A 72,089-nucleotide genomic window follows, 5' to 3' on the forward strand; every position below is an offset into this window, starting at 1 on the left:
CAACTGGGATTAGGGAAAGCATTGCCTACAGAGGAACAAGAATAAAACATGGTTTTCAGAAACCATGTAATCAAGGAGGCAGCCTAAACATGACTCACCTCGCTCAGTCATTTATTTGCAAAATCTTTGACTTAACTCAATCTGGGGTCCCTGTGACTCTATATGTAATCTCATGTCTTTCCCAAAAGGTACATTAGCTATAGTGGAACTCAGAATCAACTTATAGTCTGAGTAGAAATGAAAATATCAGCCAACTGGTGTCTAGGAATGTGTAATGTTATGCTCCTAAGGTACTTGGGGATGATCTCCAATTATGAGGTGTTAATCAGAAGCAAATTATGCTTTCTATGGAAGAGATAAATACTTCTCAGTTACTTTTGGGCCTAATGGTTGTTCCGTTTCTCCACTTATGGAACCCAGTCAAAGCTGTAGTATCATCAAGGGTCTTATTTCACAGACAAGTGATCCTACCACACAATTAAGCACCTGCAGTACACTGTGTGCAGAGAACTTGACTGCCATGCTCCTTGACTGTACATGCTTCTTGACTGCCAAATGTCTTCACCACGCAAACAACGTGGTGAGAGACGAAAGCAGAAGAGTCTCCTGCAGGGAATCAGTTTCCAATCTAGTTTGTAGATGTTAAAGGCTTTTGATTTCACTTCAGATTTTTCTTGTGAATAGAGAATGACAGCTATTTCTAAAAATGTTTAGGATCTTTTTTAAAAAGAAAAGTTAAGCTTTTATGCCAGACCACAGTTCCTAAATTTTTTCTAGAAAGTTTGAAAAATATGAAAGTGTCTCATGATTTTAATTTGACAAATATGTGGACTTTTTAATACTTTGAATGATGTTTTGAAATAAAGATGTAATAGTATTTATACTTTGTGAAATGCTATATTACGGGAATCTTTGAAAGTAGAAAAATGGAAAAATAGATGAATCAAGTAGATCATTTTGTCCACATAATTACAAGCATTTCATATCATAAAAATAAACTTAGGTGTACTAATTCAGTTTTGCACAGATTTCTTATAACTGACTTGGACATACATAGACAAATGTTCCTTACTATTTTTTTTGCCTCGATCATGGGTATTGAACTTTACTGACACAGGTTATGCTTCAGTTCAAAAGATGTTTTAATGGCTCTTTTCCTTAATGTTTTCAAATAACCTTTTTTAGTTTTTCTTTAGAGTTCTATTTAGGATTTCTAGTTCTTTGTGTGTCTTTTTTCTATTTCCATTATTGAAGATGCTTTTCCAGTTCATATTTAATGTAATAATTTGCTTATACATTGATTTTGTGAGGTATATTTGCATATCCTTTAGAAATTTTCTTTCATGCTTTTATTAATAATCCTGGTTCTGTAGTCCATGTATGTTAAGTAACAATAGATAATATTTGTGAGGTTCTCATTCTACACCATTTGTGAAGTGTTTTAAGTGTGTGATGTTATCTCATCCTCACACTCGTCCAGTGGGGATAGGTATTACTATTTTTTTGCATTTACAAATGAAGAAAGTGAGGCACAAGGTGTAGAATAACAACCTATTTCTAAGATCACCCACTTAACAACAGGTGGAGATACGGTTTGATATCAGATGGTGGCCAGACTTCAAAGCCCTTGCAGTATTACATCACACATAAGCCAAATTCAGTCAGAAAAGGATCCTTGGTTCATAATATATTCCTGTATAGATTTCCATAATTGTAATACAGCACATTCATATAATGTCACAAGTGACATTCATATAATGAAAATCGTTTTTCTCATATATACCAATAACAGTGTAAGTCTACATTTTACATGTACACACATTTCCTAATGACTTAATTTTTCAGTTTTCTTCCAGGTGTTTCATTTGGTTGTAACTAACACATAATTCAAGAAAATTCAAGAATAGTAATGTATTGAGGAAATAGGGTAAAATATCTCTTAATATATTCTTCTGGGGCCAAAAAAAAAATACAGTTCCCCTTTCCCATTCATTTGGGAGAGTTTATGTGCTGGGTTGATTTTACAATGTTTATTAATGTGGACCACAATTTTAGTAATTCTAATATTAACTTCATTTTCTTAGGAAAAATTCTGCTAAATATAGTTTAATATATATGCTTCATTACCTTAAATTATCTTCAATGCCACACCTTTTAATTAGGGTTCTTATGAAGTTGCTGACAGTTAAAATTCTGTGCCTATTACAAGCATTTTAATGTAACTTAGATAATTTTATTTATGCTCATGTCACCCATCTATTAGAGAAATTACTAATCACTTCAAGTGCAGCTTTGATAATGGCATTTATAAGCAGTGATATATTTCATGCGTTTATTGACTATTTACCTAAGCCATTTTCCTCATGAAATAAATATTTAGTGCATGGTTCAAACAATATTTATTTGCTCTATTTTAACTTGTATTTCCATGAAAATACTACTTAACAAAATTTTTTGAAAATACAATCACTTAACCTTGAATTAAAAAAAACTGGCAGTAAATATAATTAAACGCATGGAAAAATTTACAAATCATGCTTTCAGTTCAAAGTATTTTTCATAACATGACGTACTCTTGTTTCAAGCCCATATATCTGGAAATACAACATTGCCAGTACCACGTGTAAGATTTCCTCTTTTAAGTACCTCCCTTTCCACCAAGTCAATAATTTCTTTGGAAAGTGTTTACTGGAGTTTTATATCATAGATTATTTTCTTGTTTTTTGAAATCTACTTAGATAAAATCATATATACATATATGTTTTAAAATATTTACGATTTTATGTATATTATGTGTATATAATTTTGTGTGTGCAAACACATTCTCCTATGCCTGGCTTATTTCACTTAATATTCATGAATTCATTCATGCTGTTGTATATAGTACTAATTTAATTATGCATAGCTCTATAGTGTTCCAGTGTATGAGTGTATCACAATTATTGATCCATTGAACTGTTGGTGGTGATTCTATTATAAATACTCTTGGGATTTTGGGAGGCAGACACATGAACAAATAGGTAGGTTAAATATCTATGAGTGTAATGATTGAGTTATAGGGTTTGCTATGTTTAGTTTCTTCTTAACTGAAGTGTAGTTGATTTACAATATTACTTTCAGGTGTACAACATAGTGATTCAATATTTTTATAGATTATACCCCATTTAAAGTTATTACAAAATAATGGCTATATTTCTCTGTGCTGTACAATATATCCTTGTTGCTTATCAATTTTATACATAGTAGATTCTCAGTTTCATGCTCCTATCTTGCCCCTTTCCCCTACCCGCTCCCTACTGATAATCACTAGTTCTCTATATCTGTGAATCTGTTTGCTTTGTTAATACGTTTGTTTTTTGTTTTGATTTTTTTAGGTTTTCTTTTGTTTTGTTTTTACTTTTGAGTCCACTCTTATATAAGTGATAACAGTATTTCTTTCTCTGACTTATTGCACTAAACGTGATACTCTCTAGGTCCATCCACGTTGTTGCAGATGGCAGAATTTCATTCTTTTTATGGCTGAGGAGTATTCCATTATGTATATATATCCCATCTTTATCCATTCATCTGTTGATGGGCTCTTAGACTGCTACCACATCTTGGTTATTGTAAATAATGCTGCTATGAACATTGGGATGCATGTAACTTTTCAAATTACTGTTTTCATTTTCTTTGCACATATACCCAGCAGAAGAATTACTGGATCATGTGGTAGCTCTAGTTTTAGTTTTTTAAGGAACCTCCATACTGTTTGCCACAGTGGCTGCACTGATTTACAACCCCACCAACAGCGTGCTAGGGTTCCATTTTCTCCACATCCACTCCAACATTTGTTATTTGTAGACTTCTTTTTTATAATTAATTTTTATTGGAGTATAGTTTCTTTACAACGTTGTGTTAGTTTGTACTGTACAACAAACTGAATCAGCTATACTATACACATATCCCCTCTTTTTTGGATTTCCTTCCCATTTAGGTCACCACAGAGCACTGAGTAGAGTTCCCTGTGCTGTATAGTAGGTTCTCATTAGTTATTTATTTTATACATAGAATCAATGGTGTATGTATGTCAATCTCAATCTCCCAATTGATCCCACCCTACCCTTCCCTGCTTGGTGTTCATATGTTTTTTTCTCTCTGTCTGTGTCTCTATTTGCAAATAAGATCATCTATACCATTTTTCTAGATTCCATATATATGCGTTAATATATGATATTTTTCTCTTTTGACTTAATTCACTCTGTATGACAGTCTCTAGGTCCAACCACGTCTCTACAAATGACCCAATTTCATTCCTTTTTAGGGCTGAGTAATATTCCATTGTATATATGTAGCACATTGTCTTTATCCATTCCTCTGTTGATGGGAATTTAGGTTGCTTCCATGTCCTGGCAATTGTAAATAGTGCTGCAGTGAATATTGGGGTGCATGTGTGTTTTAGAATTATGCTTTTCTCAGGGTATATGCCCAGTAGTGGGATTGCTGGGTCATATGGTAGTTCTATTTTTAGTTTTCTAAGGAACCTCCATACTGTTCTCCATAGTGGCTGTATCAATTTACATTCCCATCAACAGTGCAAGAGGGTTGCCTTTTCTCCACACCCTCTCCAGCATTTATTGTTTGTAGATTTTTTAATAATGGCCATTCTGACCCATGTGAGGTGTTACCTCATTGTAGTTTTGATTAGCGTTTCTCTAATAATTAGTGATGTTGAGCATCTTTTCATGTGTTTGTTGCCCATCTGTATGTTGTCTTTGGAGAAATGTCTGTTTAGGTCTTCTGCCAATTTTTGGCTTAGGTTTTTTATATTTTTGATATTGAGCTTCATGTGCTGTTTATATATTTTGGAGATTAATCCATTGTCAGTAGCTTCATTTGCAAATATTTCCTCCCATTCTGAGGGTTGTCTTTTGGTCTTGTTTATGGTTTCCTTTGCTGTGCAAAAGCTTAAGTTTTATCAGGTCCCATTTGCTTATTTTTGTTTTTATTTCCATTTCTTTAGGAGGTGGGTCAAAAAGGATCTTGCTGTGATTTATGTCATAAAGTGTTCTGCCTATGTTTTCCTCTAAGAGTTTGATAGTCCCTGGCCTTACATTCAGGTCTTTAATCCATTTGGAGTTTATTTTTGTGTATGGTGTTAGGGAGTGTTCTAATTTCATTCTTTTACATGTAGCTGTCCAGTTTTCCCAGCACCACTGGTTGAAGAGGCTGCCTTTTCTCCATTGTATATTCTTGCCTCCTTTGTCATAGACTAGGAGACCATATGTGCATGGGTTCATCTCTGGGCTTTCTCCTGTTCCAATGGTCTATGTTTCTGATTTTGTGCCAGAACCATACTGATTTGATGAATGTAGCTTTGTAGTAGAGTCTGAAATTAGGGATCCTGACTCCTCCAGCTACATTTTTCTTTCTTAATATTGCTTTGCCTATTCAGGGTCATTGTGCTTCCATAAAAATTGTAAAATTTTCTGTTCTAGTTCTCTGAAAAATGCCATTGGTAATTTGATACGGATTGCATTGAATATGTAGATTGCTTTAGGTAGTATAGTCATTTCCATGATATTGATTCTCCCAATCCAAGAACATGGTATCTCTCTCCAACTGTTTGTGTCATCTTTGATTTATTTCATCAGCATCTTATAGTTTTCTGCATATAGGTCTTTTGTCTCCTTAGGTAGATTTATTCCTAGGTATTTTATTCTTCTTGTTGCAATGGTAAATTGGGTTGTTTCCTTAATTTCTCTTTCTGATCTTTCATTGTTAGTGTATAGGAATGCAAGAAATTTATGTGCATTTATTTTGTATCCTGTGACTTTACTAAATTTGTTGATTAGCTCTAGTAGCTTTCTGGTGGCATCTTTAGGATTTTCTGTGTATAGTATCATGTCAACTGCAAACAGTGACAGTTTTACTTCTTCATTTCCGATTTGGATTCCTTTTATTTCTTTTTCTTCTCTGACTGCCATGCCTAGGACTTCCAAAATGATGTTGAATAATAGTGGTGACAGTGGGCATCCTTGTCTTGTTCCTAATCTTAGAGGAAACGTTTTCAGTTTTTCACCATTGAGAATGATGTTTTCCGTGGGTTTGTTGTATATGGCTTTTATTATGTTGAGGTAGCTTCCCTCTATGCCCACTTTCTGGAGAGTTGTTATCATAAATGGGTGTTGAATTTTGTCAAAAGCCTTTTCTGCCTCGAGATAATCATACATATTTTTTAAACATCTTTATTGGAGTATAATTGCTTTACAATGGTGTGTTAGTTTCTGCTTCATAACAAAGTGAATCAGTTTTACATATACATATGTCCCCATATCTCTTTCCTCGTGCCTCTTCCTTCCTCCCACCCTCCCTATCCTACCCCTCTAGGTGGTCACAAAGCACCAAGCTGATCTCCCTGTGCTATGTGGCTACTTCCCACTAGCTATCTATTTTACGTTTGGTAGGGTATATATGTCCATGCCACTCTCTCACCTCGTCCCACCCTACCCTTCCCCCTCCCCATATCCTCAAGTCCATTCTCTAGTAGGTCTGTGTCTTTATTCCCATCTTGCCCCTAGGTTCTATATGACCTTGTTTTTTTTTTTATTTTTTTTAGATTCCATATATATGTTAGCATACAGTATTTGTTTTTCTCTTTCTGACTTACTTCACTCTGTTTGACAGACTCTAGGTCCCTCCAGCTCACTATAAATAACTGAATTTTGTTTCTTTATATGGCTGAGTAATATTCCATTGTATGTATGTGCCACATCTTCTTTATCCATTCAGCTGTTGATGGACACTTAGGTTGCTTCCATGACCTGGCTATTGTAAATAGAACTGCAGTGAACATTTTGGTACAGGACACTTTTTGAATTATGGTTTTCTCAGGGTATATGCCCAGTAGTGGGATTGCTGGGTCATATGGTAGTTCTATTTTTAGGTTTTTGAGGAACCTCCATACTGTTCTCCACAGTGGCTGTATCATTTAACATTCCCACCACCAGTGCAATAGGGTTCCCTTTTCTCCACACCCTCTCCAGCATTTACTGTTTGTAGATTTTTTGATGATGGCCGTTCTGACTGGTATGAGATGATATCTCAATGTAGTTTTGATTTGCATTTCTCTAATGATTAATGATGTTGAACATTCTTTCATGTGTTTGTTGACAATCTGTATATATTCTTTGGAGAAATTTCTCTTTAGGTCTTCTGCCCATTTTTGGATTGGGTTTTTGTTTTTTTGATATTAAGCTGCATGAGCTGCTTGTAAATTTTGGAGATTAATCCTTTGTCAGTTGCTTCATTTGCAAATATTTTCTCCCATTCTGAGTGTTGTCTTCTCACCTTGTTTATGGTTTCCTTTACTGTGCAAAATCTTCTATGTTTCATTAGGTCCCATTTGTTTATCTAGGAGGTGGGTCAAAAAGAATCTTGCTGTGATTTATGTCATAGAGTGTTCTGCCTATATTTTGCTCTGAGAGTTTGATAGTGTCTGGACTTACATTTAGGTCTTTATTCCATTTTGAGTTTATTTTTCTGTATGGTGTTGGGGAGTGTTCTAATTTCGTTCTTTTACATGTACCTGTCCAGTTTTCCCAGCACCACTTATTGAAGAGGCTGCCTTTTCTCCACTGTATATTCTTGACTCCTTTATCAAAGATAAGGTGACCATATGTACGTGGGTTTATCTCTGAGCTTTCTATCCCATTCCACAGATCTATATTTGTTTTTGTGCCAGTACCATACTGTCTTGATTACTGTAGCTTTGTAGTATAGTCTGAAGTCAGGGAGCCTGATTCCTCCAGCTCCGTTTTTCTTAAGATTGCTTTGGCTATTCGGGGTCTTTTGGGTTTCCACACAAATTTTGAAATTTTTGTTCTAGTTCTGTGAAAAATGCCAGTGATAGTTTGATAGGGATTGCATTGAATCTGTAGATTGCTTTGGGTAGTAGAGTCATTTTCACAATGTTGATTCTTCCAATCCAAGAACGTGGTGTATCTCTCCATCTCTTTGTATCATCTTCATTTTCTTTCATCAGTGTCTTATAATTTTCTGCATACAGGTCTTTTGTCTCCTTAGGTAGGCTTATTCCTAGATGTTTTATTCTTTTCATTGCAGTGGTAAATGGGAGTGTTAATTTCACTTGCAGATTTTCATCATTAGTGTATAGGAATGCAAGAGATTCCTGTGCATTAATTTTGTATCCTGCTACTTTACTAAATTCATTGATTAGCTCTAGTAGTTTTCTGGTAGCATCTTTAGGATTCTGTATGTATAGTATCATGTCATCAGCAAACAGTGACAGCTTTACTTCTTCTTTTCCAATTTGGATTCCTTTTATTTCCTTTTCTTCTCTGATTGCTGTGGCTAAAACTTCCAAAACTATGTTGAATAATAGTGGTGAGAGTGGGCAACTTTGTCTTGTTCCTGATTTTAGTTGAAATGTTTTCAGTTTTTCACCATTGAGGGTGATGTTGGCTGTGGATTTGTCATATATGGCCTTAATTATGTTGAGGAAACTTCCCTCTATGCCTACTTTCTGGGGGGTTTTTATCATAAATTGGTGTTTAATTTTGTTGAAAGCTTTCTCTGCATCTATTGAGATGATCATATGGTTTTTCTCCTTCATTTTGTTAATATGGTGTATCACATTGACTGATTTGCATATATTGAAGAAACCTTGCATTTCTGGAATAACCCCTACTTGTTCATGGTATATGATCCTTTTAATGTGCCGTTGGATTCTGTTTGCTAGTATTGAGGATTTCTCCATCTTTGTTAATCAGTGATATTGGCCTGTAGTTGTCTTTCTTTGTGACACCTTTGTCTGGTTTTGGTATCAGGGTGATGGTGGCCTTGTAAAATGAGTTTGGGAGTGTTTCTCCCTCAGCTATATCGTGGAAGAGTTTGAGAAGGATAGGTGTTTGTTCTTCTCTAAATGTTTGGTAGAATTCGCCTGTGAAGCCATCTGGTCCTGGGCTTTTGTTTGTTGGAAGATTTTTAATCACAGTTTCAATTTCAGTGCTTGTGATTCGTTTGTTCATATTTTCTTCTTCCTGGTTCAAGCTCAGAAGTTTGTGCATTTCTAAGGATTTGTCCATTTCTTCCAGGTTGTCCATTTTATTTGCATATAGTTGCTTGTAGCAATCTCTCATGATCCTTTGTATTTCTGCAGTGTCAGTTGTTACTTCTCCTTTTTCATTTCTATTGATTTGAGTCTTCTCCCTTCTTTTCTTGATTATCTGGCTAATGGTTTATCAATTTTGTTTATCTTTTCAAAGAACCAGCTCTTAGTTTCATTGATCTTTTCTATCATTTCCTTCAATTCTTTTTCACTTATTTCTGATCTGATCTTTATGATTTCTTTCCTTCTGCTAACTTTGGGGGGTTTTTGTTCTTCTTTCTTTAACTGCTTTAGGTATAAGGTTGGGTTGTTTATTTGAGATGTTTGTTTCTTAAGCTAGGATTGTATTGCTATAATCTTCCCTCTTAGAACTGCTCTTGCTGCATCCCATAGGTTTTGTGTCATCATGTTTTCATTGTCATTTGTTTCTACGTATTTTTTGATTTCCTCTTTGATTTCTTCAGAGACCTCTTGGTTATTTAATACTGCATTGTTAAGCCTCCATATGTTTGTATTTTTTGCAGATTTTTTCCTGTAATTGATATCTAGTCTCATAGGGTTGTGGTTGGAAAAGATACTTGATACAATTTCAATTTTCTTAAATTTACCAAGGCTTGATTTGTGACCCAAGGTATGATCTCTCCTGGAGAGTATTCCATGAGCACTTGAGAAGAAAGTGTATTCTGTTGTTTTTGGATGGAATGTGTTATAAACATCAATTAAGTCCATCTTGTTTAATGTATCATTTAAAGCTGTGTTTCCTTATTTATTTTCATTTTGGATGATCTGTCCATTGGTGAAAGTGATGTGTTATAGTCCCCTACTATTATCGTGTTACTGTCGATTTCCCCTTATATGGCTGTTAGTATTTGCCTTATGTATTAAGGTGCTCCTAGTTGGGTGTATAAATATTTACAATTGTTATATCTTCTTCTTGCATTGATCCCTTGATCATTATGTAGTGTCCTTCTTTGTCTCTTCTAATAGTCTTTATTTTAAAGTCTATTTTGTCTGATATGAGATTTGCTACTCCAGCTTTCTGTTGATTTCCATTTGCATGGAATATCTTTTTCCATCTCCTCACTTTCAGTCTGTATGTGTTCCTAGGTCTGAAGCGGGTGTCTTGTAGACATCATATATATGGGTCTTGTTTTTGTATACATTCAGCCAGTCTACGTCTTTTGGTGGGAACATTTAAGGTAATTATTGATATGTATGTCCCTATTACCATTTTCTTAATTGTTTTGAGTTTGTTTTTGAAGGTCTTTTCCTTCTCTTGTGTTTCCTGCCTAGAGAGAAACCAAACCAAAAAACAAATCCATCTATGATAATAAGTGCTAAAAACTATACTACAAAAACAAAAACGGACAGACAGAATGCTAGGACAAATGGTAAAAGCAAAGCTATACGGACAAAATCACACACAGATGCATACACATACACACTCACAAAAAGAGAAAAAAGGAAATGTATATAAATATCATTGCTCCCAAATTCCACCTCCTCAATTTGGGATGATTTGTTGGCTATTCAGGTATTTCACAGATGCAGGGTACATCAACTTGATTGTGGAGATTTAATCCGCTGCTCCTGAGGCTGCTGGGAGAAATTTCCCTTTCTCTTCTTTGTTTGCACAGCTCCCGGGGTTCAGCTTTAGATTTGGACCCGCATCTGCGTGTAGGTCATCTGAAGACCTCTGTTCTTTGTTCAGACAGGACGAGGTTAAAGGAGCCGCTGATTTGGGGGCTCTGGCTCACTCAGGCCATGGGGAGAGATGGGTATGGATGCGGAGCGAGCCTGTGGCAGCAGAGGCTGGCATGACGTTGCACCAGCTTGAGGTGCACCATGTGCTCTCCCAGGGAAGTTGTCCCTGGACCCCGGGACCCTGGCAGTGGCGGGCTGTACAGGGTCCCAGGAGGGGGAGGTGTGGATAGTGACCTGTGCTTGCACTCAAGCTTCTTGGTGGCTACAGCAGCAGACTTAGCGTTTCATGCCCATCTCTGGGGTCCGCGCTGTTAGCCGCGGCTCACACCCGTCTCTGGAGCTCCTTTAAGCTGTGCTCTTGATCCCCTCTCCTCGCGCACCAGGAAACAAAGAGGCAAGAAAAAGTCTCTTGTCTCTTCAGCAGCTACAGACTTTTTCCTGGACTCCCTCCCACTAGCCATGGCACACTAGCCCCCTTCAGGATGTGTTCACACAGCCAGCCCCAGTCCTCTCCCTGGGGTCTGAACTCCGAAGCCCGAGCCTCAGTTCCTACCTCCTGCCCATACCGGCAGTTGAGCAAACAAGCCTCTCGGGCTGGTGAGTGCTGGTCGGCACCGATCCTCTGTGCGGGAATCTCTCTGCTTTGCCCTCTGCACCCCTGTTGCTGTGCTCTCCTCTGTGGCTCCGAAGCTTCCCCCTCCACCATCCGCAGTCTCTGCCCGTGAAGGGGCTTCCTAGTGTGCGGAAACCTTTCCTCCTTCACAGCTCCCTCCCACTTGTGCAGGTCTCGTCCCTAATTTTTTTTTTTTTTTTTTTGTGGTATGCGGGCCTCTCACTGTTGTGGCCTCTCCTGTTGTGGAGCACAGGCTCTGGACGCGCAGGCTCAGCGGCCATGGCTCACGGGCCTAGCCACTCCGTGGCATGTGGGATCTTCCTGGACTGGGGCATGAACCCATGTCCCCTGCGTCGGTAGGCGGACTCTCAACCACTGCGCCACCAGGGAAGCTCAGTCCGTATTCTTTTGTCTCTGTTTTTTCTTTTTCCCTACCCAAGTACATGGGGAGTTTCTTGCCTTTTGGGAGGTCTGAGGTATTCTGCTAGCGTTCAGTAGGTGTTGTGTAGGAGTTGTTCCACATATAGATGTATTTCTGATATATTTGTGGGGAGGAAGGTGATCTCCACGTCTACTCTTCTGCCATCTTGAAGCCTCCTCTGACTTCTATGTATCTTCCTTTCATGCACTTCTTCCTAATGGGATATTCCACCTAAAACTTATAAGAAGCTGGACTGCATCATGAAACACCAATCTTTACTACATATTCAACCAGAAATTTCAAATGAAAATGACAGGTATTATCAAGTTTGATATGAATGTGTATAATTCTTGAATCTCATTCACTTTCACCTGGCTGTAGGTAGGAGGTCTCTGTTCCTTGCCACATGGATCTCTCTTTAGGGCTGCGTGAGTGTCCTCATGACATGGCAGCTGGCTTACCGCAGGATGAGTGATCCAGCCCGCGGTCCCCAGGACTGTCGTGGCTTTGGCTGCTGGAGCCCCTCCAGAGCTGGCAGCCTCAGTGAGGCCACCCTCCCCTCGGGCTCCGGGGCAGTTCAGTGATGGTGGAGGGAAGAGACCCTGAGCCAGGAGTTCTAGCTCTGTGGAAACGTGGGCTCCATTCTGGGCACAGGGGGTCGATCATATAGTTATTATTCTTCAATTTGTTAATATGGTGTATCACATTCATTGTTTTGTGTAAATTGAAGAATCCCTGCATCCCTGGGATAAATCCCACTTGATCACGGTGTATGATGCTTTTAATGTGTTGTTGGATTTGGTGTGCTAGTATTTTGTTGAGGATTTTTGTGTCTGTGTTCATCAGTGATATTGGCTTGTAATTTTCTTTTTTTGTGATATCTTTGTCTGGTTTTGGTATCAGTGTGATGGTGGCTTTGTAGAATGAGTTTAGGAGTGTTCCTCTCTCTGCAGTTTTTTGGAAGAGCTTGAGAAGGATAGGTGTTATCCCTTCTCTAAATGTTTTTTAGAATTTGCCTGTGAAGCCATCTTGTTCTGGATTTTTGTTTGTTGGAAGATTTTTAATTACATTTCCAATTGCTTTACTTGTGATTGGTCTGTTCATATTTTCTATTTCTTCCTGGGTCAGTCTTGGAATGTACCTTTCTAAGAATTTGTCCATTTTTTCTAGGTGGTCCATTTTATTGACATATTGTTGCTTGTAGTAGTCTCTAATGATCATTTGTATTTCTGCGGTGTCCATTGTAACTTCTCCTTTTTCATTTATAATTTTATGATTTGAGTCCTCTCCCATTTTTTCTTGATGAGTCTGGCTAAAGGTTTATCAATTTTTTAAATCTTTTCAAAGAACCAGCCTTTAGTTTTATTGATCTTTTCTATTTTCTTCATTTCTATTCCTTTTATTTCTGCTTTGATATTTATGATTTCTTTCCTTCTACTAGCTTTGGGTTTTGCTTGTTGTTCTTTCTCTAGTTCCTTTAGGTGTAAAATTAGGTTGTTTATTTGAGATATTTCTTGTTTCTTGAGGTAGGATTGTATTGCTGTAAATTTCCCTCTTAGTACTGATTTTGCTGCAACCCATAGCTTTTGGGTAGTTGTGTTTTCATCATTTTTTTCTAGGTATTTTTTGATTTCCTGTTTGATTTCTTCAGTGATCTCTTGGTTATTTAGAAGCATTTTGTTTAGCTCTCATGTGTTTGTGGGTTTTTTCAGATTTTTTCCTGTAATTGATTTCTAATCTCATAGCATTGTGGACAGAAAAGATTCTTGATACAATTTCAAGTTTCATAAATTTACCAAGGCTTGATTTGTGACCCAAGATGTGATCTATCCTGGAGAATGCTCCATGTGCATTTGAGAAGAAAATGTATTCTACTGCTTTCTGGTGGAATGTCCTGTAAATATCAATTAAGTCCACCTGGTCTAATGTTTCATTTAAGGTTTGTGTTTCCTTATTAATTTTCCATCTGGATGATCTATCCATTGGTGTAAGTGGGGTGTAAAAGTCCCCCCCTATTATTGTGTTATGTCAGTTTCCCCTTTTATGGCTGTTAGCATTTGCATTATATATTGTGCTCCTATGCTGTGTGCATAAATATTTACAATTGTTATATCTTCTTCTTGGATTGACCCCTTGATCATTATGTAGGGTCCTTCCTTGTATCTTGTAACAGTCTTTATTTAAGTCTGTTTTGTCTCATATGAGTATTGTTACTCCAGGTTTCTTTTGATTTCCATTTGCATGGAATACCTTTTTCCATTCCCTCACTTTCATTCTGTATGTGTCCCTAGGTCTGAAGTGGGTGTCTTGTAGACAGCATATATATGGGTCTTGTTTTTGTACCCATTCAGCCAGTCTGTGTCTTTTGGTTGGAGCATTTAATCCACTTACATTTAAAGTAATTGTAGATATGTATGTTCCTAGTACCATTTTCTTAAATGTTTTGGGTTTGGTTTTGTTGGTCTTTTTTCTTCTCTTGTGTTTCTTGCTTAGAGAAATTCCTTCAACATTTGTTGTAAAGCTGGTTTTGTGGTGCTGAAGTTCTCTTAGCTTTTGCTTGTCTGTAAAGCTTTTGACTTCTCTAGAAAAATGGTGCAGATGAACCCGTTTGCAAGGCAGGAAAAGACACAGATGTAGTGAACAAATGTATGGACACCAGGAGGGAGAGTGGTGGTGGGGGTGGCGGTGGGATGAATTGTGGGATTGTGATTGAGATATATACATTAATATGTATAAAATAGATAACTACTAAGAGCCTGCTGTATAAAATAAATAAATAAAATTTAAAAAGCCTTTGATTTCTTTGTCAAATCTGAATGAGATCCTTGTTGGTTAAAGTAATCTTTGTTGTAGGTTTTTCCCTTTCATCACTTTAAATATATCCTGCCCGTCTCTTCTGGCCTGCATAGTTTCTGCTGAAAAATCAGCTGATAACCTTATGGGGATTCCCTTGTAAGTCATTTGTTGCTTTTCTCTTGCTGCTTTTAATATTTTTTACTTGTATTTAATTTTTGTTTGATTAATATGTGTCTTGGCATGTTTCTCCTTGTGTTGATCCTGTATGGGAGTCTTTGTGCTCCCTGGACTTGGGTGGCTATATCCTTTACCATGTTAAGGAAGTTTTTCAACTATAATCTCTTCAAATATTTTCTTAGACCCTTTCTCTTCTTCTGGGACCCATATAATTTGAATGTTGGTGCATTAACTGTTGTCCCCAAGGTCTCTGAGACTGTCCTCATTTTTTTCATTCTTTTTTCTTTATTCTGCTCTGCAGCAGTTATTTCCACCATTCTATCTTCCAGCTCACTTATCTGATCTTCTGCCTCAGTTATTCTATTTATTCATTTTAGTGTATTTTTAATTTCAGTTATTGTATTGTCCATCATTGTTTGTTCTTTAGTTTTTCTAGGTTCTTGTTAAACATTTCTTGTACCTTCTTGATCTGTGCCTCCATTCTATTTCTAAGATATTGGATCATCTTTACTATTATTACTGTGAATTCTCTTTCATGTAGAATGCCTAGTTCCTCTTCATTTATTTGGTCTTAATTCTTTTTCATGTAGAATGCCTAGTTCCTCTTCATTTATTTGGTCTTGTGGGTTTTAACTTGCTCCTTCATCTGCAACATATTCTGTCTTCTCATTTTGTCTCACTTTCTGTGTTTGAGGTCTCCTTCCCACAGGCTGCAGGGTCATTGATCCTCTTTCATCTGGTGTCTGTCCTCGGTGAGTGAGATTGGTCCAGTGGCTTGTATAGGTGTCCTGGTGGGAGGTACTGGTGCCTGCATTCTGGTGGGTGGAGCTGGATCTTGTTCTTCTGATAGGTGGGGCCACATCAGGTGGTGTGTTTTAAGGTGTCTCTGAGCTTAGTATGACTTTAGGCAGCCTATCTCTGATGGGTGTATTTGCGTTCCTGTCTTGCTTGTTGTTTGGTGTAAGGCATCCAGCACTGGAGCTTGCAGGCAGTAGGGTGGTGCTGAGTCTTGGATTCGAGATGGAGACTTCCTGGAGAGCTCTTGCTGATTAGTATTCTCTGGGCCCAGGAATTCTCTGGCAGTCCAGCATCCTGCACTTGGTGCTCCCACCCCAGAGGCTCAGTCCCAACCCCAAGCTGGAGAACCAAGAGCCCGCAAGCCACACAGTGAGACAAAAAAAATAATAAGGTGGGGGGGAGAGGACAAACAGATGAACAGAACCCAAGACAAATAATGAAGACACAAACAAACAGTAACAACAGCTTTAAAAAAAAGAAGAAAATGAACAAATAAAACCAAAGACAAATGGTGAAAGCAAAACCGAACAAAAACAAACAAACATACACACATACCAAAAAAAAGAAACAAAAACAAGGAAAAGAAACAAGAGAACAACCAAACTAAAGAACCCCAAAATGAAATTGAACAATTAAAAACAAAACAAAAACAAAAAAACAAAAGCAGAATGTGAACTAAAAAAAAAAAAGCAAAAAAATAAATAAAAGAAATGCACAAAAATGATCAAAAAAAGAATAAAAACAAAACAAGGAAAAACAGAAATCACTGAAAAAGTAAAGTAAAAATAGAAAAATAAAAATAAATATTAAAAAATTTTTAAATTAAAAAAATCGAAAAAATAATAAACCACAGAAGAAAACAAAACATTAAAAAATAGTAATAATATTTTTCTGGGGTCTCAGTTTTGAGTTGCCTTGCCCCCATCGTGAATCACAGCTAAACTTCGCTTCCCCAGGAGGCCATCCAATACCTCTAGGTACGTCTCTGGACCCACTGTGGGGGCAGCTCAGACTCTGACCTGGCTCAACTCTCACATGTACTTGCCCTCACAGACCAGTTTCAGTTGTGGGAACACTCGTTGTCCATTCAGATATTCCATTTATGCAGAGTTTACCAAGCTGATCATGGGAATTTAATCTGCAGCTTGTTCAGCTGCATGGAAAGTGTTTTGTTCCTCTTCCTTAGTTGCCCCACCCCTGGGGCTCAGCTGTGGTTTTAGCCCCACCTCTGCATGTAGGCCACCTACAGGGGTCTGCTCCTGAAGCTGCCCTGGAGTACTCAGGTCTGCCCCAGTAAGGACAGGGTGTGGAGGTGGCACAGCTGTGGGGTCATGGGGTCCCCAGCGGTGACAGATGTTGGGGGAGGAAGTGGTCAGCAGCTGCGAGAGATCCAGTCCCACTGGTGAGGAGGTGCATGGGGAAGCCAGTGGCCACAGGCACAAGAGACTTGGCTCCAGTGGGAGCCTTTCGTAGTGCCCGGCAGCCATTGTGTGAGGATCAATTCTAGCAGTAGCCTTTCTTAGTGCTGGCAGATGTGAGAGGGCCAGCCTTGGTGGGGACCTTACTTAGTGCCAGTGGCAGGCATGAGAAGGCCAGCCCTGGTAGGGACTTTTCTTAGTGCCTGGCAGCAGGCACGTGTGAGCCAGCCTTGGTGGGGACCTTTCTTAGTATATTTGTAGACTTTTTGATGATAGCCATTTTTACAGGTGTGAGGTGATTTCTCATTGCAGCTTTGATTTGCTTTTCTCTGGTGATTTAAGTACCTTTTCATGTACCTGTTAACCATCTATATGTCTTCTTTAGAAAAAATATCTATGCAAACCTCTGCCCATTTTTAAATAGGATTCTTTGGGGGTTTTTGCTGTTGAATTGTATGAGCTCTTTATATAGTTTAGATGTTAATCCCTTATGAGATACATGATTTGCAACTATTTTCTACCATTTGGTAGAGGTTGCCTTTTCATTTTGTTGACGGTTTCCTTTGCTTTGCAGAAGCTTTTTAGTTTTGTGTAGTCCCAAATGTTTGTTTTTGCTTTTGTTGCCTTTGGTTTTGGTGTTAGACCTGAAAAAAATCTTTGCCAAGACTGATATCAGGGAGATTACCACCTGGGTTTCTTCTCCTAGGGATTTCATGGTCTCAGGTTTTACATTCAAGTCTTTAATCAATTTTGATTGAATGTTTGTGGTGTAAGATAGCTGTCCAGTTTCATTCTTTCATATGTGGCTGCCCAGTTTTCCCAACAATATTGAAGAGACTGTTCTCTTCCTATTGTTTATTCTTGGTTCCTTTGTCATAAATTTTAATTGATATATGCATATGATATATGCATAAGTTTATTTATGGGATCTCTATACTGTTGATCTCTGTGTTTGTTTTTAGGGCATTCCATACTGTTTTGATTACTATAGCTTTGTAATACAGTTTGCAATCAAGGAGTGCGATACCTCCAGCTTTGTTCTTTTTTCTCATAATTGCTTTGGCTATTCAGGGTTACAATTTATTTTTTATATTGATCTTGTATGAAACAATCTTGTCAGATTCACTTATGATTAATGGCTTTTCTGAAATTCTTTTACACTTTCTATGTAAAAATTATGTTCTCTGTTAATAATGACTTTTTATACATTTAAATTCTTATAAAACTCTCTCTCCATTATACCTTCTTTCAATAACTAGGACATTCAGAGCAGATTGACTAGAACTGATAATAATGGTCATTCTATTTTTTCATTAAGGAGAAGAATTATAGTAATCCACAATTAGTTATCAGTAATGATAATGGTAGATGTAGGTGTTTTTGAAGGTATTTTTTTGGCCACTATCTTTTTTCTTTTTACTTTGCTAAGTGTTTTTATTTTATTCCATAAACACATGATGACATTTTACCAAATGATTTTTCTGCATCTGCTGTGAAAACCATGTTTTTTCTTTTTTCTGTTCATTTTATGAATTATGTATTTTCACATTAACCATGCTCATAGCTCTTTTTTTTTTTTAACTCAGATGTGTTTGATTTCTTTATCTCATGCATTGGCTTCCTTGGAATTGATTGTTATTTTATTGGTTTTCCTTTTATGAAATTTAGTTTATATGGTTGTATTTGTTTTTTATTGCTTCCATAACAAATTACCCTAAATTTAGTACCTAGACAAATAAATTTATTATCTTATAGCTCTGCAGGTCAAGTTCAACACAAGTCTCACTGGGCTAAAATCAAGGTTTTGGCTGTGTTCTGTTTACTTTAGAAGAGATTCTGTTTCTTTACCTTTTCCAGCTTCTAGAGGCCTCTGCATTTCTTGATTCATTATTCCCACCACTCCCATTAAAGCCAGCATCAGCTGGTAGAGTCCTTTACACATCACATATGTCTGATCAACAGAGATGTGATTTCATCTTTTTTTGACTCTGACCTTACCTGGCTCACCTGGGGAAAGTCCTCCACTTTTACAGACTCTCTGATTAGGTTGGACCTACCCAGATTATCAAGGATAATCTCCCCATCACAAAATCTTTTACCTTATGGACATCTTCAAAGTTTCTTTCTTAACTTAAGGTAAAATATTCACAATTTCCAGGTATTAGGATGTGGACAACTTTGGGAGTGGAGGGAATTATTCTTCCTACTATGTGGTTAATCTACAGTTCTCTCTGTACGTTATTGCCATAAAGTAGTCTAAAACCAATTATTACTTATATATTTCCCCAGTAATGCTAGAAACTTAGAACACTTTAGATGCACTTACTCCTCCAGACTTTGAATTTTAATTCTCCCCTGGATATTACCAGCTTATTTGTTTTTATTTGTTTATAATCAATATTAATTTATATTTATATATTTCCATTTCATTCATACCTTCCTGTATTTCCTGCTTCCCTCTGAAATTGTTCATCTTCTTTTTAGAGTTTCCTTTTATATTTTATATAATGCAGTTTTGCTGGCCCCAAGTTATTTCAGCTTTCATTTTTATGAAAACAGCTTTGCTTCTGTGTGTTTTGTTGTATGTGTGATGTATTTTTTATTTGGGTTACTTATTATGCAGCAGCAGTAACTGGAACACACTCTGGTGTTTCATTTATTCCTTTAATAAAGAAGCTGTTTTCTAGATCCAGAGATAGCAAACTATTGCTGCTGGTCAAATCTAGCCTGCCATCTGTATGGTTTTTTTAAATATATACTTTATTCTTTAGAGAAGTTTTAGGTTAACAGCAAAACTGAGCAGAGGCAGAAACATTTCCCATATACTCCCTCTCCACACATATGCCAAGCCTCCCACACTATCGAAATGTCTTACATTTATTAAAATAAATGAACGTACATAGATAACATCATTATCACCCAACATCCATAGTTTACATTAGGGTTCACTCTTGGTGTTGTACATTCTGTGGTTTTTGATACATGTATGACATGCATCTATCACTAAAGCATCATACAGAGTAGTTTCAGTGCCCTAAAAATCCTCTGTATGACACCTATTTATCCTTTCTTCCCCCCTCCCCCTGGCAAACACTGATCCTTTTACTATCTCCATAGTTTTGCTTTTTCCAGAATGTCATATAATTGGAATCATACAGCTTGTAGCCTTTTGGATTGGTTTATTTCACTTAGTAATATGCATTTAAGATTTCTCCATGTCTTTTCATGGCTTGATAGCTCCTTGCTTATTAGTGCTGAATGCTATCCCATTGTCTGGATGTACCACAGTTTATTTGTCCACTCACTTACTGAAGGGCATCTTGCTCCAAAGATTTATCAATTATGAATAAAGCTACTATAAACATCCATGTGCAAGTTTTGTGTGAATATAACTTTCCAACTCATTTGAATAAATACCAAGTGAAATTGCCACATCCTATAGTTAGTTTTGTAAGAAATTGTCAAATTGTCTTCCAAAGTAGCTGTACCATTTTGCATCCCCACCAACAGTGAATGAGTGCTTCTGTTGTTTCACATCCTCACCAGCATTTGGTGTTGTCATTGTTCTGGATTTTGACCATTCTAATAAGTGAGTATATCAACATTGTGTTAACTTGTATTTCCCCAATGATATATGATGTTGAGCATGTGCTTATTTTCATATGCTTATTTTCTATCTATACATCATCTTTGGTGAGATGTCTGTTCAGGTCTTTTGCTTTTTTTTAATCAACTGTTTTCTTATTGTTGAGTTTTAAGTGTTCTTTGTATATTTTGGATAATAGTCCTGTATCAAGTATGTATTTTCCAAATATTTCTACACTAGTCTATGGTTTGTATTTTATAGAGAAGTTATTAATTTTAATGAATTCCAGCTCATCAATTCTCTATTGGATTATGTCTTCCATGTTGTATCTAAAGAGTCATCATATGCAAAGTCATCTAGGGTTTCTCCTATGTTATCTTCTGGGAGGTTTATAATTTTGTGTTTTATATTTAGGTCTGTGATCCATACTGAGTTAAAATTTTAAAGGGTTATAAGTTCTATATCTAGATTTTTTTGGCATGTGAATGTCTAGTTATTTCAGCACCATTTGTCAAATATTACTAGGGATGTAATGTACAACATGGTAAATATAGACACCTTATCTCTGTTCTTCAGGCAGTAGAGGGTGCAGACTAATCAGCAAGTACAGAAGCACACAGTTGTTCCTAATTTTACCGCTAATCCTTTTGTGATAATAGCCTGAATAATTTCCTTCATTTATGCTGCTCTGAGTACTTAGGAGCCTAATGCTTCTCAGCTGAATACTATACAGAGAAAACAATGCCTGAAACTTCAGAAAAAATAAAATTGCCACCTCAAATTTGTTTTTATGTCCCTTAAACTCATTTTCCCTATAGTATTTGAACTATGTAGTATAGGTGATAAAGTAGTCAAAGAGTTTATACAGTAAATGGAAAATTCTTAAAAAGGTCAATATTTTTAAAAGTATGTATAAGGTAGAATGAGAACATGAATAGCTTTGTGGCTGAGGGGGAGATGAGGTTGACCATAGACGTATACAGGCTAGACCAGGAGTTCGAGTTAAGGCATGGAATTTCTGCAGACCACTTTTATTTTTTTATACAACATTATCAAAACTCCCCCCAAAACACAACAATAACAAAAGCCCTGAAATATCAGTATTCACATACTTCAAAATCAGAGGATTTCCTTTTGTACAAAGCATAAAATAACATGGAATAACAGTTTCAAAAAGAAACTCAGATTTTAATCACAAAACTTAAATTGAAAACAAAACGTTACTTTGCTGGTTAGTCATAAGGAAATTAGTATGTCTAGTATGAAAATTCTGTAGCAGGGCATTATTTTCACTAAAAATTCACAGCTTAGTAGAGGTTCAGTTATATAACATTAGGTTTATCCAGAAAAATAATTTTTACGTAATAACAATGAGAAATAGTAATTTGGATTTTTTTGGGTTGCTTTGTTTTTTGTCCCCTGAAAGCTTTGTTTTACTTTTTTATTCCCATTTTATATCCTCAGCGTGAATGGGTTTTTAACCTACTGTAATGAATTATCTTCTGTTTAGTAAATCAAGCTGAATTTTGGTTGTCCAGTGTAGCAGGCAAAATATCAAGAATGTAAAAGGTTACCTAATTTATTTATTTGTTCAGATGTTTAAAACATTATGTGCTGGCACTGTATTAAATAATATGGCTATTACATAATAAATAATATGGTCTGCATACCTGCTCTCACAAAACATACTGTATCTCATATCTAGATATTTTAGCCATCCATCTACCTAAGAAATAAGTTTTTAATTTATATACACATATTTTTGATGCTATTGTTGTGACCTCAAAGATAACATGATTATTCTACACAGTAATGATTTCTGAGTACACTATATTTCCTTCAAACTCTTTTTTTTCTGTAAGGATTAAGATTATTTCAAAAGCATGCTTTTAAAAGACAATACAATCATACATATATACAAAATAAATCACTGATTTTTATAAAATTTTATTTATCCAGCATGTTAGGGTATCTCTGCCAGCTTTTTTATAGCCAACAGTCCCACATCCTCCAGTGCACGCAACGCAGGGTTATTTCTTGCTCACATAACAGTCTGACGTACATCAGATTGCTCTTGAGGACTTTCTTCTACATAATTTGGTCATCCAAATCATTCCAGTTTGTGACTCTCCATCCTTCAGGCCTTCCTCAGGGTCCTTCTCAGGGTCCTCCCCCAGGGCCTTCCTCAGGGTCCTGCACAGGGCGCTGCACATGGTCCTCTGTATTGAGAGGCCCTGAAACAACAGTCTGTGCAGGGATTTTAAGGCATGTGTAGACTCAGCCACATGGCCCCCACTGGACTATAAGGAAACTGGACACTGACGTTTATTGTGTGTCCAGGAATGATGAATCAGTCTCTGTCATATCTGAGACACTCTGTGGCAAGAATTATGTATGGTCACCTTTATAAATCAACCCCTTTGTGAAAAAAAAGTTGTTAGGAATTTGAAATTCAATGTATAAATCAAATATTTTGTGACAAGATTTTATTTTGAAATACTTGTAACTGTCTCATAGAATTTTTTAAATATTTTCATGTATTTTATTTTTTAAAACACTTATAATTTTGCAAGCTAGCAGTAAAATATTGTCAGTATTTTACTGATTAGCACTGTATGCCTTTAAAGCTAACTGGAACATTGTTTCATTGTAAATGATTATAAAGTAAAATGATCATTTCAAATGCCAAATTAGTCTCAAGTAACATATGAACCATTAATTATTATCTTTGGCTTTATGCACAAAGATGTATTTCAAAGATGACCTTAATATTAGTATGTTTTGTCAACCTAACACATCAAAGTACCACATTTTAAAGCAGCTTTTACCCTCTGAAAATAGTATATAAAGAGGCATATCAGAAAGTTGAAAAATCAGCTATAAAAACAAAAGATACTGCATAACTTAGAGTCCCTTATTTTTTAGAAGAATGAGGAAAATAATGAAAAATTTCATGGTACAAGTATCAGTACACATATGGTTTAGTGTATGTCAGTATTCTCGTGCTTTACTTATGAGTTTGACCTTACCAAAAAGCCTTCAAGGGGCTTCCCTGGTGGTGCAGTGGCTGAGAGTCCGCCTGCTGATGCAGGGGACACGGGTCCGGGAAGATCCCACATGCCGCCGAGCGGCTAGGCCCCTGAGCCATGGCTGCTGAGCCTGCGCGTCCGGAGCCTGTGCTCCGCAACGGGAGAGGCCACAACAGTGAGAGGCCCACGTACCACACACACACACAAAAAAGCCATCAAAATGTCCAAGGTAATTCACAGGGGCAGCTAGAAGCCTGAAATAAAATTTCTCAGTGCAAAAGATTCCAAGCCATTCATATAATTTTAAATGGAAACCTAGACATTTAGCTCCTATTTTTGTTTTCATCTGAAAAACCTTTTGAAAATATGGAAAAATATTTAAACCCAATTTTCCCCATACATTAAAAAAAAGGGGGGGGATTTTTCATTTCCTCTTTTCAAATAAGAGCATTCTTCAGAGCTATGGGGTTAAGTTCTAAGCTACAATCCACTGCTTATTAGCATGCCTGTTTTGTATACCAGTAGAATCAAGTCCAGTTTTGCCATTTGTGGCTAACTATGACAAGAAACAAGAGCATGTGTTTGCCATAAACAGCTCTGGCTAACAGCAAACTGCTTATATTGAACAGATCAAATTATCTATAAGGACCACAGCCAAATCCCACTACTAATGCTTGACTACTATATCATTTTTTTCCAATTTGTGAAATATATTTAAAAATAGTAGCTGAAATGAAAGTTCCTAAACATGAGAAATATTATTAAACTTTTTAAGGACAACATTTTAAAAATTATTTTCATTACGACCAAATACACAATAAGAGGTTCCTACTACTTCTACTACTCAATTACTTAGAAAGGTAACATGAATTTAAAAATAACTACCCTAATTTATCCAGAGAACAAATCAGATATTGAAGAGGATTTATGTCAAAGTGCAAAAAAATCATTCTTGATCATCATATTAACACATAAGGAAATAAACTAAAGCTTGTAAAAGTATCCTCTATAACAATGTTTTATATTAGTTGGCTTCAGGATAGAATATTTTTTAAAGCAAATTAACCCAACAAACTGGAAAATATCATGCATGTATGTTGTACAAAAAAATTCTTAAATGACCAGTGCAGAGACTAATATTAGCTGTTCACTCTAGGAGTTGTTTCACATGGTATTTTGCAAAATATCCAAGGAAAACAAGGCAACGTTCTATAATATGCCACAATTTTTATTGCAACGTGGCCATTTTTGCGAGGGTGGGGAGTTTGTTTTCGAGATCAATGTTCCATTCAAGGCTCTTTTATACAGAAATTGCCATCATGACATATTCAGAATATCTTCAGTGTTGCAAGACTTACATGGTAAACATAAAACTCCTGCACTTATTCAGCGGTGTACACTCAATAGAAAACGAAAAGGCCTCGACAACAGCTATTTTTTTTTTACATCTTTATTGGAGTATAATTGCTTTACAATGGTGTGTTAGTTTCTGCTTTATAACAAAGTGAATCAGTTATACATATACATATGTTCCCATATCTCTTCCCTCTTGCCTCTCCCTCCCTCCCATCCTCCCTATCCCACCCCTCTAGGTGGTCACAAAGCACCGAGTTGATCTCCCTGTGCTATGCGGCTGCTTCCCACTAGCTAGCTATTTTACTTTTGGTAGTGTATATATGTCCATGCCACTCTCTCACTTTGTCACAGCTTACCCTTCCCCCTCTCCATATCCTCAAGTCCATTCTCTAGTAGGTCTGTGTCTTTATTCCTGTCTTACCCATAGGTTCTTCATGACTTTTTTTTCTTAGATTCCATATATATGTGTTAGCATACGGTATTTGTCTTTCTCTTTCTGACTTACTTCACTCTGTATGACAGACCCTAGGTCCATCCACCTCACTACAAATAACTCAATTTTGTTTCTTTTTATGGCTGAGTAATATTCCATTGTATATATGTGCCACATCTTCTTTATCCATTCATCCAATGATGGACACTTAGGTTGTTTCCATCTCCTGACTGTTGTAAATAGAGCTGCAATGAACATTTTGGTACATGACTCGTTTTGAATTATGGTTTTCTCAGGGTATATGCCCAGTAGTGGGATTGCTGGGTCATATGGTAGTTCTGTTTGTAGTTTTTTAAGGAAACTCCATACTGTTCTCCAGAGTGGCTGTACTAATTCACATTCCCACCAGCAGTGCAAGAGTGTTCCCTTCTCTCCACACCCTCTCCAGCATTTACTGTTTCTAGATTTTTTGATGATGGCCGTTCTGACCGGTGTGAGATGATATCCCATTGTAGTTTTGATTTGCATTTCTCTACTGATTAATGATGTTGAGCATTCTTTCATGTGTTTGTTGGCAGTCTGTCTATCTTCTTTGGAGAAATGTCTATTTAGGTCTTCTGCCCATTTTTGGATTGGGTTGTTTGTATTTTTGTTATTGAGCTGCATGAGCTGCTTGTAAATTTTGGAGATTAATCCTTTGTCAGTTGCTTCATTTGCAAATATTTTCTCCCATTCTGAGGGTTGTCTTTTGGTCTTGTGTATGGTTTCCTTTGCTGTGCAAAAGCTTTGAAGTTTCATTAGGTCCCATTTGTTTATTTTTGTTTTTATTTCCATTTCTCTAGGAGGTGGGTCAAAAAGGATCTTGCTGTGATTTATGTCATAGAGTGTTCTGCCTATGTTTTCCTCTAAGAGTTTTATAGTGTCTGGCCTTACATTTAGGTTTTTAACCCATTTTGAGCTTTTTTTTGTGTATGGTGTTAGGGAGTGTTCTAATTTCATACTTCTACATGTACCTGTCCAGTTTTCCCAGCACCACTTATTGAAGAGGCTGTCCTTTCTGCACTGTACATTCCTGCCTCCTTTATCAAAGATAAGGTGACCATATGTGTGTGGGTTTATCTCTGGGCTTTCTGTCCTGTTCCACAGATCTATATTTCTGTTTTTGTGCCAGTACTATACTGTCTTGATTACTGTAGCTTTGTAGTATAGTCTGAAGTCAGGGAGTCTGATTGCTCCAGCTCCGTTTTTTGGAGAATAGCTATTTTAAGAAGATACACAGGTAACAGGAATTAACACAGGGGTACTAGGATAAATTGATGACACAGTTAACACAACTGGAATTCCTTTTGGGTTGGGGGATTAAACTCATCACAAAAAAAGTGCTTTCCATGCATAGTGTTATATCCATGCTGCCATGTCACCAAAAGTAGGCTTGCCAGGGCAAGTGAAGTGTACAAATGCTCCAGCCTCACAAAACTGCAATCAAGTGCAACTATAAATAATACTGAATAAAGTTTACCATCTCACCAGTGAAAAATACTTTCAAGGCATTCAATTAGCCTAACCCTTTTCAGTATTCTAAGCTATTCACATTGACAGTCAGTCACCTTCATTGTAGTGCTTGCTACAAGGGAGACATATAACTAGTTGTTTGGGCTAAAATATAACGGGAAGGCATTCCTTGGGTTCTACATAAAAGTAACAGTTTAATGGCAATCTCTGATATGCTGCTTACATGAATGATATTTCCTTCGTTCATTGTGTTGTTAGGACCCAGTGGGAAGAGAAAGGAAAAAAAAAAAAAACCCAAAACCTAATACTATTCTAGTTGCCTGAGCTGGTGTAACAGAAGCTCCTCAAGATCCAGATGGCACTTGACTTTGATTTTACAGGGTTTTCCTTCAAGTGAAACTACTACATTGCCTCTCACTTTCTCTCCAAGTGTCAAATGGTCCTTTATTATCATCTAAGCCATTTTCTTGCCACTCATGTTATTACCTCTAAATTTCTTTTCAGTGGCATCTATAGAGCTAGCGTAAATCATCTTTTTAAAGGTGCACTTTCAGAAGCCCAGAATATAAATACTAGGTCTTCTTTCTTAGACTCTTTTGTTTTCTATGTGGCATCTTATTATCAGCAATCATTCCTAGGTAGCAACTTCACAAAAGGTGCGTAGGGGTCCTCTACAGTATCACCAGTGTCACCCACCAAGATCTGTTTTGCCTCCTCTACAATTACTTGTCTTCTGTCATCGCCTAAACAGAAGAGAACAGCTTTCTTTTTTCGCTGTCTTGTGTAGAAGATTACCTTACGTTCCTATCATTAACAACTTTGATGACTTTATCATTCACTATAACAACAGAAGCCAGTTTCAGAGCACATACGTGGAGTAAAATCAGGAAGCAGAGGGCAAAGGCGGCATGCCGGGCCAGGGGAGGAGCTCCGAGGTCCCTTTCGCGCCCCTGGCCACGCCCCAACACCAGACACCCCCCGCCCTGGTGCCCGAGCCCTCCTTCCCCCGCGGCAGGGCCGACAGGCAGGTAGGGGGAGAGCAGAGGGGCCGCAGCGCCCACCTTGGAGGCCACATTCCGGTTAAAATGGCGGTCTCTGGCCCGGGGGCGCGCTCCCCACCTCGGGGGCCCGCAGGCTGCGCGCCTGCCTTACCAGGAGGCTGTCGGCTGAGGCTGCAGCGGCGGCTCGGGCTCCCCCTCGGTGGCGCCGTGGGGAGAAGGAGGGGCGGTGAGCGCGGGGCACGCCCTCGAAGAATGTTTACAGATAAGAAAATTAGCGTCATGGACTTCTGGACACTTAAGATAAAGCGCACGTTTTTAATAAACTCTGGTGTTTAATTATTGATTTGACTGAAAAAACTCCAAGAAGGCAGTTATGTCTGTGGCCACCCCAGGCTCTTAAATGTATATTGAAAGAACAAAATTTGCTTTTTAAAATATCTTAGAAGCAGTAACAGCAGTACCAAGCATAAAAAATTTAGTGCTTAAAATATGCAAGGGTCCAACTCAAACACTTTATTCCTTAAAAATTAGAATGAATATAATCCCTTTTAATAACAACCAAAGAGCTGTTTGTTATTCAAACAAGAATAGATATATTTTCCATGTTTTTAATCTATATTCTAACAAAAAAGAAAACTTAAGCCATTTTTTATTCATATTCTTTGTAATATTTAGATTATTAAAATCATCAACGAAGTAGGAAAATATTGTAGTTAGGAGATACCACAACACAAAGTATGGGTTAACATTTCTTCATTTCTAATAGTCCTCAATATTTCAGAAGATGTAGAAAATTAACATATGTATGCAGTACACTGTTTCAGAAGAACAATTTTTAATTCTTTCTGTTTATGAAGAATTAGAAAGTTAAACTTGAAAATGTACGTAATAGGCTTGTTGGGTCTTATAAATGTTTATATGGTTAATGGCACTATTCTTGCACAATATGGAAATGTATCTTATTGTCATGCATTCAGATAAATATGGGATTCTCTGAACATGAACTATAAAACTATTTAGAATATTCAACTGTAAGCGGTGATAAATAAGTAAACTAAAGTCAGTTTATTTTTTAAATATAATCTTGTTAAACTCCTGTATACCTAGTTTTTCTTTTGATGTTTTATTGATTTTAAACTTCAATGATTAGAATGTGTCTTCTATCAGATTTTTTTAAATTTATATGAAACATGGAGAAAATGAGATAACTAACCACAGAGTAATTTATTGATTCCTAGACATTCTTGTTTCAACTATATCTCTCATTCCCCTGCCTCCAGAAGTCTTAGGAAGTGAATTTGCTTTTTGGACGACAACATGTTCCAGGTGTTTCTTGTGTTTTCCTACCCCGTCCTGAATTTAACCACCTCTCCAAGAATCCCTAAGACATTTTAATGTTTAAATACATTCAGATACCATCATCTAGGTGCTGGTGAACATCTTCATTGCTACTAGGTCCTTGTTCCTAGGCCCTTTAGGTGGACAGATGAAGGTTTTAAGATTAAAAAAACATGAATTCTAACTGGTATTTCAAAAATAAATTTAGAAACACGGAACTTTTATTCCTTTTCATTAAAAAATTTCTACTACTTTGTTCTAATGTTGAAAATATTGGCTCCGAATAACATCAGCAAAACGTTTTTATACTTTACATATAATTTTTTTTTTTTTTTGCGGTATGCGGGCCTCTCACTGTTGTGGCCTCTCCCGTTGCGGAGCACAGGCTCCGGACACGCAGGCTCAGCGGCCATGGTTCACGAGCCTAGCCACTCCATGGCATGTGGGATCTTCCGGGACCGGGGCACAAACCTGCGTCCCCTGCATCGGCAGGCGGACTCTCAACCACTGTGCCACCAGGGAAGCCCTACATATAATTTTTGAATACCAATATCGTTAATAAGAATAGACTTACTGAATCAGTATTTTACAATTTAGATTATATATTAGAATATTCTAATATAGTACATACATTAGTATATTTATGTATATACGTATAAATATTTTATTTTATCTTTATATACATCCAATTATGATTGTAGAGTCAAATTACTGTAATTTCAAATCACTTGAAATGTGCGTTGCTGATAACCCAATAGTATTTTTGCATTAAAAAAATTGCTAATTTTTATACTTAATTTTATGATCATGTTAAACTACTTACAGGTTCTATAGTAAAAACTTACAAGAGTTGCCTCATGGAAGTTTTATTACTATTATGTCCTCTCTATTCTGCTTCTTCCCTCATTGCATAGAGCGATATTCTATTGTTTTTAATATTTCGTTTCATTTTTATAAACTGTAAATCATTGCGTTTCTACATTGTATTCCTTCATTAGGTACACTGAAATATACATACATGCTGATTTACACATTAATCTTAGCTAAATACATCCTAGCACTAACTTTATAGAAATAAAGAGAAATATTTTCTATTGCTCTATACAGCTATTATGTAATATAATAATGCAACCTCTAAAAAGGGTCTTTTTTTAAATTGTAGTGTAATTGACTTATAATGTTATATTAGTTTCATGTGTACGACATAATAATTTGATACTTGTATACATTGTGAAGTGATCAACACAATAACTCTGGTTAATATATCTGTCACCATACATGGTTCAAAAAAAATTGTTTCTTCTTGTCATGAGAACTTTTAAGATTGATTCTCTTAGCAACTTTCATATATGCAAGAGTGTTATTAATTATAGTCCCCATGCTGTACATTACATCTCCATAACTTATTTATTTTATAACTGGAAGTCTGTACCTTTTGATCCCATTCAGCCATTTTTCCCATCTCCCACACCACACCCTCCACCACTGGCAACCACAAACCTGTTCTCTGTATCTGAGTGTAGTTACTTAAGGTTTTTTTAAACTCTTTTTTTGTTTGTTTCTCATTTAAGTGAGATCATACATAAAGTATTTCTCTTTCTCTGTCTGATTTATTTCATTTAACATCATGCCCTCAAAGTCCATCTGTGATATCAATATAGTTATATTTCCTTCTTTTTTATGGCTGAATAATATTCCATTGTATATGTGTGTGTATGTAAACACACACACCACATCTTTGTCCATTCATCCATCTATGGACACTTAGATTGTTTCCACATCTTGACTATTGTAACGCTGCAATGAACATGGGGTTCATATACCTTTTTGAGTTACTGTTTTTGTTTTCTTTGAATAAATACCCAGGGGATTGCTGTATCACATAGTAGTTCTATTTTTAATTTTTTAAGGAACCACCATGTATGTTTTTTTTTCATAGTGGCTGCACCAGTTTACATTGCCATCAACCATGCACAAGTGTTTCCTTTTCTCTGTATCCTCACCAACACTCATTACTTCTAGTCTTTTTGATAATAGCCATTTTAACAGGTGTGAGGTGATATATCATTCTGGTTTTGATTTGCGTTTCCCTGATGTTTAGCAAAGTTGAGCATGTTTTCTTTGAAAAAAATGTTCAGATCCTCTGCCCATTTTTAGTTGGAGTTTTTTAATTGGGTTTTTTGCTGTTGAGTTGTATGAGTTCTTTATATATTTTGGATGTTAACCCCTTATCACGTATGATTTCCAACTACTTTTTCCCATTCAGTAGATTACCTTTTCATTTTGTTGATGAATCCTTTGCTGTGCAGAAGATTTTTAGTTTGATGTAGTCCCACTCCTTTATTTTTGCTTTTGGTGTGAGATTCAAAAAATCATTGCCAAGACCAATGTCAAAAGTAATACCACCTAGTTTTCTTGTAGGAGTTTTATGATTTCAGGTCTTACATTCAAGTCTTTATTCCATTTTGAGTTAATTTTTGTTTTAATGTAAGATGGTCCAGTTTCCTATTTTTTTTTGGATTTGGCTGTCCAGTTTCTGAAAACCATGTGTTGAAGAGTCTGTCTTTTTCCATTATATTTATTCCCCCCCCACTTGTGCCTTTGTCATAAATTAACTGACCATAAATGTGAGGGTTTATTTCTGGACTCTATTCTGTCCATTAATCTAAGTGTCTGTTTTTATGCCAATACCATACTGTTTTGATTACTGTAGCTTTGTAGCATAGTCTGAAGTCAGGGAGTATGATACTTCCAGCTTTGTTCTTAAGATTGTTTTACCTATTCACAGTCTTTGTGAATTCATACAGATTTCAGAATTGTTTGTTCTATTTCTATAAAAAAAATTCCATTGAAATTTTATTATGGATTGCATTAAATGTGTAGGTTGCTTGGGTGATATGAATATTTTAACAATATTAATTATTCCAATCCTTGAGCATAGGGAGTCTTTCCATTTATTTGTGTCTTCAGTTTCTTTCACGAATGTCTTACAATAATCTGTGTACAAGTCTTTCACCTCCTTGGTTAAATTTATTCCTAGGTATTTTATTCTTCTTTGATGTAGTTATAAATGGGATTGTTTTCTTAATTTCTCTTTCTGATAGTTCATTTATTAGTGTATAGAAATGCAACAAATTTCTATACATTGATTTTGTATCCTGCAACTTGACTGACTTTATTATTTCTGACAATTTGTGGTGGAGTCTCCAGTGTTTTCTACATATAATAACATGTAATCAGAAAATGCTCTTCCTTTGCAACTGGGATGCCTTTTATTTCTTTTTGTTGCCTATTTGCTCTGGCTAGGACTTCAATAATTTGAATTAAAGTGGTGAGAGTGGGTGTCCTTGTCTTGTTCCTAATTTTGAAGAAAAGGTTTTAGCTTTTCTCCGTTTAGTGTGATGATAGCTGTGGGCTTGTCATAAATGGCCTTTATTATGTAGAGGTATGTAAGCTGGATATCCACTTTGTTGAGTGCTATTTTATCATAAATAGATATTGAATTTGTCTAATGTTTTTTCGGCATCTATTGGGATGATTTTTATTCTTCATTTTCTTAATGTGGGATATCACATTGATAGATTTGCAGATGTTGAACCAAGCTTGTATCCTTGGAATAAATCTCACTTGATGATGAGGTATGATATTTTTACTACATTGTTGAATTCAGTTTGCAAATATTTTGTTGAGGATTTTTGCATGTATGTTCTTCAGGAATACTGGCTTTTAATTATCACCAACCTGATAAGCTTAGTTTCTTGTGATTGGTTTATTGGGAAAGTGGAATAGAAGTTGGGGAGCTAAAAAAAAACAAAAATAGTTGGGGGGCTAACAAGTAGACTGCTAGGAATAGAAATCAGTGATACTGAGGTAATAGTCTTTCCCTTTTTAAATTAATTATTGTGGAACAGTATAATGCCTTCTGGATATAATGATGTGGTTTTTATAGCTCCCCTTACCTATGAATAAAGTGTATTGTCATTGATTAATTTTTGCCATTAATTCCAAGTATATTTGATTGGTTATAATTCATTGAATTTCTATGCATGTCTATTTGAGTTTTACTTTGGGATATAAACAGAGAATAACCCTTGATGTCTTTACTTTGGGCACATGGGTGAAAATAACTCATTTTTTTCAATGCAGGTGAGAAGTCCAACACTATTATTACTTATTATTGTACTACAAGTAATAGCGTTCTTACTTACGTAAGTATACTTATTTATTTCTTAGTGAATGGTGTGGCAGTCACTGCATGTACACTCTGATCTTTATCACAATCACACTGAGACAAAATTAAAATCAACAGCAGTGCTTCCCTCCTTCAAGAAATCTTAGTTGTCTCTGAAAGGACTATTAAGAAACATGAAAAGAATGTAGAAGACAGAATCAAGATGTAGATACAGATTCAGTAAACATATTACAATAAAAAGATAAGTATTTTGAAATTATAAACCAAGCAATAACAACTAAGAATAGAAACAAATAAAGAGGCAAGGAAAAAAACTATATAATAATATTAAAATTAACTATTTTTCAATGATACTGAAGTATACTATGAGCAAACATAAAAGGAAATTTAATTCACGCTCAAGATTTACTTTTTATCCCAAACTGATTGCTTTAAAAAAAAATCACCAAGCCATTAATGTATTGCTTCATTTGATTTCAGATATTTCAATGAAAAAGTAATTCTATGACTGTATTTTAAGATCTTAGTTTTGCTAAGGCTTTCAGTTTTTGCTATATCTTGTTGCTGATCAAGAGAATTAAATTACACCTTAATGTCGTAGCACTCTAAATCTAGATTCAAAAAGGTCTAACTGATTCTGACTATAACATTCAAGTTAATTAGAGTTTGTTTAGTAGTTGCAAAATGTTGGGCAGTTAACCAAACTAGAAAAGACAAGGGTACTTCAAGCTGAGCAGAAATGTAATTTGTTCTGACTGATTCTATTACCTATTAAAGATATGTTATTCAAACTAGCACCCAAAGTAATCAAATGCAAGGTTATAAACTAATGAAGTGTATACTCTGATTTGAGAAAGGGACAAATAATTTTATGTCTAGAAATTATGCCGGACTACAGGACAACAAACTTATACTGTTCAAAGAGAGAAGGGGCAAGGGTGAGAAAGAGAGGCTGTGTCTGACTCTTACAGTAGTGAAAAAGACTCCAGGACTGTTTTTACTATGGCAATAATTTATATTATTGGTTAGTTTCTGGCTACCTGGTCATCTAATAAAATAAATACATGTGGGTATTATTCCTTGTTTCTACCATCATATCAAATAATTTTATCATTTTTATATTATTGTTATATGGAACATGGATATGAATATACTGTTGATACTTTTGCAATGTTTATTTCATATAACATGTTCAAATACATAACAAAAATAAACTAGTTTGTTGAAAAAGTTTTATGTCACATATTGGTCACTTTTCAAAAGTCCAGTGCAATCAAAACAGGTAACTACTTTCAAGAAACAAAGTTAAATCAAGGGTCAAACCCTCCAAAATCTACCCTCACTATAATTGAAATGCACAGGATTCTGCTTTTATTTTATTTTTTTCTTTCACTTGTACCTATGCTCAAAAGAATGTGGTCAATATTTTTAACATGCTTAAGTTAGTATTTATACTTATATTGTATTTATGTATTTAGTAATAATATCCTTTATGAAGGAATAAAAGGTTTTTTTTATATTGGGTCAAACAAAGATCTGAAATAAAACTATACATGAATGGAAAATGGAAGGAAAATGTTTTCACAAAAATGCAATCCTGAAAATCTGTAAGACCTATGTGTAATGTTGGATAATATGTGTATTTTACGTAAGACCTAGTGTTCTTATATGTAAAAGGGAAACATTACAAATATTACAGAACATTAAAAAAGGGGCTGCATTAGTAGTCCTTGCCTTATATAGTTATTTCAAGGAACAAAAGAAAGCACATAAATCCTTAAGCATTGTATCTGACAAATAGTAAATATGTAAAAGGTAATCAGTGCTGCAGTATTACAGAAGAGTGAGGTACTTCTTGAGATGAGATGATTACATTCAGTAGGACTGTGCCAAGTGAAAAGTGGTAGCATATCCAATTCCTTCTCTTTAATCTTTGTAGAAAATTATTGTCCTTTTAAATTTCATATATATCCTCTTTTTTTTTTTTTTAGCGTTTCAAAGAATTGATAGTGGTCACAAAAGAAGCATTAGAGATTGAGTTATGTTTTTCATATAATCATAAAACTAATTTCTGGAAGTTAACTTTAGGTAATAATTTTATCAGAAATTCTTAGTCAGATACAGCTTAGATAAAACTCAGAGAATCAGTTGGGAGATATTTGCTTCTAGAGAATATAGCAAGCATAGTTATCTCTTGTTCCCCTTCCTTTTTTTAAAAAAAATTTTGTTGGAGTACACTTGATTTACAGTGTTGTGTTAGTTTCAGGTGTATAGCAGAGTGAATCAGATTCTTTTCCCATATAGGCCATTACAGAGTATTGAGTAGAGTTCCCTGTGCTATACAGCAGGTTCATATTAGTTATCTATTTTATTTATAGAGATGTGTATATGTCAGTCCCAATCTCCTAATTTATCCCTACCCTCTCCCCTTATCTCCTGGTAACAATAAGTTTGTTTCCTACATCTGTGACTCTACTTGTGTTTTGTAAGTTAAGTTCATTTGTAGCCTTTTTTTTTTTTTCAGATTCCACATATAGGCGATATCACATGGTATTTGTCTTCTTTTTTGTTTTTTAAATGTTCCCTTGCTGTGGAGGGAAGGGATAGTTAGGGAGTTTGGGATTGACATATACACACTGCTTTATTTATTTATTTGGCTGCGATGGGCCCTAGTTGCTGCACACAGGCTTTCTCTAGTTGTGGCGAGCAGGGGCTACTCTTCATTGTGATGCACAGCCTTCTCATTGCTGTGGCTTCTCTTAGAGCACGGGCTCTAAGTGTGTGGCCTTCAGTAGTCGCAGCATGCAGGCTCAGTAGTTGCAGTGCGTGGGCTCAGTAGTTGTGACTTGCAGGCTCTAGAGTGCAGGCTAAGTAGTTGTGGCACATGGGCTAAGTTGCTCTGTGGCATGTGAGATCTTCCCGGACCAGGGATCAAACCCATGTCCCTGCATTGGCAGGCGGATTCTTAACCACTGTGCCACCAGGGAAGTCCCTAATATTTGTCTTTCTGTGTCTGACTTACTTCACTCAGTATGACAATCTCTAGGTCCATCCATGTCACTACAAATGGCATCATTTTGTTTTTTTTAACGGCCGAGTAATCTATTGTTTGTATATACCACATCTTCTTTATCCATTCCTCTGCTGATGGACATTTAGGTTGTTTCCTTATCCTGGCTATTGTAAATAGTGCTGTAATGAACATTGGGGTGCATGTGTCTTTTTCAATTATGGTTTTCTCTGGGTGTAAGCTCAGGAGTGGTATTGCTGGGTCATATGATAATTCTATTTTTAGTTTGTTAAGGAATCACCATACTGTCCTCCATAGTAGGTGTACCAGTTTACGTTCCCACCAACAGTGTAAGAGGGTTCCCTTTTCTCCACACCCTCTCCAGCATTTGTTGTTTGTAGATTTTTTGATGATGGCCATTCTGGCTTGTGTGAGGCAATACCTCATTGTAGTTTTGATTTGCATTTCTCTAAAGATTAGTGATGTTGAGCATTCTTTCATGTATTTGTTGGCAATCTGTATATCTTCTTTGGAGAAATGTCTATTTAGGTCTTCCGCCCATTTTTGGATTAGGTTGTTTGTTTTTTTGATATTGAGCTGCATGAGCTGTTGTATATTTTGGATAATAATCCCTTTTTGGTTGCTTCGTTTGCAAATACTTTTTTGCCCTTTCTGAGGGTGTCTTTTCATCTTGTTTATGGTTTGCTTTGCTGTGCAAAAGCTTTTAAGCTGCATTACATCACATTTGTTTATTTTTGTTTTTATTTTCATTACTCTAGGAGGTGGATCAAAAAAGATCTTGCTGATATTTGTGTCAAACAGTGTTCTGCTGATGTTTTCTTCCAAGAGTTTTATAGTATCCAGCCTTACATTTAGGTGTTTAATCCATTTTGAGTTTATTTTTGTGTATGGTGTTAGAGAGTGTCCTAATTTCATTCTTTTACATGTATCTGTCCAGTTTTCCCAGCACCACCTATTGAAGAGGCTGTCTTTTCTCCATTGTATATTCTTGCCTCCTTTGTCATAGATTAGGTGGCAATAGGTGTGTGGGTTTATCTCTTGACTTTCTATCCTGTTCCATTGATCTATATTTCAGCTTTTGTGACAATACCATACTCTTTTGATGACTGTAGCTTTGTAGTATAGTCTGAAGTCAGGGAGCCTAATTCCTCCAGCTCCATTTTTCTTTTGCAAGATTCCTTTGGCTATTTGGGGTGTTTTGTGTTTCCACATAAATTGTAAAAAATTTTTGTTCTAATTCTGTGAAAAAGGCCACTGGTAATTTGATAGGGATTGCATTATATCTGTAGATTGCTTTGGTAGTATAGTCATTTTGACAATATTCTTCCAATCCAAGAATGTGGTGTATCTCTCCATCTGTTTGTGTCATTTTTTATTTCTTTCATCAGTATCTTATAGTTTTCTGCATACAGGTCTTTTGCCTCCTTAGGTAGGTTTATTCCTAGGTATTTTACTCTTTCTGTTGCAATGGTAAATAGGATTGTTTCTTTAATCTCTCTTTCTGATCTTTCATTGTTAGTGTATAGAAATGCAAGTGATTTCCGTGTATTAATTTTGTATCCCACCACTTTACCATATTCACCGATGAGCTCTAGTAGTTTTCCAGTAGTAGCTTTTGGATTTTCTATGTATAGTATCATCTCATCTACAAACAGTGATATTTTTACTTCTTCTTTTCCAATTTGGATCCCTTTTATTTCTTTTTCTTCTCTGATTGCTGTGGCTAAGACTTCCAAAACTATGTTGAATAGTAGTGGCAAGAATAAACATCATTGTCTTGTTCCTGATCTTAGAGGAAATGCTTTCAGGTTTTCACCATTGACAGTGATGTGTGCTGTGGGTTTGTTGTATATGACCTTTATTATGTTGAGGTAGGTTCCCTCTGTGCCCACTTTCTGGAGAGTTTTTATGATAAAGCATTGTTGAATTTTGTCAAAAGCTTTTTCTGCATCTACTTAGATGATCGTACGGTTTTTATTCTTCAATTTGTTAATATGGTGTATCACATTGTTTGATTTACATATATTGAAGAATCCTTGCATCCCTCGGGTAAATTCCACTTGATCATGCTGTATAATCCTTTTAATGTGTTGTTGGATTCTATTTGTTAGTATTTTGTTGAGGATTTTTGTAACTAGGTTCACTAGTGATATTGGCCTGTAAGTTGTGTTTTTTTGTGTGTGTGTGTGATATCTTTGTCTGGTTTAGGTAATCAGGGTGACTGGGGCCTCATAGAATGAGCTTTGGAGTATTCCTTCCTCTGCAATTTTTTGGAAGAGTTTGTGAAGTATAGGTGTTGTGTTTTAGAATTTGCCTGTGAAGCCACCTGGTCCTGGATTTTTGTTTGTTGGAAGATTTTTAATCCCAGTTTCCATTTCATTACTTGTGATTGGTCTGTTCATATTTTCTGTTTCTTCCTGGTTCAGTCTTGGAAGCTTGTATCTTTCTAAGAATTTGTCCATTTCTTCCAGGTGGTCCATTTTATTGGCATACAATTACCTATAGTAGTGTCTTATGATCCTTTTTATTTCTGCAGTGTCAGTTGTTACTTCTCCTTTTTCATTAATAATTCTGTTGATTTGAGTCCTCTCTCCTTCTTGATGAGTCTGGCTAAAGGTTTAGTAATTTTGCTTATCTTTTCAAAGAACCAGCTTTTAGTTTCATTGATCTTTGCTATTGTTTTATTAATCTTTATTTATTTCTGCTCTGATCTTTATGATTTCTTTCCTTCTACTTACTTTGGGCTTTGTTTGTTCTTCTTTCTCTAGTTGTGTTAGGTGTAAGGTTAGGTTATTTATTTGAGATTTTACTTGTTTCTTGAGGTAAGATTGTATTGCTGTAAATTTCCCTCTTAGAACTGCCTTTGCTGCATCCCATAAATTTCCCTCTTAGAACTGCTTTTGCTGCATCCCATCCCTTTTGTTTTGGGTCATTGTGTTTTCATTGTCATTTATTTGGAGGTATTTTTTGATTTCCTCTTGGATTTCTTCAGTGATCCATTGTTTATTTAGTAACATATTGTTTAGTAACATATTGTTTACCTTTTTTTCCTGTATTGATTTCTAATCTCATAATATTGTGGTCAGAAAAGATGCTTGATATGATCTCAAAATTCTTAAATTTACTGAGGGGTGATTTGTGATCCAAGATATGATCTATCCTGGAGAATTTTCCATGTGCACTTGAGAAGAAAGTGTATTCTGCTGCTTTTCGATGGAATGTCCTATGAATATTGATTAAGTCTATCTGATCTAGTGTATCATTTAAGGCTTGTGTTTCCTTATTAATTTTCTGTCTTGATGATCTGTCCATTGGTGTAAGTGGGGTTTTAAATTCCCCCACTATCATTGGGTTATTGTTGATTTCCCCTTTTATGGCTGTTAGCATTTGCCTTATATCTTGAGGTGCTCCTATGTTTTGGGTGCATAAATATTTACAATTGTTATATCTTCTTCTTGGATTGATCCGTTGATCATTATGTAGTGTCCTTCCTTGTCTCTTGTAACAGTATTTTAAAGTCTATTTTGTCTGATATGAGTACTGCAACCCCAGCTTTCTTTTGATTTTCATTTGCATGGAATACCTTTTTCCATCCCCTCACTTTCAGTCTGTGTGTGTCCCTAGGTCTGAAATGGGTCTCTTTCAGACAGCATATATATGGGTCTTGTTTTTGTGTCCACTCAGCCAGTCTGTGTCTTTTGGTTGGAGCATTTAATCCATTTCCATTTAAGGTAATTATTGATATGTATCCTCCTGTTGCCATTTTCTTAATTGTTTTCAGTTTGTATTTGTAGGTTTTGTTTTTCCCCCTTCCTCTTTTATTCTTTTCCCTTGTGTTTCTTGCCTAGAGAAGTTCCTTTAGCATTTGGTGGCGCTGAATTCTCTTAGTTTTTGCTTGTCAGTAAAGATATTGATTTTTCTGTCATATCTGAATGAGATCCTTGTTGGGTAGAGTAATCTTGGTTTTAGGATTTTCCCTTTCATATCCTGCCACTTCCTTCTGGCCTGCAGAGTTTCTTCTGAAATATCAGCTGATAGCCTTACAGGGATTCCCTTGTATATTATTTGTTGCTTTCCCCTTTCTGCTTTTAATATTTTTTCTTTGTAGTTAATTTTGTTAGTTTGATTAATATGTGTCTTGACCTATTCCTCCTTAGCTTGATCCTATATGGGACTCTGTGCTTCCTGGACTTGGGTGACTCTTTCCTTTCCCATACTAGGAAAGTTTTTGACTGTAATCTCTTCAAATATTTTCTCAAGCCTTTTTCTTTTTCTCCTTTTTCAGGGACCCCTATAATTTGAATGTTGGTCCATTTACTGTTGTCCCACAGGTCTATGAGAGTGCCCTCAGTTCTTTTCATTCTTTTTTTAAAAATTCTGTTCATGGAAGAGATTTCCACCATTCTGTCTTCCAGGTCACTTATCTGTTCTTCTGCCTCAGTTATGCTATTGCTTCCTTCTAGTATATTTTTCATTTCAGTTACTGTCTTGTTCATCTCTGTTTGTTCTATAGTTCTTGTAGGTCTTTGTTAAACTTTTCTTGTATCTTCTCGATCTGTGCCTCCATTCTTTTTCCAAGATCTTGGATCATCTTTACTATCACTACTCTGAATTCTTTTTCAGATAGATTGCTTATCTCCTCTTCATTTAGTTGTTCTTGTAGGTTTTTATCTTGCTCCTTCCTCTGCAACATATTTCTTTGTCATCTCATTTTCTCAAACTGTGTTTGTGCTCTCCTTTCTGCAGGCTGTAGCATCGTAGTTCTTTCTTCTGGTGTCTGTCCTCTGGTGGGTGAGGTTTGTCCAGAGGCTTGTACCATTAGCCCTTTGATAGGGGGTTTGATTGGTGTTGTGGTGACCAGTGCCTGCCCTAGATATTGAGAGGAGTCTCCCCTTTGCTCTATGGTTGTCACTGTCCTGTTAGGGGTGGGATCTGCTCCCTTGTTGTTGGAGCAGAGGCCCTCAGCTCTGTTTCTTAGTTGTGCTTCTGATCTGCAGTGCAAGGTAGGTGGGATTGGAGAACTACCACTGGGAGAGAAGCCACTGAGTATTACTCCTCTGGAGCTGTTCACCTGTGAATGTGCTCTGTTGTGTCCTCTTTTGCCCATTGTGTGGGCTCACAAAGTATACTGTTGGCACTGCTCTCAGTCCTGCCTTAACTGTGGGTATGCCAGCAATTGGCCCTGGTGACTCTAAGGCATCATTTTCACCCAGCCACCAGCACAGATCTGCTGAGGTCAGGTTCCAGGACTGCGGTAGTCATGCTCCTGGACCTGCTGTGGGAGCTATGGAGGCAGCTTGGGCTCTGGTCTCACCCAACCCCCACATTGGCCCCTGCTGACGGCAGGTTCCGGCACCCACTGATGGATTTCCTAGTAGCAAGAGGTTTCTGCATGCTCCCAGGACAGCATGTGCAGGTCCTGGGAAGTGCTGGTGTAATTCCTAGTGGCAGAAGTTGTCTGTGCCCTTCCACGTCAGTGGGAGTGGGTCCTGGGGCCCACTGGAGGAATTCCTAGTGGGAAAGCTGTCTGTGCCCTTCTGGGTCAGCAGGGGTGAGGCCTGGTGTCTGCCTGCAGGTCTGGAAGAGGCAGCCAGTGCCAGCCTCTGGAGCCCAAGATGGCGGCAGTGACTCACACCCACCACTGGAGCTCCTGCAGGCGATGTTTTGTTTTCTGGGAGCACTCACAGGGAAAGAAGTTCCTATGGTGGTCCTGCCCCTGTCCTCATGCGCCTTCAAACAATGGTAATTTGCCTCTCTGGTTGGCCCAGGCTTCTTCCTAGTACACGCTCAGTTGCCATGGCCCAACCTCTTCAGGCTATTTCTGCACCTAACCCTGGTCCTCTCCCTGGGACTCAGCTTCAGGGTCTGAGCTTCAGCACCTGACCACCACCCTCAGTGACAGAGGAGTATCTCAAGATGGGGAATGTAGGGTGGCAGTGCTGACCCTCTGGGCAGGTTGCTTTTCGGTTTGCTTTCCACGAACTGGTTACTCCTCTCTCCTTTTGGGCTCTGAAGCTCCCCCTCCATGCAGTCTAATCTCTCCCATGGTGGGGAGCCATCCCAACATGTGGGGACCTTTCCTCCTTCACAGCTCCGTCTCTGGGGTGCAGGCCCCATCCTGATTCCTTCTTTTTCTTTTTCCTTTTGTCCTACCCAGTTATGTGGAGGCTTCCTTGTCTTTTTGGATGTCTGAGGTCTTCTGTTGGCACTCAGTAGCTGTTCTGTGTGAGTTGTTCCACTTGTAGATGTATTTTCAGTGTTTCTGTGGAGGGAGGTGAACTCTGCTTCCTACTCCTCTGCCGTCTTTGTCCTGACCCTTCCCCTTCCCTTTTCTAGTTCCTCTCCTCATTTCCCCCTCTGTTTCCATATTTTGTCACTGAGGTACTCTAGTGGCATTTTATTTATACCTCATTTGTATCTCAGTTTCATCCCCCAGGAGATGTGGCTTCAAACCAAGTAAGCTATCCTTTCAAGATTCTTGGGAAATTCACTATCTTGCCACATACGTTTAGACCAAATCTTTTCCTGAACATAGTATGTGACTACTAGTACTGATTCCTCTTTTGCTGTTTTTACCTTTTCTAGATTTGCATGGGTTACTCAAAGTATGTATGCCTCCCTTCAGGCTAGAATATGGCAAAATCCATATCTGTAATTTATAGATATATAGCAGCTTAATGGAAAAATAAACAGTCTCCTTCCACATGTTTACAGAAAAATAACTAGCTATCTTGTCAGGCAGATGTATACCCAAAAGAGGAAAGTGAACATACATACGTATCAAGAGAAAATCTGAAAATTAGAAATATGAAAACAATGGGTAACACAGGCAATTTACCAACATTACTTGGTGGTCTAAATGTATCTCACATTCAGAGAAAAAGGAACATGGATTTGGGGCAACACATCAAACCAATTATTCTTGCTTATTGAGAGACTGGGTACTACATATAGAAACATATCCAACTTTTATAAGCCCTGATATAGAACTTTTAAGTAGAGCAGTTAATGTTTCTCTTATGTTTAATTATGATTAGAAGCTTGGAAAACCTGGAGCAATTTCAACAAGGAAACTTGCTTACTAATTGGCTTTTCTCAACTTCTCACAAATTATAGTTACACCAAATCATCAGTACTGATAATTCAATTCAAAAGGAAAATAAGAAAACCATAGCAGTATATAAGGTACTTTAGTTTAACATTTCAATAAAATATTTACTATGGAGTAAGAGAAGAATGAAATTGATTTCGTATTCTCCTATTTTAAAAAATGTTTTAATTGAAGTATAGTTGATGTATAATATTATATAAGTTACAGGTGTACAATATACTGAATAACAATTTTACAGGTTATATTCCATTTATAGTTATTATAAAATACTGGCTATATTCCCCATGTTGTACAATATATTGTTGTAGCTTATTCTATACATAATAGTTTGAGCTCTTAATCACCTTGCCCTATATTGCCACCCCTTCATTCCCTCTCTCCACTGGCAACCACTAGTTTGTTCTCTACATCTGTGAGTCTGCTTCATTCTTCTTCACTAGTTTGTTGTATTTTTTAAAAATTCCACATGTAAGTGATATCATACATATCTGTCTCTGTCTGACTTACTTCACTCAGCATAATTCCCTCCAAGTCCATCCATGTTGTTGCAAATGGCAAAATTTCATTCTTTTTCATTGCTGAGTAGTATTCTGTTGCATATGTATACCACATCTCCTTTGTCCATTCATCTGTTGTTGGACACTTAGGTTGCTTTCATATCTTGGCAGTTATAAATAATGCTGCTATGAACACTGGGGTGCATGTGTCTTTTTGAATTAGTGTTTTTGTTTTTTCTCAGATATATACCCAGGAGTGGAATTGCTGGGTCATTGGGTAGTTCTATTTTTACTTTTGTGAGAAACCTCCATACTGTTTTCTACAGTGGCTTCACCAGTTTACCTTCCCACCAACAGTGTACAAGAGTTCCTTTTTCTCCACATCCTCACCAATATTTGTTATTTGTGTTATTTTTCATGATAGCCTTTCTGACAGGTGTGAGATGATAGCTCATTGTGGTTTTGATTTGCATTTCCCTGATGATTTGTGATGTTGAGCATCTTTTCATGTGCCTTTCGGCCATCTGCATGTCGTCTTTGGAAAAATGTCTATTCAGGTCTTCTGCCCATTTTTTGATTGGGTTGTTTCATTTCTTTTTTTGATGTTTAGTTACATGAGCTGCTTATATATGTTGGATATTAACCCCTTATAGGTCATATCATTTGCAAATATTTTCTCCCATTCAGTATGTTGTCCTTTTGTTCTGTGGGTCGTTTCCTTTGCTGTGCAAAAGATTTTAAGTTTAATTAGGTCCCATTTCTTTATTTTTACTTTTATATCCTTTCCTTTTGGAGACAGATCCAAAAACATATTGGTACAGATTATGTCAAAGAGTGTCCTGCCTATGTTTTCCTCTAGGAGCTTTTTGCTTTCCAGTCTTACTTTTAGGTCTTTAATACAATTTGAGTTTATTTTTGTGCATGCTGCTAGAGAATGTTCTAATTTCATTATTTTACATGAAGTGGCCCAGTTTTCCCAACACCACTTATTTTACATACTATGGAGGAAAGACAGTATATTCTTGCCTTCTTTGTCATAGATTAATGGACCATAAGTTCGTGGGTTTATTTCTAGACTCTATTCTGTTCCATTGATCTATATTTCTGTTTTTGTGCCAGTACCATACTGTCTTGATTACTGTAGCTTTGTAGTATGGCCTGAAGTCAGGGAGCATGATTCCACCAGCTCCATTCTTCTCTCTCAAGATTGTTTTGGCTATTCAGGGCCTTCTGTGTTTCCATACTGATTTTAAAATTATTTGTACTTGTTCTGTGGAAAATTCCATTGATATTTTGATAGGGATTGCATTGAATCTATATATTGCCATGGGTGTTATAGTCATTTTAACAATAATAATAATTACTCCAGAAAGTGATCATAGAGAGAACACAACTCAACATAAAAAAAAGGACATATATGACAAACCCACAGCTAACATCATACTCAACAGTGACAAACTGAAGGCATTTCCTCTAAGATCAGGAACAGGACAAAGATGCCCATTCTTGCCACTTTTCTTCATAGTATTGGAAGTCCTAGCCACAGCAATTAGACAAGAAAAAGATATAAAAGGAATCCAAATTGGAAAGGAAGAAGTAAAATTATCACTGTTTGTAGATGACATTATACTATACATAGAAAATCCTAAAGATACCACCAAAAAACTGCTAGGCCTCATCAGTGAATTCTGTAAAGTTGCAGGATATAGAATTAATATAGAGAAATCTGTTGCATTTTGACACACTAACGATGAACTATCAGAAAGAGAAATTAAGGCAATAATTCCATTTACCATCGCATGAAAAAGAATGAAATACCTAGGAAGAAACTCACCTAAGGAGGTAAAATACCTATTCTTGGAAAACTATAAGCCACTGATGAAAGAAATTGAAGACAACACAAACAGATGGAAAGATATACTGTGTTCTCCTACTGTTTTTTTTTTTTTTTTTTTTTTTTTTTGAGGTATGTGGGCCTCTCAATGTTGTGGCCTCTCCCGTTGCGGAGCACAGGCTCCGGATGCGCAGGCTCAGCAGCCATGGCTCACAGGCCCAGCCACTCCACTGCATGTGTGATCTTCCTGGACCAGGGCATGAACCTGTGTCCTCTGCATTGGCAGGCGGACTCTCAACCACTGCGCCACCAGGGAAGCCCTCCTACTATTTTTAATATAGAATTATTTGCAATAATGGAGGGTCAGGACAAGGATTTTTATCAAAAATCAGTACCTTGAGAAAATATTAAAATAACAGCATAGTTATTTAAGATAGTGGTAACAAAACTGCCACTTTAAAAATGTAATTTTAAGTACTAGAAAATAAATTTCTTTTGAGAAACATTTTATTTTCTGGGAGAAGTAGATTTTGATTATTACACTTGTATAGTGTGGATGCATTTATATAAATTTTCTTTGCCTTTTTTTTCTAATGAATTTAAGTGAGACCAACAAATAATTGCAAAACTGTATAGAAATTCTGTCTTCTTAATTAGCATCTTATTTCTTATTCTAGAAAGCATGTCTCTTTTTGCATACATGTTATGAATAAGCATATATTGTCTGATACTTAAATAATTTGGAAACTAATTAAGGGATAACATATATGAAGTTTCTATTCTACCAATTGAGGTTTTTCTATTTAGTTAGCTGCACTCTATATTGATTGCAGTGTTTAAAGTACTTATGGGGGTATTTAGCTAGCTAAATAAGAAAACTTCTGTCATATGATAGAAAACAAAATATATTTTCTTATCTTATATATGTAATTTTTAGAGCATGTAGCAGATGTGAATAGAAGAATACACTTTAAAATATATTGAATGAAATTACATTTAATAGTATATGAAAAAGATTTCTTGCATTTAAAAAAGGCTTTTTAAAATGTAATTTTTCACAAATGTTTTTCTTTTTTATAGAGCATGTTTTATTAATATTTCTGATGTCCTATACAAAGTTTTCTTTTGTCTTTGTTAGAAAAAAATTGGTGTTAAGATAGTATCATTAATATTTACAAGTTGTGCCTAAGTAATGATTGCAGCATTATTTTTCAGTCAACAAACTTATTTTTAGGAGAATTTTAGGCTTACAGAAATTTTGAGCATATTGTACAGAATTCATGCACACACACAGTTTCCCCATTATTAATAATATCTTTTGTGTGGTACACTTATTACAATTAATCAACCAATACTGATGCATTTTCATTAACTAAAGTCTGTAGTTTACATTAAGATTCACTCTGCGTTGTACGGCTCAATAGGTTTTGACAATTCATTAATATGGCATATACCTCTGTATGAATGGTGTATGAGTATATACCACTGTAGTGTCATATGGAATACAGGGATTCCATAAAGTACCCAGGATTGCTAAAATATATGAGCTAAATTAAGAATAGGAATCTGGATTATATTATTTCCTTCCTTTTACTAATTTTGGGCTTAATATTTTTTCTTTTTCTAGTTTCTTGAGGTGTTTGAGATCTAATTCTTAATATATTAATTTATTGCTATAAACTTTCATCTCAGAACTGCTTCTGTTGTATTACATAAGTTTTTAATGTGTTGTATTTCTACTTTAATTTGTTTTGAGATTTTTTTACTTTCCCTTTTGATTTCTTCTTTGACTCATTGTTGTTCAAAAATGTGTGTTTATTTGCCACATATTTGTAGATTTTCCACCTTGCCTTTTGTCATTGATTTATAGCTTCATACTGTTGTGATCAGAAAAGAAAGTTGGTATTTCAGTCTTGTTAAATTTGCTAAGACGTCTGTTTTGTCCCATTGTATGTTCTATCCTAGAGAATGGTCTGTGTGCACATGGGAAGAATGGGTATTCTGCTACTGTTGAGTAAAATGTTCAAAATAGGTTAAGTCTATTTATTCTAAAGTGTGGGTCAGTTCCATTGTTTCCTTGTTGATTTTCTGTCTGGATGATCTACCCATTGCTGATAGTAGAGTATTGAACCTCCCTACAACTATTGTATTGCTGTCTATTCCTCCCCTTAGATCTGTTAGTATTTGCTTAATATAATTTGGCATTTTGATGTTGGGTGTATACATATATATATATTTATAGTTGTATCTTCTCAATGTCTTGCCCCCTTTATCACAATATAATAACCTTCTTTGTTTCTTGTTACTGTTTTTGGCTTGAAGTCTATTTTTTCTGATATAAGCATGGCTACCTCTGCTTTGTTCTGGCTTCTGCTTGCATGGAATACCTTTTTCCGTCACTTCAATTTGAGCCTATATGTGTCTTTAGAGCTAAAATTAGTCTCATATAGGCAGCATAGTTGAGTCTTATTTTTTACCTGTCCACTCTGTGTCTTTAAATTGGTGAATTCAATTCATTTACATTTAAAGTCACTGTTGATATGTAAGGTCTTATGAATGCCATCTTATTATTTGCCTTCTGTTTGTTTTGTATCTTCATTGAATGATTCATGATGCCATGGTGCTGATGTCATTCTCCACATTTGCTATCTTGACCTTCAGCATGGTGGTTGGGATCCAAGAGTGAGCATCCACAGCTTTTTGTTTGTTTGGGTTGTTTGCTTGCTTTAGACCTCATATGCAGAGTGTCAAGTTTAATGTGCTTCTCAGTTTATGATACACGTTTTAAAATTACTGGTCCACATGAGGCTATTCATTTATTATAATATTATGGTTTTAAATCAAATTGTGACCTCATTTGCCTTTCTCATTACTAATGAGTTTGGGTATATTTTAATATAGTTGCTATCTCTTGATGTAAAATTCCTAGTCATAACCATTGCCCATTTTTAAATTGTCTTTGGGTCACGTTTTTTGTTTCTTCACATTTCTTGCATTTTTAAAACATTATGTACTGAACATTGTGGTGATATGTTGTAGGTATTCTTAATTCTGTTAACTTCCTCTAGGCATATATAATTTTGGTTCAAGCAGTCATTTATATTATTTGCTGTTCTACTTGAACTTATGCAGTAATGATTTTAGACATTTATTAGGAGGTATTTGTTTTGTTCTTATTATAAGCATATATTAAATCCATTCATGATGAATATGATAATAAACAACATATGAGAGTATATTGAAGGTAAAAAAGATTATCATTTGATGAATTAAGGAATGCTTAACAGTGGATGCTACTTTTCAGATATTTATCTTCAATTATAATTTTCTTTAAATCATTAGCTCATAACCCTGTATCATTAAACTATATATAATGATTATTGTCACTTTATCATTACCTTCAATTCTACCATGTTTGGATATCCTCCCATCAAAATATAAACATAATTAAGTATTTCCAATATGAAAATAATCTAACACATATGCCAAAATAAAGTTACAAGAATGACTAATATTTTAACTATTGATGGCCCTCTATTTACCATGGTTTTTTTTTCCACTGCTAAATATCTTGAGACTTGTGTAAATTCTATCTACCTGTCTATCCCCCATTCTCACACTTCTCAACCCATTAGACTTGGTTCTTTATGCTCTTGCCAATATCACTAAAGAAGATCATATTCTGATTTCCATATATAGGTTGATATTACTGGGACTATGTACATTTGATACCTATTTTACTATGAACATAAACTGCTCTATAAAATTAATGGGCTTTTTTTCCCCAGTTTTATTGAGATATAATGGACACAGATCATGTATAAGTTTAAGGTGTACAGCATAATGATTTGACATATATATTGTGAAATGAATACTGCAATAAGTTTATTTGACATCCCTCATCTCATATAGATACAGTAAAGAAAAAAAAATTTTTTTCTCCCTGGGATGAATACTCTTATGATTTACTCTCTTAAGTTTTATATATATATCATACAGAAGTGTTAACCGTAGTTATGTTATACATTACATCTCTAGTACTTATTTATTACTGGAAGTTTGTAACTTTTGACCACCTTCATCCAATTCCCTCTCTGCCCCCCAACCTCTGGTAACCAGAAATCTGATCTCTTTTGCCATTAATTGTTTTTTTCTTTTTAAGATTTTACATATAATTGAGATTATCAGTATTTGTCTTTGTCTGACTTATTTCACTTAGCATAATGCCCTCAAGGAAGGTCCATCCATGCTGTTGTAAGTGGGAAGATTTCCTTCTTTTTATGACTGAATAATATTTCTGTGTGTGTGTAACACCTGCTTTATCCATTCATCCATCCATGGATATTTAGGTTGACTCCATTTCTTTGCTATTGTAAATAATGCTGCAATGAACATGGGAATGCATGTATCTTTTCAAGTTAGTGTTTTTATTTTCTCAGATAAATACCCAGAAGTGGAATTGCTGGATCATATGGTAGTTCTATTTTTAATTTTCTGAGGCCCTTCATACTGGCTGTACCAATTTACATTCCCACCAACAGTGTACAGGTGTCCCCTTTGCTCCACAGTCTCACCAACATTTATGTTCTCTTGACTTTTTTTTTTTTAACATCTTTATTGGAGTATAATTGCTTTACAATGGTGTGTTAGTTTCTGCTTCATAACGAAGTGAATCAGTTATACATATACATATGTTCCCATATCTCTTCCCTCTTGTGTCTCCCTCCCTCACACCCTCCCTATCCCACCCCCTAGGTGGCCACAAAGCACTGAGCTGATCTCCCTGTGCTATGCGGCTGTGTCCCACTAGCTATCTATTTTATGTTTGGTAGTATATATATGTCCATGCCACTCTCTCACTTTGTCACAGCTTACCCTTCCCCCTCTCCATATCCTCAAGTCCATTCTCTAGTAGGTCTGTGTCTTTATTCCCATCTTGCCCCTAGGTTCTTCACGACCTTTTTTTTTTCTTAGATTCCATATATATGTGTTAGCATACCATATTTGTTTTTCTCTTTCTGACTTCACTCTGTATGACAGACTCTAGGTCCAACCACCTCACTACAAATAATTCAATTTTGTTTCTTTTTATGGCTGAGTAATATTCCATTGTATATATGTGCCACATCTTCTTTATCCATTCAGCTGTTGACGGACACTTAGGTTGCTTCCATGTCCTGGCTATTGTAAATAGAGCTGCAATGAACATTTTGGTACATGACTCTTTTTGAATTATTGTTTTCTCAGGGTATATGCCCAGTAGTGGGATTGCTGGGTCGTATGATAGTTCTATTTTTAGTTTTTTAAGGAACCTCCATACTGTTCTCCATAGTGGCTTTTTGATGATAGACATTCTAACAGGTGTGAGATGATATCTCATTGTGGTTTTGATTTGCATTTCCCTTATGATTAGTGAAGCTGAACACCTTTTTCAGGTATCTGTTAACCATTCATATATCTTCCTTGAAAAAAATGTGTATTCAGGTACTTTGCACATTTTTAATTGTTTTTTTTTTTTTTTTTTGTCTACTGAGTTGTAGTGTTCTTTCTGTGTTTTCAAAATTAACCTCTTACCACGTTTATGATTTGCAAGTATTTTCTGCTATTCAGCAGTTTGTTTCTTCATTTTGTTGGTGGTTTCTTTTGCTTTGCAGAAGCTTTTTACTTCCAGGCATTCCCACTTGTTTTTGTTGCCTTTGTTTTTGGTGTCAAATCCAAAAAATTATTGCCAAGATTGATGTCAAGTAACTTAATGCCTATATTTTCTTTTAGAAGTTTTATTGTTTTAGGTTTTACATTGACCCATTTTGAGTTAATTTTTGTGCATGGAGTAAGATAGTGGTCCAGTTTTATTCTTTTGCATGTGACTACTCAGTTTTCTGAACTCCATTTATTGAAGAGACTGTCCTTTCCCCATCGTATATTCTTGTCTCCTTTGTTAAAAATTGTGGGCTTATTTCTAGGCTCTCTATTCTGTTCCATTTACGTATGTGTCTGTTTTTATGCCAGTATCACACTATACTATAGCTATAGTAAAACACTACACTCACTTTGATTACTACAGCTTTATAAAATAGCTTGAAATCAAGAAGTGTGATGCCTCCCACTTTGCTCTTCCTCAGGACTGCTTTGACTATCCAGGGTCTTTTGTGGTTCTATATAAATTTTAGAATTTTTTTCTACTTCTGTAAAATATAAAGTGCCATTGGAAGCTTGATAGGGATTGCACTGAATCTATAGATGGATTTGGATATTATTTGAATTTTAACAATACTAACTCTTTTAATCCATGAACAGAAGTACCTTTCCATTTTTGTGTCTTCTTCAATTTTTTTCATTGATGTCTTACAGTTTAAAGTGTACAGATTATTTACCTCCCTGGTTAAATTTATTCCTGAGAATTTTATTGTTTTTAATGCCATTGTAAATGAAACATTTTAAATTTGTTTTTCAGATAATTTGTTTTGGGAACATAGAAATGCTATGGATTTTTGTTTGTTGATTTTATATCATGCAACTTTACAGAATTCATTGATTAGATCTAACAGTTTTTATGTGGATAGACTCTTTAGGATTATCTCTATATAACATCATGTCATCTACAAATATTTATTATTTATATAGGAAAACAAGAAAAAGAAGATTAAATGATTTGGCAATTATTAAAAACAGTTTTCTTAAAAAGTCTTAGTTATAAGAATTCTGACTTTAGCATAATTTCTTTGATAAAATGTAGTACTGAGAGATGTAAGTATTCTGTCAATTAATCATTCCTGTTAAATTATAGTTTTATATATAGTGTAGTCTAGGTATGGAATGTTGTAATTATTAACAGCAGAGACATCGGAGTCTGACTTAAAATTCTGGCTTTGACATTTTCTATTTATACAACTGTATTTGTGATCCCCAAGATTACTCTTAAGTTTGAATATTCACTTGATTATGACTCACACTACTCATAAAACTTGTTCTATTCTTGGATATGGTTTATTATAGTGGCAATAAACAAAGAGGAATAGTGCATGAGGTGAAGTGTTGGAAAAACTAGGTACAAGATTCCAGGTGTCCTCTCCTAGTGAATTTGCATGGAGAAATGCTTAATATTCCCATGAATGGTGTATGACAACACATGTAATTATTCTCAACCAAAGAAGCTTGTCTGTGCCTTGGTGTCCAGGGTTTTTATTGGGAGTCAGTCACATAGGCATGTGGTGCCCACATGACTGACCTCAGCTACTTAGAATAGGCACTATCACTTACATTCTTAGAATAAACTTAACCTGTCATTTGGGACAACATGGTCCAAGGTCTCAGACACACCAAAAAAAAACTATCAGGCAGAATGCTCCAGTGTCTCGGAGGTTATCTCCTAGGAATCAACCAAGACATGGCATACTTGAGAATGTGCAGGATTTGAGCAACCAGGGCCTGCTGAGTCAATCCTTTCCTGCCAGCAACACTGGCACATTTTATTATTTCAATACACCACTGTTTCTCATATGTAAAAATGGGATCATTAACTGTAGTGTATGTATTATGTATGTTGTATACTGTAGTATATGCATGAATTATTTAAATGAATTATTATGTAAATAATGAGTTGGCTCATGTAAAACAGTTTGCATAATAATCTGACACACTGAAAACAATAGTAGCTATTAGATACTATTATTAGTATTATTATAGTTATTGTTATTACTGCTACTATCTCTATAAAATGTGCAATAGACTCATTTCAAGGCCCTAATGGATCCTCCTGTATTCAAAATTCTTTGTGGGAAAATAGAACAATAAGTAACTATGGGTATTTAGGAGAAAATTGTCCTTGTATATCTGAAAAACTTTGGTATATAAATTGCTGTGAATATGTTCAACCCAAATGAATGCTGTTAAATCCAAAATATTTACATATATATACTAGTGCATATATTTAGGCATTAAATACCTAAGGTCTATCATGTTTAATGAAAATAATCTTAAAGTGTGTTTGCTTTTAAAGATGTCAATTTTGTATAGTAAATTTTGTATGGTAATAATAATGAGGCGTCTTTAGCACAAAAGTGTCATGTTTAAAAAAATTATTGAACTAAATTAAACAATGAAACCTAATTCTGTGAGGGAATAAAAGAAGAAAAAAAATTACCTCCAGCGTTTTTGTGGTATTTGGTACAGACACAGATGTAAATAAATATGAGGTAACAATCATTCTAAAATCTATCCTTGAATATATCAAGATTCACTTTTTATTGTAATCAAATCAACTGACAAGACCTCACAAGGTGCCTCCCTTTTCTTTTCTCTGCAGTGTAAAAATAATCTGTGATAGGAATTGTGTTCTGAGAGCCTACCTAATTTGTAAGGCACTTGAATTATGATTTCTCAATTGGTGAGTTGACATTACACACCAAATGCATTGTCTGAATCTGAATTTAGGATGTTGGCAAGTATATCAAGTATATATGTTAGTCTTTATTTTTTAAAAATGGTACTTTGATGTTATCAAAGTTAACTGTATAATATCCATCTGTACTTAAGGATGTCAAAAATTATGAGATACTATTATTAGTATTATTATAGCTATTGTTATTACTGCTACTATCTCTATAAAATGTGCAAGAGACTCATTTCAAGGCCCTAATGGGTCCTTCTGTATTCAAAATTCTTTGTGGGAAAACAGAACAATAAGTAACTATGAGTATTTAGGAGAAAATTGTCCTTGTATATCTGAAAAACCAAAATGTCATATGCTTGGCTGTCTTTTTGAGATATATGTAGTCAGCATAGAATTGTATTAAAAGAAGCAATTGTGCAATTGATGCAAATTTATTCATATTCACATTGCAAAGCAGCATGCTCCCCAATGTTCCTTTTATACTAAGTCCTATTTCATTATCGTTATAACGGACAGATAGTGTGAAACAAGGCGGTACTTTTTGGAAGACATTTTACATTACTAATTCATTATTTACAATCCCAGAGAGAGCAAAATGACTCTCTAAAGGCATACAGAGTTTATCAAAGCTTTAGCTGTTGAGGTTGCTAAAAGAAGTCAAGCAGAAGACAAGTTTAATGCTATTATAAACCTAAATTATTATAAACTTACCTTTCTGAATTGGAAGAATCTTGACTTTTTAGAGAACATGTTTTTAAAAGTAAACTAAATGTTACTTTAAAATTTAATTAATTGAGGGAGCAATGGTATGTAATGAAAATTAAGAATCCGTATTTACATCTAGCTCTAAAGTATTTTCAGTCTTTAGCTTTTTTAGCCAAACCAACAGTCTAAGAATTTAATTGAATTTTTCATGTATAATATATATAACAACGTATAGTATTATATATAACATACAATATATTCAGAGAGAATGCTGTTTTCCAAATCTAACTTACATGTTAATGATGACTTCTCTAAACTAGCATTTATGAAGTGAATGTAATGTTAATTAACTGAAATAAGTTTACGTAAATGAAGTTTGTAAAATTCTACAAATCCTGTAATTATTTTCTGTCCAGAAAAACAGATAATGGAAAGATCAGATTTTAAAAACTTGCCCATGACTGTAGAACCCTCTCTCATAGCTGGCAATATTGACTGGATTATTTATTACAGTAATCAATAATAGAAAGGGTAATATTCTCTATTGGAATACGGTGCATAACCATTTGACAAGAGATTGATCAGTGTTTTTCTTGAGGCTAAAACATAATGAACATCAAGAACACTGGAAAATTTTCAGGTTTTTTTTCTTATAATGAGCAATTTCTGAAACATTTATGTTACATTAATATTTTATCTATCATGTTGAAAATTAAATAGTTACCAATTATTTCTACATCTCTATTTTTATAAATGAAATATAAAATCTCTGTAACTTTTCCAGTGCCCTCTGGGAAATTTTAAGACATCTTAAGTATGATAAATGTCCTGAGATTTTTATTTCGTTTTTTAAAAATTTAGGACTTGATTATGGGAAGGCAGAATCAAGACTCATCAAAGGAAAGCTGGGCATTTGATTAAGATTGTGGGTGCCTGAGAAACAATACTTAGCAACCTATTTTGAGAAACAAAACCCATTCTGTTACCTTGCACACACAGTTTGTATTTTCCGTCAGTCTTGCTCCAACCATATTAATTTTAACGTTTTAACTAAAGTGGCTAACTTTTATTTCATAGAAAGGACAAGAAAATAAATAATTCAACTTTCATACATAGGCATTTAGCAGATGAACAAATCTCATAAAATCATATAACACAATTTTCAGCAACAGCACACATCCTCCTTATACCTTAAAGGTATAAAGTAGTAAAAGTAGATACATGCATAAGGTGACCAAAAGATACTGCCAAACCACAGCATTTAAAAATAAGAAGGAATAGTATGTATATTTAGAATCATGCTTAATTATAAATACTTCAGTATTCATTTTCACATAGCTTTTCTTTCCTGAATCAAAATTATTAAACCAATCTTATTTGTTCAAAGATTTACTTGAAATATATAAACTTAGATTCTTAAAATATTTCTAAGTTAGAAGTCCCTAGAAGAAACTTTTAGTAATTTTAAAGTATCAGAAGTTTGATTTTCTTATGTTCCTTAAATTTGTGAGATGTTACATTATACAAGCACTGAGTCATCAGTATATCCCACTTAGAACTGAGTTCCCTTAATTTAAGAAACTTTATATTCTAATTTTTTAATGTCTTACAGGGGCAGGAAAGCATTTCACTCTAGCAACATGAGAGGTCAAGGCTTTTCTGAGTTATAGACACACAGACACTTGGAGCACTTGGAGCTTCACTTCTACAATTCTAGCCATAATCAAAAACAAATTCTATAGGGTCAGATATTAAAGAGCTGTTCTTCCAATGTGGATGGAAATTTTTTCCTTTTATTTTTTAATTGAAATATAGTTTATGTACAATTTTATGTAAGTTACAAGTATACAAATAGTGATTCATAATAAAGATTATATTCCATTTATAGTTATTATAAAATATTGGCTATATTCCCTGTGTTGTACAGTATATACTTGTAGCTTATTTTTTATTTCTTGATTTGTTAATCTTTGGCTGTGTTGGGTCTTCGTTGCTGCACGCATGCTTCCTCTAGTTGTGGTGAGCAGGGCCTTCTCTTGTTGCGGAGCACAGGCTCTAGGTGCACGGGCTTCAGTAGTTGCAGCATGTGGGCTCTAGAGTGCAGGCTCAGTAGTTGTGGCACATGGGCCCAACTGCTCCACAGCATGTGGGTTCTTCCCGAACCAGGGCTCGAACCCGTGTCCCCTGCACTGGCAGGTAGATTCTTAACCACTGCACCACCAGGGAAGCCCCTTATAGCTTATTTTATACATAATAGTCTGTACCTCATAATCCCCTACTCCTATCATGTCCCTCCCTCCTTCCTTCTCCCCATTGGTAACCACTAGTTCATTCTCTATATCTGTGAATCTGCTTTATTTTTGTTATATTCACGAGTTTGTTTGATTTTTTTAGATTCCACATATATGTGATATCATACAGTAATTGTCTTTTTCTGTCTGACTTATTTCATTTAGCATAATACCCTCCAAGTCCATCCATGTTGTTACAAATGGCAAAATTTTATTCATTTTTATGGCTAATATTCCATTGTATACATATACCCCATCTTCTTTATCCATTGTTCTGTTGATGGATACTTAGGTTGCTTCCATATCTTGGCAATTGTAAATAATGCTGCTATGAATACTGGGGATGTGTGTATCTTTTCAAAATAGTGTTTTTTTTCTTTTTTCAGATATGTACCCAAAAGTAAAATTTGCTGGGTCATATGGTAGTTCTAATTTTAGTTTTGTGAGAAACCTCCATACTGTTTTCCACAGTGGCTACACCAATTTACATTCCCACCAACAGTGTATGAGGGTTCCCTTTTCTCTACATCCTTGCCAATATTTGTTGTTTGTGTTATTTTTGATGATAGCCATTCTGACAGATATGAGGTGATATCTCATTGTGGTTTGACTTGCACTTTCCTGATGATTAGTGATGTTGAGCATCTTTTCATGTGCCTGTTGGCCATCTGCATGCCCTCTTTGGAAAAATGTCTACTCAGGTCTTCTGTCCAATTTTTTATTGGGTTGTTTGTTTTTTGATGTTGAGTTGTATGAGCTGTTTATATATTTTGGATATTAACCCCTTATCTCTCCTATCATTTGCAGGTATTTTCTCCCATTCAGTAGGTTGTCTTTTCATTTTGTGGATGGTTTCCTGTGCTGTGCAATAGCTTTTAAGTTTAATTAGGTTCCATTCATTTATTTTGGCTTTTATTTTCTTTGCTTTATTAGACAGATCCAAAAAAATATTGGTACGATTTATGTCAAAGAGTGTTCTGCCTATGTTTTCCTCTTGGAGTTTTATGGTTTCTGGTATTACATTTAGGTCTTTAATCCATTTTGAGTTTATTTTTGTATAAGATGTTAGGGAATGTTCTAATTTAATTCTTTTACATGTAGCTGTCCAGTTTTCCCAACACCACTTATTTAAGAGATTGTCTTTTCCCCATTGTAAACTCTTGCTCCTTTGTTGAAGATTTATTTCTGGGTTCTCTATTCTATTGCTCTATGTGTCTGTTTTTGTGCCAGTACTGTACTGTTTTGATTACTGTCACTTTGTAATATAATTGACACCAATAGATAAGCAAAAAAAAAAAACCTCTAATAAATCCATTTATCTGTTATTTCTCACTCAATAGAGAATAGAACCATCTTACAAAAATCACCAAAATCAGGCCACAAAAGCAGTTTCTCAATCATTGTTGCCATCAATGAAGAATAACGTTTCTGCTGTATGCAAACCAGAAGTAAAACAACACAAAATCAGTAGAAAAAATAAACTGCAGGGGCAGCAAATTTAAAGTTCTGTTAATGCTTATATCACTCTGGTAGCCAAGTAAGGGCAGGTCTTAAACAGCCTATCAGGTATACTTCTCTAACAACATAGTTTACTTGGCTCCACCAGGTGCTCCCACAAGGACATCACACTGGAAGCTCCAATAGTATAATTTTTAGAAAGTAAAATAATGATATTAAGGAAAATATATTATCTCATCAGATATTTTATTTTACTGGTTAATTAATGACTAAAAAAGTAATATGTTAAATTTGTTCCAAATGGCATTGGAGAAGTTATGCATATATAGGCAACTTTTAAAAAGAAATATTAAGTTAACATTTCTAGATTAGATACACAATTGGTTAATGTCTAAAAAGTCCATAGGTGTCAGTCTTTGAGGTTACTTATTCCACTGGACAGAATTTATCTATCTCTCCAGCTATCTAAAATCTCCAAGTTAACCTCTGTTTTTACATGGTTCAGACAATAAAAAGTTAAGCTCAGCATGTCATGAAGAAACCCTCAATAATCTCTTTTTCTTTATTTCCAAGATTTGAATAATTATTTTTTACATCAAACTGAGCTTGCCTTGAATTTTTAAGGATCTCACTTGAACACCGCTTCAGCTCAGAAATATCCAAGCCTTAAACCCAACTTGATACATCTTTAAAATCTAGTATATCACTATGGGCCAACTATATTAACTATAAAAATGATCTTTCCCTTATTTCCATTACATCTAAATTTATACACTATAAAGAGAGTCAGACCTCTGATCTTATTATTTTCAACTAATTATCAACAAGGACCTAACTTTATACTTTCTCCGTACCCAACCTAGAACCATGGTTCAACACTTCAATCTCTGTTGTATCTTTATCTTCAACTCCTTCAAATACTTAACTTTTGCATATCCTGGAACATTTTGTGGTCTTATCTGCTTTTATTTCTTTGATGTATAAAAAATTGATAGTGTAAAACTCACCCATGAAACTCAGTGTCATAACTATTAACCTTTGACCAGTTCAAATCCTTCACTGTACTTATCTTGTTGCCCTATCAGCAAGACTGTCCAATGTTCAAATAAAAATCATGTTTGGTTGGCACAAGACCACAGACTCATCGTTCTACATTCCTAAGGTCTCCCATTAGTCAAAGTACACATGCTTTTCCTTCATGGGACTGTAGTGAAAGGATTAGATTCTGACCGTCTTTTATTCATTTTCCAACAGAATGTTTAATAACTCCATCACTGAAATCATTCAGCTCCTATAAACTTAGATGAATCTAATCCTAATATTTTTTAGACTCTAATTTTTAAATGTTTCCATGAGTCAAATGGTCATAAAAGTACTGTTGAATAAATTTCAAAGTGATAAACAGATGCCAATATGACCACTACTTTAGACTATAATCTAAGCACCAATATCTAATAATATGTATTTTAAAATTCCCAAATAAAGTCAGAGACAGTAAATTAGTAGTTTTCAGGAGCTGGGGCAAGAATGTTTCTTGGAGGCAAAAATGGAGAGTAAGTACTAATGGGTACAGGATTTTGGGGGGGTGTTATAAAATTTTTTCTAGATCAGTAGTGATGTTTGTACAACTTTTTGAGTACACTAAAGCCTTTAGAAGAGTGACTTTTATTGTACATGGAATATACCTCCTTAAACAGGTGAAAAAAAGAAACACAGTAGTCTCAGAATTTAAAATCTGTACTAATTTCGATCTATATTGCAATTGCCAGCCAGAATTTACCAAATTTTTGCCTTCAGGGAACCAGAAATGATAAATAATATATTGGCTGTTGTTCTAATATTTGCCCTTCCTCATTAATATTTTCCAAGTCATTAAAGAACAACAACAAATTCCCTTGTTCCCTTTCCCCCTGCTGAAGTAGTATCTATTCTCATAAGAAAAAAAAAAAAAAAGTAACTCAGGCCTTGATGAAACAGAATAAAGATTTTATTTAAAAAGGCCAGTGGAGCCCAAGCTTTGTCCAGGAATAGTAGGAAATATTAAGGTATGCACCATTAGAATAAGTGGCTTTATCAATGTTACTAAAGTCTATGATGACAGTAGAATTATGGTCATACCTTAGGAAAATCTGCAACAAACACTATGAATAAATCTAGATCCCAAATCATAGCTTCCTTAAAACACCTCCATTTTACTATTTGTAGGCATTTTAACACTATATTTATTGGGTTTTTGGTAAGTATGATTATAATTCAGTTTTCATCTAAATAAAAACTCTCTCCAAAAGTATGATGTTGGCCTAAATTCAAAAACCACGAAGCTTCCTACCCTTTTGCAGAAGATGCAGATATAATTGCACCATCTCTAATCACTGAGACACACTGAAAGAATTCGACACTTCAAGGATTCTTGCAGGCACTGAGTATCATTACCATGAGGAGAGGTTGGGAAGTTGAAAGGTGAGTCAGGAAAAAAAGAACAAAAGTACAAGAAGTAGTAAGGAAGGGACAAAATCATGGTGTTAAAATATGCAAAGGCCTTTCCCTTTTCTTTCTAGTTAAGCATTTTTTTCATTTGAAAAAACAGAAGGCATCCCCACGTCTGATTAAGTGTGAGTTATGTGTCCTGTAAAGACAAAAAAAAAAAAAAAAGTGTCTAAACCACTTTCAATTTGAAGAGTCAACCCTCCTAGACACTTACACCATATTCCACATTTCATTTCATTTTAAAACTTAAAATCTATAAATTTAACATTTAATTTTAAACAAGTTTTAAAGATGATGATTGAAGCATGTATATTACTTATTATTAGATAAGACGGTCTTAGTATCGTGAAGTTACCTAATTTATATCACAGTGCCATTAGAAGTTAATTGTATTTATCTTCATATATAGGGATAATGCTACCATATGGCACACATATGACGAGATAAGTTTGTTACTATGAATATTTATATATAAAAAAAGAAAAATCTGTTACATTCTTAATACTATGACTATATTTTGGAGATCCTGCACTATATTTTAGGAATATAAAAGAATAGAAAGGTAAAGAGATTATACTCAGTAGCATTGCTGTACCCTCAAAATAGTAACACTAAAAGTGTCTTTTCAACCATGTCAGATAATTCAAGCTTTTCTATATAATCTTTAGGAAGGCAAAACACTGAAAGTTCAGTGTGTTTTATATCTCGTCACTACATTTGGTGAACTGACCACATCTCTGACAGGCAGTGCACTAAGCAGGGACACAGATTATCTGCCATAGTCAGGGCTGGGTATTTTTCAATTTTCTCATCTTTGAAAAAAGAGCAACATATCCAGGTTCAGGTTTTTCGATATGACACATGCAGTGACATCATATCATCCTGTGGGTATGGTTATTCATTGACATTTCTTAAAGATACCAAGATCTGTATCTGTGCCTAAGATCCCTCCCAGGATGGGCAAATCAACTCTGTCTATCTATCTTTTTAAAATTTAATTAACTTTAAATTTTGTTTTACTCGACATAGTAGGACTATAATATGTGTACTTACAAAACATTTTAAAAGGACTTGAGATGGCATTTTAAAAATATTCTCAAAAATATATGCATATTTGACTAGGTGAGCATTATTATGTTGTTAGTACTTTATAACTGAAACACCGAAGTAAGTTTCATAGGGACAATAGGACAGTTTTCAAATTCTCCCTTAATTTATTTTAAATACATTTTATTGTAGAAGCCTTGCTTTTGGAAATGTCAGCAGAAATGTAAAAAGGCTAGAGGTCAGCTACAAACTAGAGGTCTTTATTTGGTGTTATTAGCATATTTAAACTAAATTGAAACTCTTGCGTGATTTCTGAGGATTTTCATGTTTTTCAGAAGAACACTATAATATTTTAGAGAAAGAATCTTCCTCAAGCATCCGTGTTTTCTAAGGGAATAATTCAAAAGCAGGGTTTAGTCTACCGTGATGAATGAAAACACACGATATGTGCATTGGCTTTAGTAACATGTAAATCATCAAGGATGCTTTTAGGAGCCATTTCAACAGAAGAGATCTCAGACTTTAGCTTATGCTCTATTTCCCATGCTGTCATCAGCTTTTGTCTTCTAGACATTTGAAACTTTAATGCCGAAGTTTAAAAGCACTCCTTAGATACCAGTTAGGGTGAACTGTGAATGTTCATTTTTTTAAAGTAAAGCAAATGCATTTTTTGGATTACAAACATTATCTACTTTTAGGAAAAATGTTAATAAAATAATCCTTTTTACTATAGATTTGATAATTTAGCTCTCAGGTTGGGTGTGTGTGCATCACAGGCTAGTGTGTGTATAAAAATCAATCAATATAAAACAATCAAGTAGAATCAGCGATTTGAAGTAATTAATATTGTCACCTGATCAAAACAGTTATTCAAAATTTGGTCAGACATAAGTTAGTCAAGGTTTTGTTGTGAATAATTTAGAATCAAATAAAATATGTTCAAAATATTTGTACTACACACTTCAATGTTATGTTGCTCAGAGAGGAAAGGATTTCTATTATCCTCGGTGATGGCCAAGCTGCAATCCATCCATTTCACTGAATAAACATAAGTTTTCACAGTGCTTAACATCTGTTGTTTTCTGTTTGTTTTTTTTAATGCCAGTTACTGCCCATATATAATTCAGGCAAAAGACTTCTTTGACGGGTTAGAAACACTGAAGGAAACAGACTAAAGATAAATATTTACAACTGTGGGTATGAAAAATATAACAAGTAAAAAATATAAATTAAAAAATTTTTAAAGCATTAATTACGAATCTACATATAAATGAAACTAGACAGTTACTAAAAGTCCTTCACATTTTCATTTACTCAGAAAATTAGTCCAATCATCTTTACAGCCATCAGTGAAAGACTGTTTCTGATACTTCTCCAAGATATGCAAGGTTTTTTGTTTAAATACACAGTCTGAATTTCATCACTGTCCTAATGTCTCAAGACAGACTGTAGATAATGGAATCTCAATTGTGTCTTGAAAGATCAAACACAAAACAAAATTCAGTCTATCCTATAAGAATGGTATATTTACAGAAGAGTTTCTTATTAACTAAATACTTCCCTCTTATCCATTCTACCTCTCAGCTATTTATAAGTTTTATCTACAGTGTAAGATGATAGCCAAATTATCCAACATCGTCTTTTTTCAAAAAAGAAATGTTATCTAAAGAAAAAAATGAGAGGCACCATATAGCAAGAGACTTACAAATACAAAATCATTGAAATTTATTGAACACTGGTACTAGATATTACTGAAAACTAAGTTTTAAAAGACCCTTGGATTTCTGTATTGTTTTATACTTTTCAAAGACTTCTCACCAGTACCATCTCATTGCAATTACCACTATACACCAAGATAGGTATGGAAATGATTATCTCTAATAGATGAAAACCAAGAAATATAACATTTGCAGTTACAATAGAAAAATAAAAACAAGTAAAGAAATAATCACGAAATAATTCCAAGAGAAGCCTTTTAGGTCTCAAATCAGATTTGTTGATTTTACTATTTCTCGCTTCTTGACAGCTTTGGTGACCAGGATAGAAAGTTCATTTCCTGTTTCCCCACTGAGTATTCCCTAGAAGGATGTAAGATTCATGGGGTCTACAGACAATATACACTTCTAAAACATTCATGTTTGGTAGAGAGCTCTGCAACAACCAGAAACAGTTTTAGGATAAAAAATAGGACTATATTATGAACACCATTAACACCACATACATTTTAACTAGAGGGTCACTCTAACCAATGTCACTGACATGTTGGAATGTTGGGTGAAACTGACACACGAAAATGATCCAGAAGCTTACAAGGAGTCTCACACAGTGATATCTGGTTACTATCTTTCACAGTCATGGGAACAAAGTCCTAGAGAGCCACTGGGTCTTAATCCATGACATAAAAATCATCCTCAATAAGGTGACATCAAGTACTTGGACACACATATCTAGTTGTTGCAGTTTGTTTCTTTTTTATAAATACATAAGAACCAAAAGTGTTAGCAGCACCACTGCAGAAATACTGATTCCAACACAGAGTCCCTTCGTGGAGCTCATCCCTGGATTTTATGCCAGAGACGCTTGAGTTTGTTACGCTTAAGACCATTTGAAGACTGTTGCCCTGCCATTCCCATCTGTTGCACAAGAGTGCAATGGTGCTGGTAGGTTAGGTCCTTGATTCCTGCAGTGTTTTAGCCTGGGTTTCTGTTGGCTGTGTTGGAGAATGTGATGTAGTTACTGGTTCGTGGTTTTGTGTGGGTGTTGGCATTGGAGGCGCAGAGACTAGATGACATTGGAACAATGGTGTTTCCAGCTGGTTTAACCTCCAGTGATATGGTGTGTTATCATAAACTATCCCTTGCGCTTAATATGGCAAAAATACAGGCCACTGTTGGACTCGACTACATACTCTGTGGCCAAAGACATTCCCTTTTAGGGCTTCCCTGGTGGCGCAGTGGTTAAGAATCTGCCTGCCAATGAAGGGGATGCAGGTTCGAGCCCTGATCCAGGAAGATCCCACATGCCGCAGAGCAACTAAGCCCATGCACCACAACTACTGAGCCTGCACTCTAGAGCCTGTGAGCTGCAACTACTGAGCCCACGTGCCTAGAGCCCTTGCTCCGCAACAAGAGAAGCCACTGCAATGAGAAGCCCACACACTGCAATGAAGAGTAGCCCCTGCTCACTGCAACTAGAGAAAGCCGGTGTGCAGCAATGAAGACCCAACACAGCCAATAAATAAATAAATAAAGTTATATATTAAAAAAAGACACATTCCCTTTTAAAAGGTAGTGCTTTGCCTTATCATGCCCGTGCTTCTGAAAAGTCACATGAGATCCATCAGTCCAAAATAACTGTATCTGAGCATCAAGACATAGGACATGTCCCTTGGCTCCAGTGCACAGATATGACCACTGTACTAGCCACTGAGTAGGCACAGGGTAGCATAACAGGCTGATCCACCAACCCTCTCCCTTGTGAATAAGAAACTAGAACATCTGTCAGGAGCAGATGAGATAACTACCTGAGTCACAGTATCCCTGTATTAGGGGGGAGTTTCTCAGCTTCTTGTTTATAGCCTTCCTTCTCATGGACTGTTTGTAAAAGAATCCATTTTTTTAAATTTATTATACATGATTCTTTATATTTCACAATTAAAATGTTAGTCTCTGGTCTGCTGACTGTCAAGTTGTGTTCAAGTCCTGGCCTCATTCTAGATCAGTTATGTGGTTTTGCTTTTCCTTCCCTTTACAGTGGATAATGCATTTTTCTTGACAGGGATGTGAGAACATGTTGTTATATGCAGTATACAGAAGTGCAAAATGTTTGGGGCACATAATATAAGTGTAAATTATAATATAACATTTACAACAAAAGCAACAACAATATTATCATTGTTAGTAATTGTATCATTGTCTGCTTGACTTGCAAGTTTAGCCTATATCTTCTGTTATGTAACATGCCATGCTGTTTCTTACATAACAAAATGTGTCGTTACTTTATTTTTTCTATCATTACTTTATTATCGTTATACATTCTTGCAATGCTGCTAGTTCAAGTTCTATTTAATTTTCATGAAACTTCAGCTGTTTATACCTAGGAGCATTTTGAAAAGTAATAAACTCTGTTATACATATGCTTAAATGACTCATTAAATAATGCTGTTGTTGTTACAATTTCATAGGCAAAATAGTGATTTTTTTCTACAAAACTTTACCAAAATTCAATATAGAATTCTTTAGGTAAACACTAATATTTGACTGGGAAGTCATGAGTTATATATTTAGGATTAAAGTTATTTTATATCATATTTTCTGATTCAAGAATAAATAAAAATATATACATACATGTTAAATTGCCATCATTACACTTGAAAGTGATAGATGAAATAACCTATTTGATGAAGTTAAATTTGCACACATGGTAACATAATAATTTTCCAGCATTTATATTCTGTTCTATATAGGATATTGTCATTTTCATATGTCTTTTATTTATATGTAATTTATTTTGATACATTTTAATCATAAAAATTATGATTAAAATTTTGAAACATTTTAATCATAAATATATTTTAATTAAGATTTCCATTTTCTTATGTAAAAATTATTTCAGCTACTGAAAATATGGGAGAATAAATGACATAGTTCCAGAGCTCTAAGAGAGAACATTTAAAAATTTTCAGTGTCATATATTTGGAAATCATATTAAATTCTTATATAAAATCAAGCTTCCTATGTGTTATTGAAAATTGATATGTTAAAATTAATTTAAAAACAGCCATAAAAGATTGAAACAAAACTGATGGAGGAGTTGTTTACCTATCAGCAGAACATTAGCAATTTCCTCTTACATTTTAAAATAAAATTTGCTGTATAGAAGTGATTGCATTTGAAATTACTGGTATATTTATTTGAATGCAACTACCAAACCATGAATAATGAGGCTTCCATTTGCTGGAAAAATAAATTAGGAGGCAATGCTTTGCTAGCAAAGTCATTTGAGCACTTCAGTTCATATCTATTCATGGTACCATTAACAGATGTCTTTGTTAACACTGTGGGCTGCCTTATGATGTTGTTGTATTCAGCATTACTTTACAGCTAAAGTGAATGTAGGCAACTTGTTCCAGGATATAATTAAATGAACCCTGATATAGAAATCCTGTGGGAAATTATCCAATAGTTTTACCAACATAACTAATCGTCTTCTTATGAAATCATAATTCCCACTACACTTTTAGAGCTATTGAAAGTATTAACATCATCATTTCTCTGTTCCTATCTCAGAAAATCACAAAAATATAAAACAGTATAGCAAGTGAGACATTCTGTTGGAAAAATGTGTTTACTTCTAAAATGAAAGTAATATAAAGTGAATATGAAACAGGTTGTAGGTTGCTTGTTGACACTAAAAATACCTTTCTTAAAAAAAATCAATTGCTCTAAGTTAATGACATGATGCTAGTGACCAGAACACTATAAGAAAGGCAAATTATTCAAGGAAAAAAATCAAAAGTGACGTGGCCTTTACTAATCATCTCTTGGTATCAAATTCCTAAGAAATATTTAAGAACTCATATGTAGTACACATTCAGTGAAGCAGTCCTGTATATGAGTACCTGCCCACATTTTTGTACCATGCCTGTCGGAAATAGTGTATATAGTAGAAAAAATTCAACAACTTTAGAGTTTAGGCAATTCATTTAATTTCAAAACACTGATTCTTCACTGTGAAATGAGAATAATAGCTACCTTGCACTGTAGTGAGTATTTAACTAGACAAGAACTAAAACATGTCTAGTTTTAGTATTTCTAATGTAGCATTTCTAAAATTTGGTGAGTATATTCTATTCATTGTTTTGACATTGGTCTTCAGAGGCGGGAGAAAAAGGCCTATAAATCAGTAATACTAGGAACATCTAAAAATATACGGGCTTGTGAAAATGAAAACTAAAAATGATCAATTAAATATCCCTTCATGTACTTGACTCAATATTACATTAAAAGCAATAGTTGATAATTATTAATTACTGAGAGTTCCTAGGCCATGTTATTCACAGAGAGATTACAAGGAAACAAACAAAACTCCAAAAGATTAGGTAAACTTTAGGCATAGGGAATACAGTTCTTGCCTCTTGCCTATTTTTTTGCCCAAGATATGAATTTTCTTTGTGTAAATTCAGACCACGTTTACTCTACACTATCAGTAGTCTGTCATTATTTACTAAGCATAACTGGAATCTTTCTCTCGTAAATATGCCACATAATTCTATTCTTCAACTTGGAATTTGACATTCCTAGGTGTATGTTAATAAAGTTTTAGGAAGTGCATTCATGTATATTCAGTCTCCATGTATACACTGAGTCCCTTCTTATGTGCTTATACAGAAGTATAACAACTGGTCCGTGTTCTTAAGGACAGATAAAAATACAGTATACCATGAGACAGAATCTACTACCTGTAGGAGACAGGTCCTGAATACTGAAGTATTAATGAGTCACAAAGCTATATGAATAAAATATAAAATAATTTCAAAGAAGATGAGGGGAAATATAATTTTAGGCAAAATAATGTCCCAAAGTACTTCTAAAATTAAATAAAGCTGAACCTAAAATTTTGCTATCATTAAAGTTAAGGTGCTTTTCTCTTTTTAACATAGCATCCCTTGGTATAAAAAATGTGATTAAGTAATTTATAGAAAAGAAGTTTCTGAATTTTTTTCACAAGTCTGTAGTGATTTTAATAATAGAGTTTGTCTTTTTTCTCAGTACATTGACTATTATATCTAAAAGGTTAAGCAGAAACATGGAAAACTTGTATGTCCAATTATATTTATTTTTGTATCATATATAAAGCTTGCAACTTTAGAATCATCTCAAAATTACTTATAATTAATTTTTGAGAAGGTAATTGATTCTCAGAGCTGGAAAAAAACTTACATGGTATGTAATTCAAGTCTCAAATTATACAATTGAGGAAACTCAAGTGGAGAACGCAAATATCTACCCTGTTCTTTCTGATGTAGTTAGTAGTGGAATTGGACTTAAAACCCCCACTGTCTAGCTGGAAGTCTAGAATATTTACACTCTAATCTTCAATCAAGAAAGACTTTAATTCTTAATAATAAAATCTTATAATACGATAAAATTGGGATATAATTAAATGTAGTTTCTTGCACTGTATTAAATGTCTAAGACACTAGTATAACTCACTTGATTTTAAAATATTAACACACTTCTTAATGTTTCTTAATGATATACTGATTTTATCAAATACCAAAAAATTCTGACTGTGAGTTGAAGAATAGTGTGGAATCTGGGACATTAATTAAAAAACTATTGCAGAAAATCCATATGGCTTAGACTAAGATATTACAGTTAAGGTGACTTAATTGTGAACCAAGAAAGCAATTCAGATATATGTGTTGGGAGAGAGGTGTCCAGAATGATTCTAAACTTTACACTGAGCAATTGGAAGGGTGAAGGTATTGCTAGTTATGAAGAGGAGAACTACAGATGGAATGAGTTTGAAGTCAGAATGGTATAACATAAGAAATGCATCTTTAGACATGTTAATTTTGAGATTAATTGTACCTCCAAGTTCCTATGCTGAGAATGTTTTGTGACATAAAACTTCAAAAGTTGGCAGATCAGCTAGGGCTTGGAGATATAAGTTTGGGGAAATCAGCACATAAATGATATTTAAATCCAAGAGATAGGATGAAATCCCCAGGGGAGAGGATAAAGCAAAAGATGAAGGAATAAGGAGGAAACCTGGAATTTTCTAATCACAGCAGGTTGGAGTAAAACAAAAGGTGAGACAGAACAGTGTGGTGTGCTGGAGGTAAAGTGTGTAAAGAATGTGCAGTTATTCTTGTAACCTATAGTAGTCTTCGATAAGCTTGATGGAAACAGTTTTGGTGCAACCATGTGGATAAAGCTGAATCAAACAAGGGTTAAGAGAGGATGGAAAAAGAAGCATTGAAGACATCAATTCTTTCAAGGACTTTTTGCTCCAAAGAGAGGGGAGCAGAGAAAAGAGGGGTGGTATCTAGAAGAAGAAATATTATTAAAATAGTAGAGCCAACAGGTATTTATATATGCTTGGAAATTATTTAGTGAAGAAATAAATAAATGATATAGATAAGGAACAGGAGAATTGTGAGACTGAGGACTTTAAGTAAAATAAAAAGAATGGACCTCAGTATATATTTCAAAGGAACTGAGACAGGAGCAGCAACAGTTAACCTATTGCAACCGTTAAGGAAGCAGCCACTGGGCAAAAACAATTCCAGTGCCTTTCTAATAACATGGGTGTTAGTCAATAAAATAAAATATTTATCCTACAAGATACTTTTCCTTATAAAGTGAATTTAATGAGATACCAAAAGTTGCTAAGTACTTAATAATAGCATTAATTTCTGAACTATATTTAAAAATATTATTTGAACATATTTAACATATTAAACAGGAAAATACTAAATGTAATACAAGTTATTTTTGTTTCATGCTATGGCTGTTATGGCATATTATGGATATTATGCTTTTTTAAAATTTAAATAGAACATATGAACTCTACAGCATATATATATACACACACACACACACACACACACATATACGCATACAACTAAGAGAATTAAATATCTGCTCATGTAATAAAATCTGAATTACTAATACAGTACCAAGGAAATTGAGGTTCTTATTCCTACCAAATTAAGTCAACTTTCAATTTGCTCTGAAATATCCATTTATAAATATCTAATTTTTCTTGTAGATAGTCTAAGAAAATATTTATTCTTAATATTTACAGCTTAAATAAATTTAGCAAGTTTTAAGTTTTCTGGAGAAAGAAATGACACCACCTAAATTACATTTTTTATTGTCTTTAAGTTCAATTTTGCAGTTATTAACTCCTTTAAAAATCATATTAGTTTAACATACTTTCATGATAAAAACACTCAACAAACCAGGAACAGAAGGAATACCACGACATACTTGAGTCCACCATCGAATAAAAACCCAGTGCTAAAATCATACTCAATGGTAAAAGACTGAATTCTTTTCCTCTAAGGTCAGGAACAAGATAAGTATGCCCGGTTTTACCACTTCTCTTCAAGATAATTTTGAAAGTTATGGCCAGAGCAATTAAGGAAGAAAAAGAAATAAAAGTCCCCCAAATTGGAAAGGAAGAAATAAATTTATATCTGTTCACAGATGACATGGTCTTATTTGTATAAAATCTCAAGTCTACAAAAAAAGATAACCAAACGGTTGGAACAAATAAATGAGTTCAGCAAAGTTGAAAGATATAAAACATACAAAAATTCAATTTCTATACACTAACAGTGAACAATCCTAAAAGGAAACTAAGAAAACAATTCCATTTACAGTAACATCAAAAAGAATAAAATCCTTAGGAATAAACTTAACCAAGGAGTTGAAAGACTTGTTCACTGAAAACTTCATAATATTGCTGAAAGAAATTAAAGATGAAACAAATATATGGAAAGACGTCTCATTTCCATGGATTAGAAGACTTAGTGTTGTTAAGACGTCAACACTGTCTAAAGCAATCTGCAGATTCAATGCAATCCCTATCAAAATTCTGTTGAGAATTTAGCTAAACTACTCCATAATATTGCTGCCCCAGCATCTATTTTGCCCTTGAACTGACACCAGCCCCTCCTGTGAGAGCGTGCCCTGGGCAACAGTCTGCAAAGTCACAAGAAAGTGTAAATTCCTGATAGGA

General features: G+C 35.1%; 1 pseudogene; it reads right to left on the reverse strand.

Moving 5' to 3' along the window:
- Positions 1-26,604: 26,604 nt before the first annotated feature.
- On the reverse strand, positions 26,605-41,908 carry LOC111186084 (cofilin-2 pseudogene; annotated as a pseudogene).
- Positions 41,909-72,089: the final 30,181 nt, after the last annotated feature.

Source organism: Delphinapterus leucas, chromosome 5 (genome assembly GCF_059928025.1).
Source record: "Delphinapterus leucas isolate spDelLeu-1000000601 "Yukka" chromosome 5, BTC_Dleu_Yukka2, whole genome shotgun sequence".
NCBI classification, from domain to species: domain Eukaryota; kingdom Metazoa; phylum Chordata; class Mammalia; order Artiodactyla; family Monodontidae; genus Delphinapterus; species Delphinapterus leucas.